The 72,089-nt window shown below is 46.2% G+C and overlaps 1 protein-coding gene across 1 annotated transcript; it reads right to left on the reverse strand.

The window, feature by feature from the left end:
• Positions 1 to 19,775: 19,775 nt before the first annotated feature.
• Positions 19,776 to 40,138, reverse strand: LOC147679103 (phospholipase A2-like). The gene is made up of 4 exons (XM_086944715.1): positions 39,969 to 40,138; positions 36,347 to 36,509; positions 25,351 to 25,478; positions 19,776 to 20,038 (listed from the first exon to the last, which is right to left on the reverse strand). The coding sequence occupies exons 1-4, from the start codon at positions 40,000 to 40,002 to the stop codon at positions 19,917 to 19,919; spliced, it is 447 nt and encodes a 148-aa protein (XP_086800841.1). The 5' UTR covers positions 40,003 to 40,138; the 3' UTR covers positions 19,776 to 19,916.
• Positions 40,139 to 72,089: the final 31,951 nt, after the last annotated feature.

The following is a 72,089-nucleotide window of genomic DNA, read 5'->3' on the forward strand; positions in this document are numbered from 1 at the left end:
CCTGGCTCTTAGACCACTAGCTGCAGCCTCCCAGCGCCTTGAGACCCTCGGCGGTATGTAGTGCGCTTTATAAATTGTTTGATTGATTGATTGACAGAGTCACACCCATGCCCATACTAAAAGATGTACACTGAGATGATTCCAGATCACACTCAAAATCAGTTTGATTGCTCAAAAGTGGCCCCATATATCTGGCCACACTTACATTTAGGGGGAACCCTTTAGATATGTTTTATCCAAACAGTTCTGAGTGGTATTGTTCTCTGTCTGCCAGCACAAATGTTGCTAAGAATTTCTTGCCAGAGGCAGCTTTACAGGAAGGACTCCAGCTCTCTGCAACCTGCTTCCCCCATTAATCAGAAAATATCACACCTTCTTCAAATATGGTGGCAGCTGCCAAAACACCTCTTCAACCTCTGCTTCTGAATTAACCATAACTTTTCAACCTCACACACCGTAGAATCGGGAAACAGCAATAACAACACAGTCGTTACCATGCATTACCTTTACAATGTGGCTGTTACAATGTGAATGCCTTTATCACACATGTATTTTTTCACCAGGGATATACCTTTGCCACTTATGCCATTACAACGAACATTTAAGTATAACGCGGGTAAGTGTATGTATGTGTATATATTATATATGTATATATATATATTTCTGCCACTCCACTTCGCAAGCAGGACGCAGGCGCTCTCTTCTCCCGAAGAGACACATGGAGCACAGACCCAAGTGAGTAGAAAAATTGTCGGTTTATTGAGCTGTTACTCAGTCGGCCATTACGCGTTTCGGTACTGACGTACCTTGATCACATGACACAGTAAATGGTCACCTGGTTTCTTATATACCAACATTTGCGTTTTTTTCTCTTTTGTTAGTGATGCAGTTTAAAGTGACAGTGCTCTAATAATAACAAATCTGTACATTGGTTGTTATAACAATTTTGGCTCCATATTGCATTTTAGCACACATTTCATATCGGTGTAAATACCATAAGATACATTTCTATAGTAATATATATATCTTCAATTCATTTTTACATGTATTTCTGTGCAAATTTCGCAATAAAGTGCATTTAATCACGGTATAAATACCCTAGAGCAGATTTCTAAAGAGTGTTATAAATATATAAATAAATAAATATATATACACATTTGTTTAAAAAATATATACATTTTCCTTACAGCTCTATCACATTTTATACAATTTGTTCAAATTCGCATGTGCAAGATAATACTTCTGCAGATTTTTATATTACATATGTATAGTATCTCTGAAATTGATTTGTCGGAGCCATTTATATGTTCTGGACAGATTCTAATGTGATTAAAAAGTCCTATTCAGAAGCCTCTGATAAGGATTGTGTTACAAAAGAAAGAAAAAGTGTTGTCGTGTAAACCCTGATGACAGCGAAAAGAAAACTCCCTAAAAAGTGTTACAACATATAATTCACGATTATTTATATCTGTGAATTATTTTATTAAAAAACAGTTACTAATAAAACCTTTTTGTACTTTATTTTTTGTTTTCTTTTGAGGCTATGTTTTTCGTGATACACTAGATTTCATTTGTATTTACCAAGGGAGTTGTTTATGGGTATATGTCTTTATTCTATTTATTCAGCTATACTCCATTTTAACAGTGTCCTTACTACCTACTTCTTGACTGTTGTTATAGGCTTGTGTACAGATCTTCAGTTATATTAAGCCCATACGGTTGTTTAGAATCTAGCTTTAATATATAGCTAGTTTCCAATCTTCTTAATTTTTCATCCCGATCTCCTCCTCTCTTACTTGGGGGTATTGTGTCAATGAGGTAGTATTTAAGTGATTTAACATCTCCCTGGTGTTTTTCATTAAAATGACGGGCAACTGGGTAACTCGGGTCTTTATTTTTAATTGCACGTATATGTTGTAATATTCTTTTATGTCCCTGCAGTTTTGTGCTTCCCACATATTTTAAATTGCAGGGACACTCGAGGATATAGACCACATATTCCGTTTTACACGTTAGCATGTGTTTGATTTGTTGGTCACCTTTTCCAAATGCTAGTGTAAAACTCTTTTTGTTCACCCCATTCAAGCAAGCTTTACACGTTTGACATTTATAGAAACCTTGTCTCTGGTTAAGCCAGTTCTTTTTTGGGATTTCTATTGGATTGTTCACTACTAATCTGTCTCTCATATTTGGTGCTCTTCTATGAGTGACTGTTGGTTTGCTTGGTAAATATGGACCTAATATTGGGTCATTCTTAACCAATGGCCAATTTTTTCGAATAATTCGACCAATTTCTTTATTTTGTTTGTTGTAGCTTACAATCATTCTGAAGTCGTCATCTTGTGGTATCTCTGTTTCTGATACTTTCGTGTTTGTCTTGGCTAAGGCTGTTTCTAAAAGGGAACTTCTGTCTACCTCGTTGCTTTTTGTTATTGCCTTTTCAATGCATGTTATTGAATACCCTCGTTCTAAAAATCTGTTCTTGCTTGATTCTTGTGCTTTAGAGAGTTCTTCCGGTGTACTGCATATGCGTTTAATTTGTAACATTTCACCATATGGAATGCTTTCTATAAGATGTTTCGGGTGATGGCTGGTTGCATGTAATATGGAGTTTACATCTGTTGGCTTTCTGTGTATTCTTGTCTCCAAATTGCCATTCTCTATATAGACCTCAACATCTAGGAATGTTACATTTGTGGGGCTGATATCTGCAGTAAAGTTCAAGTTGATGTCATTCTGGTTAAGCTTATCAATGAATGTTTCAGCCTCTAATTTGGTGCCTCGCCATATAATAAACAAATCATCGATATATCTCCACCAACATTTTACATGATCACTCAGTATGTTAATGAAGTTACGATGGAGAATCAATTCCTCCCACCACCCCATATGGATACAGGCGTAGCTAGGGGAGAAGCTCGCTCCCATAGCTACGCCTCTTATCTGTTGGTACAGGCTATGCTGGAAGAGAAAGATGTTATTATATAAACAGAATTCCATCATATCTAATAACATTTTGCTATGTTCTGCATAAACAGTATCCCTTTGGTTTAGATAGAATTCTGTTGCCCGCAAGCCATCTCTGTGACTGATGCTCGTATATAACGAGGTAATGTCCATTGTTATTAGCAGGAAATCTGATTGCCACTTTATATCTTTTATTTTGGCCAAAAAGTCTCCTGTATCTCTCAAATATGAGGGTAAATGTTGGACATGTTCTTGTAGAAAGTGGTCGATATATTGCGACATATGTTCTGTTAGGCTGTTTATTGCAGAAATGATCGGCCTGCCAGGTGGATTCAGATTGTTTTTGTGAAGCTTTGGTATGAAATATAGCACCGGTGTTGTTGGGGTGTTATTTTTCAAAAATAGAAATTCCTCTTTATTTATCAAACCTTTGCTTTTCCACGCAAGTAGCTTGGCATACAATTTTTCATTTGTCAATTTCAAAATATTTTGGTCACATCTGCGGTAACAGTCCTGATCCATAAGTTGCTTTTGGGCTTCTAGTAGATAGTCTGTTTTTTTCCAGATAACTAGATTACCTCCTTTATCAGCATTTCTTATCACGACTTGTCTATTTTTAGATAGTTTGCTCATTAGTTGTTTATATCTTTTTTCCATATTTCTTTTCTTCCTGTTTTTTGGTTTGTTTATAGCCATGTTAAGGTCCTTCAGTTCTTTCGTGATTTGTTCATGGTAGATGTCTATCCCATCTCTTGGCATTATTGGGACAAACTTAGATCGAGGTTTGAAATTAGTAGTACAAGTTCTATTTATTTCTGTTAGATTTTCTAACTCCGTATGTGATTCACCGTCTTGTGTTTGTGTCGTTTCCATTTCCGCCAATTCCTCAATAAAATGTCTTTCTTGAGTATTAAACATTTGATCTCTTTCAGTTTGTTCATTTGTCAAAGGTGTTTCGGGTGTTGGTATTTCTTTTCCGCTTTTTAGTAGATGGAATTTTCGCAGTTTTAATTTCCTAATCCCTTTGTAAATATCCATTCGCGTTTTTGCGTAGTCAAAGGTACTTTCAGGGGCAAAGGACAGACCCAAAGACAGGAGTTGTAATGCAGCCGTATTTAAAGTTATGTCTGATAGGTTCGTGACTGTGATATTATTCATTGCTGTTGACGCTGTCATTGTATTGGGGGATTCTATTTTCGATTCCACCTGCGCGTTTGATATCTCCTTGTCGGTTCTCCTTTTCCTTGCCCGTCTCCTTTCTCTTCGTTTGCGGTTTTTGCTTTTGATTTTCCCGGCGGTTTTGCTGTTTGGCGCTTTGGCCGAAGGATTTGTTTTTGTTCCTCGACTAAAAAATCAAGCTCTTCCACCATTGTTATATTGGTTGGTACTCGTCCAGATCTTATATCGTCAGAGTCACTTTCGATTGCTGAGCTTATGCTAGAGGTTGATGATCCTCCCTGAATGTCTTGTCGGGAGTTTGTATTCGCCCCTCTTATGCCACTAAATTTTGAGATTTTCATGTTTTCGTACTTTTTGGCGAAAGTGAAAATTCTGCCGCACTCATAATCGTTTTTGTCTCGGTGATACTTGTACGTTTTACGCTCTCTTATTTTTTCTTCCTCTTTTTGAAGCCTGTTAGTCATTTCCTGTCTTAGTTTATTTGCTTCATCTGTTTGTCCCATGTTTTTTATTTCTTCATTCAATTCGTCTATTTTTTCTTGTAGTTTTGCGCGGTCCAATTCCGCGTATTTTACCAGAATTATCATCAGCTTTCTCGATGACTCCAGATTAGCTTCCGCCCATTCTTTGAGCATATTTGGGTCGGGGGTCTCATAACTAGGTGCCAGGAGGATACGCAGCCCTCTTGGTACTCGTTTTACGTCCAAATATCTTTGTAATGACCTTCCCTCCCACCATTTACTTTGCTCCTGTTTGCACATTTTCTCCAGTGCCCGAAATTTATCCTTTAGTGTGTCACTTTTAGCGTTTGATGTCCCCGGTGCATTCTGGGATTTGGTGTTCAGTCGCGGCGTTACAGCTTCATCAAACATTTCCACCGCTTTAGCCTCTCGATCTTTTAACGTGTCTGACGACATTATAACAGCTCTTATAATTTGCCGATATTTTAGCGTTTAATCACTACCGTTGCTGAGTGTTCGTTGTGTCCAAACACTACGGTCGCGTGACAAAGCTTACTCTCCTCGCCACCCAACTTGTTGATGCCGTGCTTTGTTTGTTCTTACCTTCAGCTTTTCGCCGGCACGTCTCGCGTCCTCCGACCCGGGACTTCCGCTACTCCGCTTACTCCGTAAGAAACTTGCTGCACGTGTAGCACCGTTGGGGGGCCCTCCGTAGATTTGTAATCCTCCAGGATAACTTGTGGTTTTTCTGTCCGTTGCCGGACTCCTCCTCTGTACTCCGGAAAAAGCCCTTTTCTGTCTCAAGCGAGGGGTCTGTGTATTACCGGTAAAGGAAGGACACCGGTCATCAATATTTCTGCCACTCCACTTCGCAAGCAGGACGCAGGCGCTCTCTTCTTCCGAAGAGACACATGGAGCACAGACCCAAGTGAGTAGAAAAATTGTCGGTTTATTGAGCTGTTACTCAGTCGGCCATTACGCGTTTCGGTACTGACGTACCTTGATCACATGACACAGTAAATGGTCACCTGGTTTCTTATATACCAACAATTGCGTTTTTTTCTCTTTTGTTAGTGATGCAGTTTAAAATGACAGTGCTCTAATAATAACAAATCTGTACATTGGTTGATATAACAATTTTGGCTCCATATTGCATTTTAGCACACATTTCATATCGGTGTAAATACCATAAGATACATTTCTATAGTAATATATATATCTTCAATTCATTTTTACATGTATTTCTGTGCAAATTTCGCAATAAAGTGCATTTAATCATATATATATATATATATATATATATATATATACATATATATATATATATATATATATATATATATATATATATATATATATATATATATATATATATATATATATATATGTATATATATTCACTGAAAAAACCATAGGTTATAGACCATATATAGTTAGGAATTAGCATTTACAAAACCTTATTTTACTCACACAAAACCATTGAAATTCGCATATATAGTTAGTTGCACTAACTATATATCGCGCACCCGCAATCCACTGCTGATCATGTCACATATTACATCATTCATGACATGGTCAGTGACATCACTGATGACATCACTGATGACATCTCAAATGACATCACTGATGACATCACTGATGACATCTCAAATGACATCACTGATGACATCTCAAATGACATCACTGATGACATCACTGATGACATCTCAAATGTCATCACTGATGACATCACTGATGACATCATTCATGTGATTATACGATAAACCTCTTCAGACTCTAATATAACCTTAGATACACTCAGTGTAAACAGACACTCACAGACTGTCACTCATCCATGGAGTTACTCACACACCTAGTCAGTCATGCAAAGAATCAATCACACCTCCATTTCCTCAACTATACAGTTATACACACCTTACTTATTCAAACATATACTAACACTTATACAATCCCTGATACAAGTTCACAATGATCCATACAGCCGCTCACACATTCAGTGGCTCTTATGCACAGTTATTTATATATGTCAACTCTCACATGTACTGTGTTTTACATATGTACTTACTTTGACATGTAGCACTGAGATATCCATTCACCCACCAATACACTCATGCACACAGTCAACCGCCCATACAGCTGTTTCCACATGCACTTTTGAACCCATACATCTAGTGAATCAACTGCTCACACATCTATGCACAGAGTCATACACCTCCCAGCCACCCACACACACACTCAGTCTCCCATACAAATACTTGGGCAACCAATCAATAACCCATATAGTTACTCATATAGCTACTGATCAACACATGCAGCAGTTTACAGAACAACGGACATAATGATGCACAAATTAAGACAGTTTAGTCACTAACCCATGCACTCAGTGAGACACATTTAATCACTCACTCATACAGTCAGTCATGCACCTACTAAATCCTTCATCCAGACACTTGCACATCCACTCATTCTTCAATATGTAAGACATATTTTAACTTTACAGAAACATAAAGTCACTGGATGTTGTCATCAGTTCTGTCATCAGTGATGTTATTTGAGATGTCATCAGTGATGTCATCAGTAATGTCACTGACCATGTCATGAATGATGTAATATGTGACATGATCAGCAGTGGATTGCGGGTGCGCTATATATAGTTAGTGCAACTAACTATATATGCGAATTTCAATGGTTTTGTGTGAGTAAAATAAGGTTTTGTAAATGCTAACTATCATGCTGAAGAAGAGTGTGGGGAAAAAAAACAAAGAGGAGGACTAAGAGGAAAGAACAATCAGTTCAAAAATACAATTGCTTTAAAGCATGATGTGCTTTTCCACACATTTACATTTAAATAACCCATATTAGAACATACAAAATATCTACAGAGGAGACGGTGTACATTGAATTTTAGACTCTTCATTGGTACCTACATGTTGGTACTTACATCACCCACACAACACAACAGCTCTATTCAGAGCTACCCTACCTCAAAGCACTCTAAAATATTATTTTACTATTTCCCTTGGTTTTCCCCTTGTTACGCTTTCCGGAACGCTACCCGGTGCGCGGACCGGGTGCTAACCGTGCGAAAATTTGAAAAAAAGGTGTTTTTTTTTACATATATGGGCCTCCTCAGCCACCCTCAGAAAACCTAGGGGGTAAGGATATGTCTCCCGTGCCCCCTTATACCCATTCCCAACATTGTTTATCCTCCATCTTGTGACTAAATTCGTCCGAAACACAAGATGGCGGACTCCCGTTACGCTACCGGTGAGCTACCCGGTTCGCGTACCGGGTAGCGCTTCCACCGCGAAAAATCAAAAAAAAAATTATTTTATTTTTTTTGCCCCGCGGGGCCCTTTAATAGCCCCCACATCAATCCTAGGGGGTCAGGAGGGGTCTACCTTGCCCCCTTTCATTCATTTCCCCCTTCGTTTATTTCCACCTCTTGTCTCTCTAACCTACCGAGAGACAAGATGGCGGCCGCTCCGGACTGTTTAGAATGTTGACAGTCACCGGAGAGCCAATCCGCTTCTCCTGGCGAAGTTCCGTTACGCGTCTGGTACGCGAACCGGGGCGCTAACCGGGACGCTGTCACAGATATATATATTTTTTTGAATGTTAATTTCTCAAAATCCACTGGAGCACATATCTTGAGACCTAGCAAAGGCACATCGGGCAAACAGTCTCTACAGTTTCCCTTTTTTCTCGGCCCCCGCTTGACGAAACCCCCCAAACTTTCAGGGGACGCTCAGAAACAAAGTGTGCCATTTTCCTGAAAATGTCAGCCAATTCCGTCCCTCAACGCCAAAGTTATTCAACATAAAATTTTCAGAAATCCCTATTCAAAAAAATCCTAACTATATATACCTACTATTGCTTATGACCTTACATATGTTATGTTATGTTATGTTAACATTTTGATTAAGCGCAACAGCTGCCCCAGCAAAGAGGCGTCCGGGCGCTGAGGATCCATAAGTACCATACCAATAGCGGAGAGAGAGCTGAGACAGGAAGTCCTAAGGAGAGGGGAACAGATGGGTCTTAACGGCTTTCCGGAAGGCGGGCAGGTTTTCCAAGGAGCGAATATTCAGTGGCAAGACGTTCCAGAGTTTAGCTCCCATCACCCTAAAGGAGCGACCGCCAATACGGCACCACTTTGTGCGGGGTACTATCACTAGGTGTTGGCCTAGTGAGCGCAGACTGCGCTGTGGCACATAAGGTGTTAGAAGCGGGCGCAGGAGTTCTGGGCATCTGGATTTGAGGATCTTGAATGCCAGAGTGAGGGTTTTAAATTGAATACGAGATTCAATGGGAAGCCAATGCAACTTTCGAATGGTAGCTCTGACAGAGCATCTGCGGGGAAGTCCCACCAAGGATCTTGCCGCCGAGTTCTGAACTCGTTGCAATCGCGCTATCGCCGCTTTGTTTGCGCCCAAAAATAAAACACTGGCATAGTCCAAACAAGAGAGGATTGTGGATTGTACAATGAGTTGCCGGACTTTAGAGTCAAAGAATTTGAGTATCGGGATAAGACTCCTCAGCAGGCCCACACAAGTAGCTGCCACTTTTTTTGAGTGGGTCTGGAAGCTAAGCGAGGAGTCTATCCAGACTCCCAGGTTTTTGACTAAGGATTTAGGCGGTGGAATGGTGCCCAAAGAAGAAGGCCACCAGTGCTCGTTCCAATAGCTGGTATTCCTCCCAACAAGCAGCACCTCCGTCTTACCTGCATTGAGCTGCAGGCAATTGTCCGTCATCCACTGGGCTACTGCAGCTAGCCCACTCCTGAATCTCGAGGCTGAAGTAGATGGTCCTTCAGTGAGAGTGATGACCAGCTGCGTGTCATCTGCATATGACACCAGCATGAGGTCCCACTCCTTAGCCACTACCACAAGTGGCTGCACGTAGAGATTAAAAAGGGATGGGCTAAGCGCAGAGCCCTGAGGGACTCCCTGGCCGAAGGAATGGGACTGGGAGAGAAACGGGGGAGCCAACACCCGGAAGGATCTGTCCTTCAAGAATGAGCGGAACAATTCCAGGGCAAGACTGGTAATCCCTACTGTCGCCAGACGATGTAACAGAATGTTATGTGAAACCGTATCAAAGGCTGCGCTGAGATCTAACAGGATCAGCGCAGCACTCTGACCGGCATCAAGGATTGTCCGGAGGTGTTCAGTCATGGACAGGAGGGCAGACTCAGTACTGTGGCCCGGCCTGAACCCGTTTTGTGATGGGTCTAGGATGTTAGTTTGATGCATATATTGGGACAATACGTTGCTAACATGAGCCTCCGCAAGTTTAGACACCCATGGGAGCAACGAAATGGGCCTGAAGTTTTCTAGTTTGGAAGGGTCCAGAGTAGGCTTCTTGATAATGGGGGAAACCCATGCTTGTTTCCAGACAGTTGGGACATTGGCCCAAGAGAAGGAAAGATTAATTATAGAGGCCAAGGATGGTAGAAAGTGTTCTAAAGACTCAATGAATTGAGCCGGCCTCATGGGATCTGCAGGAGAGCCAGACTTGACTTTCCTGCAGAGTTTAGTTAAATCATCGTGCGAGATGTCTGGTATAAGCGTCAATGTGGTGCCATTAATATTGGAATTAGTGGAGTTAAATGGGTCCAAAGAATGCTGCGGGAATGACCTATATATTTTTTGCACTTTTTCTACAAAGAAAATGGCAAGGTCCTCGCACTGCTGCGCGGAGGTGATACTGGAGACAGAGGTTCTGCTACTCTGCAGTTCTTGCACCAATTTAAAGATACATTTGGTGGGATTCGGGCTAGAGTTGATTTCTTCTGCGTAGAAAGAAGCACGCGCAGAGTTTTGTGATAAAGTTTTTGTTTGGCCAGATAAAATGCTTTATCCTTATCTTTGTATTCCCTTCTCCAGATTCGCTCGGCTTTTTTACAATCTTTCCGCATGGATCTCAAAGTATCGTTATACCATGGGTTGGAGGGGAATCTGCGCCCCTTAGTCCATTTAGCTGGAAGGAGGGCATCTATTCCTATGTTAATCCAGTCATGGAAGGCGGCGTACGCCATATTGACATCCATATTAGTCTCATAATGGAATGCTCCTAGAGTAGAGTGGAGGTCATTGGTTGTAAGTTTATGCCAGGGCCTCTTGAAGCGCCGGGTTGGCTCATCCTGTTGAACATTTCCCTGACCATCATAGTAATTTTGATTAAATAGTGATCTGTCCATCCCATAGGTTTGGGCACATCTGTCCTAACCTCCGGGATATTAGTAAAGACAGGGTCTAATACATGCCCAGCCAAGTGCGTAGCAGTCTGAATTAAAGAGTCTAGTTGTAAGGCCGCAAGGTCCGCCAGGAGATTTTTGATGGTAGGGTCATGAGTCAAATCAAAATGGAGGTTTAGATCTCCTAATATTGTGAAGTTAGCCGAACCCACAACCAAGGAATTGGCCACCTCAAGGAGAGCTTCGATGAACTTAGAAGCAGGTCCAGGGGGTCAATAGATATAAAGCCCTGACAGAGCAAAATGTGGGCCCATAATGATCTTAAATCGAGCGCTTTCACAGCCACAGACATCTTCCTTGATAAAGGAGCAGCTATATTGATTTTTATAGATGACTGCTATGCCGCCGCCCCTAGCGTCTCCATTTAAGGTCTTGATCAAATAGCCGTTGGCAACATGAGGTTCGGCGGTAGACTGGTCATGTCATCACGAAGTCATGTTTTACATAGAAAAAGAATGTCAGGGTTCTCATCAAGGAGGAGTGTGTTTACCTCTAAGTGGTGTTTTGCGAGAGACCTAACATTCAGTTGGAGGACGGTAATAGGTGTTTGTTTGAACAAGTCTGACCTGTGCCCAGATAGGCAGGGACTAGGTGTTGCGAATTCACAAGACTTACATTGTAAGCATGTCTGTCCAAGGTGGCCTGATAGCTCATCACAGGTCTGGCCAGGGTTCAGGGTAAGTAGAAGCTCCCTATCGTAATGGCGAATTTCCCGTAGAACTTGACCAGGGGGACAGGCGAGAGGCAATGTCTTGGCGATGACGGGCACAGTGGCGCGCCTTCGGCACGCAAACGGCGCGCCCGCTGCGCTCGTCCGCTGCACGTCCAGGTAATGCACATGGTAGGCGTGACCTAGCGGTAGTGGGCATGGCCGTAGGGCTCTCGGTGATGGCGGCAAAGAAGATTGTTGATGTGACCCACGGCAGCGCTAAAATCCGCTGCGCGGGGAAGCCAAGGGTGTGATAAGTAAATAATAGGTGTCATGAGTATTACATCACTCATGACACGGTCAGGGACATCACTGATGACATCTCAAATGACATCACTGATGACATCAGCCAGTGATTGTGTGTGTTTTCTAAACGTATCTGAGTGTTAAACATATATACTAAGGTACAACAAAAGCTAAATTAGTTTTGCCTGTGTACTACTAATGAGTGATTCTATTTTAAAACATACATTATGTGAGTGTCTGTTTAAATGTGTATATCTGTGTGTGTGTTGTGCTGGATGGGTGAATAAGTGGATGTGATAGCTTTATGGGTGAGTAAGTGGTGGTGTGAGTGCTTGTATGGTTGACTGAGTGGGAGGGTAAGTGGTATATGGATGAGTGAGTGGGCATGTGAGAGACTGTATAGATAAGTGAGGGGGTCGGTGAGTTTTTGTATGAGTGAATGAGTAGGTGTGTAAGTGGCAGTATGAGTAAGTGAAAGGTTGTGTGAGTTGATGTATGGGTGAGTGAGTGGGTATGTAAGTGTCTGTAAATGGTGAATGAAAGGGTGCAGTAGTGACATGTATGGGTGAGTTAGTGGCTGTAAGTGTTGATTTGTTTTTTGTCTGCATGGGTGAGTGAGAAGGTGCATGAGTGTCTGTATGGGTAAGTGAAAGGGTACATGCCTGGCTGTATGGGTGCATGATTGGGTGTCTCAGTGGGTGCATGAGTCAGTGAGTGGGTGGGTGAGTAAGTGAGTGTGAGAGAGGCTGTATGAGAGACTATGTGGTTGTCTTATTAACATGTTTAGGTGACTAAGTACATGTGTAAGTATCTGTATGAGTAAGTGTGTGAGTATCTGTATGGGTGAGCAACTGGTTGTGTGAGGGCCTGTATGAGTGAGTGAGTGACTGAGTGGGTGTGTGAGTGGCTCTATGCGGGAGTGAGTTGGTGCATGAGTATTTGTATGGGTTTGTGAATGGGTATATGAGTGGTTGTGTGGGTGTGTGAGTGGGTGTATGAGATGTTGCATGGGAGTGTGAGAGGATGTGTGAGCGGGTTTGTGGATGATGTAATTTGAAGTATCATCAGTGATGTCATCACTATGAGGGTGAACCAAATTGTAATGATCCTCAAACCAGATAAAAACCCTCATATACCTGGCTCATCTCGGCCCTATCTACGCTGGGCGTTGACACTAAGATATTGGCTAAAGTATTTGCAATGCTACTGGGTAGAGTTGTGACCCATTTGTTCTATGGGGACCAATACGGGTTTATGCCAGGCCAGGGAACACATACCAATCTGCAAAGATTATCTCATGTTCGGCAAGCAACAGAGACCATGAAAACAGCAGCCTAAGCTATGAATATTGAAAAGGCCTTTGAAGCCCTGCAGTGGGGTTATCTGTGGGAGGTTCTGACATGAATGGGCCTTGGCAGGGACTTTATGTCCTGGGCTCTTCTACTATACTGCCAGCCGACAGCAAAGGTTCAAAGTGGTGGTGTGATTTCCGACATTCTCTTTATAGAACGGGGCACAAGACAGGAATGCTCCTTGTCCCCACTCCTTTTCGCACTGGTGATGGAGCTGTTGGCAATCTGACTACAGTGAAACATGGCTAGCTGGGGTGTCGTTGTGGATTGTGTACCCATGTCGTGTCCCTATATGTGGACGATGCATTGCTTTATGTAACTCACCACGAGCAGGCTATGTGCATACCCTCTTGGACGTCTTGTCGGCATTTGGAGCAGTGTCGGGGCTAAAAGTCAATAACCAGAAGTAATTTATGTTCCCGCTGGCGACACTAGCTGGGAAAGAGGTCACCAACATCCCCTGGCTGGAGTTTAGATGGAAATGCAACCATTTTCATTACCTGGTGATCCAGTTCGCACATGTGGTCGAAGCTCAATACACCTTGAATATGGGAGCGGTTCTTTTAGGTCTAAAGTTCTCCATTAGCTTCTGGAATCACCTCCTCCTGTCTATAATGGGATGTGTGGCTTTGGCCCAAATGGTCCTGCTGCCGCGCAGCCTCTATGTCCTCCAAAACACCTTTTGCTTTATTCCCAGAACTGCCTTCGACACCCTCAATAGTCTCCTTATCTCCTTGGTGTGGGCTGGGAAACGTAGCAGGGTAAAATTAGAGAACTGCCTCTTTATTATCTTCCTGCCCTCCTCCAATATGTGGCACAGGGGTGCATCGAGGGCCCAAATATGGAAAAGAAACTATTAGCGGATTGGGGGTTTGTGATTGGGTGCATGACTCTCTGAATGAATATATGAGTGGGTGCATGAGTCTTTGAGTGGCTCATGAGTGAGTGCATGAGTCTCTAAGTGTGTCTGTGAATGGATAGGAGGCGTGAGTCTCTAAGTGGTTCTCTGAATGGATGCAGGAGTCTCTGAGTGGGTGTGTCAGTGGTTGCATTAGTGTCTGAGTGGGTCTGACTGGGTCTATGACTGGGTGAGTGAGTGGGTGCGTGACTGGCTTTATGAGTGTGAGAGTGAGTGTGTAAGTGACTATGGTTGACTAAGTGGCTGAGTGAGTGGATGTAACTCAATCAAACTTGGGCGAATATGTATTTTCTTTTAAGATCATAGCTTCTTGCCCTATGTCCTACCTATTGCCTATATCAGTAGTGGCTGCTTATATGTAGTAGAAGATGAGTTTAAGGCTTAGAAACATGGGGCCTCATTTATGAGAAATGACGCATCGCTGCGTGAATGAAGCGATGCGTCACTTCTCAGTACACCCTCCTTGCGACATTCCTGATGCGTCATATTTACAGTATGACGCATCATGTCGCAAGGAGTTACAGATACGTCAGTATTTCTGACGTATCTGTAAGCGCAAAAGGGACGCATTGCTGGAGTGTGTCACAAAAGTGACGCAACTCCAGCAATGCGTTCTTTCACATGGGGCAAGCCCCATGTGAAAGGGCCTGCGTCATTCTTACGCCTTCTTCTTGGTACACTGAACCCGGCCGCCCCTGTGCTGCTGGTGGTGCAGCTCCTGTGTTGATTATTGGCCCCTGCTGTAGTGACCTTAACCCCAGGAGCTTTTCTCTCAACCCCGAGTGGTCTGCTCGTAAGCAGTCCATGACCGAAGGCCCCCTTAGACCCATTGGTAACATTGAACCCCTGCACTCTGCACCCAGCCGCTCTGGTGCCACTGATGGTGCGATTTGAGTGCCTACCCAGACCTGAGGGAACCTTGGTCCTAACCCCCAAATCTACTCCCACTTGTAAGTCGTTTACCTCTAACACTTTTTCCCAATAGGAAGAAATGTTGTGATGTTTTGTTGCTGAAAATATTCTAAGGGTTGAGCTGAACTCTATGAAAGAAAAGGTAACTAAAATGAAAACTTAAAAAAGTCTGCTTACCGTCTATTGTGAGAACCACAGTGTGGTATCTGGGCACACCACCCGAGTAGTCTAAGTAGTCCAAAAGTAATATTAAAGTATGCAAAAAGACATTACTGTATAACTTAAACTGCTGTGAAAGCCAATACAAACCTGTAACCATTGCAAATTCAACCACAACTGCACTTCCTTATAAAGTATTGTATTTGAGAGTATATTTTACTTACCTGTTCCAAGTCGTGCTTGGTTCTAAAATGAAAACATAAGTATGTATGACTTTTTTATACTTACCTAATTGGTCTGGATTCAGTCTCTGAGTGTGTGCTGTCAGTCTTGAGTGAGTGAATACAATGAAAGCTTAACACACCCTCAGGATAAGCCTAACTGCTCACATACACTACCACAAAGAGATCTGTTAGTACTTACCTAATTTAGCCTCTGCTATAGCTCTGGGGATCCACTGGACTCTGTGCACACTATGCCTTACTTTGGTATAGTATATATAGATCTAGCTTCCTACATAAAGTTAGACTTTTGTCGCACATAAAACTTAACTTTTGGTCTTAAGTTTAACTAACTTTACTACTCATAAATGCCCTTTGTGAATACCGAAAGTCGTAAAGTTTGACCTTCGTCTCAGTTTACCTTTGTGAATCGAGTCCCTTGTGTTTGCATCTGGCTGAGTACATGCGTGAAGAATATTTTGCTCACAGGAGCACACTTACTGTGGCATGAAGATTTTGAGCATGCTTCGTAAAACAGTCCTTGACCCTAGGGGCAGGTCATTGAGTATGAAAAGGAAAGAGCAACTTCCTTGGTCAGCATGGCCACCGATTTTCTGCTGGACCGATTGGCTTGTCTCGGTTGCACATGCAGGCTGCCTTACTTGCTGATATCGACATTCTCAAACACGATAAACAGGTAGAAATATTCAGGAGTTGAGATAACTTCATATGTGGGAATAGCATATGGGCCCCACCTGCGAGGTGATTGCCATTGAATAGGTTTCTGGCTCCATATAGAGTTCCCCGAAACATTTACAGCTCCACTCTCTGGCGCTTGTGCACTGCAGATTTGCATCAAAGATAGTAATTATTATACATTTTTTAGGAGGTGTTTTTGCAATCTTTTTGGCCACAAACACATTGAAGTGAATCTCCCAGGCAGCATAGCAAATCTAGTAGAAGGTTTCCACTACTATGAAGGGTGATAAGTTAGTTCTAGTGGGCAGACCCTAACAATGAATTAAGGGGCATATCATCAAGGCCATGCGATAATTATCGCTCAGCGCTCTTAGCGCGAGGATAATTATCGCCGGCCAACTCTGAATTTTATCGCGGTGATTGCGTGCTATCAACAACGCTTATCTCCAAAGCGATAAAATTCAGAGCGCAAGCTGCCAATTGTGTGATTATCGCTGGAAATACAGAGATAATCGCACAAGGTGTGGCGAAAGCTTGCTGATAGGGCAAGACATACTTAGCCATGATATCCACCTTACATAGGATATCATGGCTAAGTCAGTTTTGAAGCAGGCGTAAGGAAAGTAGCGATAACAGAGGTTATCGCTTCTTTGCTTGTTGCTCTGCAGGTTTGCGTGCCCATTGATAATTGGCGAAATGTTGCTTAGCGACATTTCCCCAGTTATGTCAGGGCAGGAACGCCCACTTTGCATCTCATTAGAGATGCAACGATGGGCGTTGGGGTAAAGGGCGATAATGCAAGGATTCACGCGATAGCTTGACTTTGCTGAAAGCGGCGATAATTTTATCTCCAGGGCTTGATGATATGCCCCTACTGTTTTTTACTTTCTTAGCAACTTTTACTCCCAGTTGAATGGTTTCCTCTCTTGACAGATACACCTTGCCCTCCAGCAGCATCACTCCAAGATAATGCTCACTAAAGGGCCTATTTACAAAGGTAAATAAACGTGTAGATTTGCTATTACACCTAGGTGTAACTCTACATTTTTTTGCTATTCTCCATTTCCAAGAGTAAATTTATACCTACTTGCATGGCCCCACCATGCCAAATCAGAGAGTGGACCCTCCTACAACAGGATGTAAAAGTGTAAAGTTACTATTAGCAACTTTGGCCTTGTCGTTGGGGATGTCTACTAGACAAGAGTACATTGAAACCTGTTTGACCCTTTTAGGGCTATAAGTGTAGTTTGTGAATAGCAATGGCCTTACTAATTTGTGGGTGTGTGGTTGTATCAGCTGGTCCATCCCTGAATCCTTCCTTAAATTACCCTGAACCAATCCCATTTGGTAGTATCGCTTTGTGAAAGAGATTATATTTTACAGAAAACTTTAGAAAAGACTTCCATACATTGTCCCCTAAGATTTGTGAGACCTTAAAACGCCCTCCTTTACTCTTGCGGTGTGTCCTCTCTTCGGGGAGTAATGCAGGCCCCTTTGGAGGAGTACTCCTAACTATTCTCTTTCTGAACTTTTTTCAGTGTTGCAAACTTTACTGGACCCCAAGGTTATTTCAAATAAGCAGTTTGGTTTGAGAACCTGTGATATGATATATAAAGTAAAGCTTAACATGGCAAAAACTGCTGAAAGGAACCCCCCGGAATGTCAAATACATGTGCAGAGACGCTCCACGTCATTTTGGTAACAGGGCACATAACCCCGACCACCAAACCTGAGACAACACTGTGTGCTACCAGTGACACTCCAGGGAAAGTTAGGGCCAAGCCGCTTTCTTTCATAAATTAAACATTACCTATTCACCAAAGTCTTCATAGCGGCCTGAATGCCGAAGCTACCTGCATTGCCAAGACAGCACACCGGCTTTGTCTTATTCTTGACCACCACCCCTCGCACGCTTACTTTTTGCTCCCCTATCTGCCTCAGTCTTCTGTTAACCCAGACAGTCTCTTTAATCGACCTGCTCATGAAGAAGCTTTAACTTTCGGGGGCAGATTTACAAGAAAGTGACGCATCTGTAGAGATGCGTCACTTTCCCTGCGCCAACCTGAGAAACCCTTGTGCCACCATGGATGCACCGTAATTACAATACAGAGAACCATGGTGCAAGGATTGACAGATGCATCAGAACTTCTGGCACATCAGTTGGGGCAAAGGTCACTCATTGCTGGAGTTGTGTCGCAGGCACCACGCAACTTCAGCAATGCATTTTGAGGCATATTCCCACTACACTGTGTCACTCCTTATGCCTGCTTCAATCAGGCGTAAGGTTTTGACGCAGTGGCATCCTAGACATGACGCAGCGAAATCTTGTACATTTCACTGATTCAATTTTATGAGACTTTTCTGCGTGGGAACGCCCACCCTGCATACATTATACCTGAAGCAGGTATAATGTGGCACAGGGCTTTGCAATGACGCATCGACCTAAATGCGTTATGTTGTAAATTGGCCGCATTTTTTATGCCCCCACTGCGTCACAAAAGTAACCCAACGGCAGCGCAAAAGTATCGCAAGGGGCTTGTAAATCAGCCCCTCAATTTTGGGATTTACAGACACTTATCACTATTGTGTGTCACAAAACTGATGCAAACTGGTGTAAAGTGTTGTTTTGAAATTTACTTTAGACACAAATCCCGATTAGTATTAGAAAATGGCCCTAAAGTAACACAAAGGTAGGCCTGCGCTACTTTACGCCAAGGGTGCATCCAATGGCTGGTATATTCTTGTTCCTATGCAATCAGCTATAGTTTTTGACATGGATGCCTATCTACTAAAAAGGTAGACAGGACTTTGTGTCAAAAATGAATGCCTTCTTGAGAAAGGCTAACATTTTAGAAAACCTTTCTTTTCCATCTTTGCATATGTGGCCTTCCAGCACAAACATAAACTTGACCTCACACACACCCTTCTACCATGGTGCAAGGGTTTGTGAATTGATCAAGGCAGCCAAAAGTGACCCAGTGCAGATGAGACAGCAATATATCTTAGCAGATAGGGTGATGTTCTGGTCTCTCCCTTTCACACAATGCAGCACAGCAACTGTTGTCTTCTGCACAGCCCACAATTGTAAATAAGCTACCGAGTTGCCTGTATTGCTGATTTTCACACTGACATATAGTCAGAAAACAAAAGGTTCCCTTTCTGTACAGAAAAATACAGGCGTTGGATTTTCTTTTGGCTTGTCACTCGTGACCGACCAGCCAATAGCTGTGCACATTGAGCGCATAGGCAGTTATAAAATGGATTCAAATTTGCAGTAAAGCATAAATGCCTGCGTACCTGCACATGCGCGAGCACTAAAATGCAGCTATTTTCATGTGACTGCATTGTTTTATCATATGGCTATGTGGCGCGGTTAAACCTTACAGACATCAAAGCGTGAATGTAGATTTATCAGTTAAATAAATGCGGAAATATATAGAGGCAACTGCATTTTTTCACCAAACAAATCTTAAGTATGGGTGGACACCAACAAGATGGGGAAAATAAATGCTGATTAATACAATTGAAATGTCAAAAATATAAATACCATAAAACAGGATTTATGGCGCTGGCTTGGGCCTGTCAATATTGCCACCAGCACCCTTGTGCATGTGATGCCAGGGAGGCTGCTCATGTATCTGAGAGAATAAGGTTCTGGTGTGTTTGTACAGACAGGAGACCACATAGACCACTTTAGTGATTATTTTATTGGCAGTTTGCGAAACACAAGTATTAAATGTGACATCAGACATTTGCAAGGGTGATTGACTCCAGTTCTAGAGCATCAGTACTGAGTTCCATTTTCTCAGGCAGGTCCTGCTATCCAGGGGTCCTTACTTGCATAATTTCTTCTTGTTTACATTCTTGTAGGCAGAGTTGTAGCCAGCCTTGGAGAAGCAGTTGGCCGCATTGCGGTCGCAGTCACAGATAAACGCCTCACAAGCGTTGTTTCTACCTGGAGAAAGAAGAGAAGACGTTATGATGTCTTGTGCACTACTGGAGGGAACACATGAATGAAATGAATGAAATGAAATGAAATTAGATTTGTAGAGCGCATGGCTGCCCGAAAGCGTCCCAGCGCTTGCTTAGGGAACCCGTCCTGGTATTCCCCTGCGAGATAACCCATTACTGGGCATCCCCAAGGTGAAAGCCAGGCATCCCGCTGCGAGGGGCCGTTGTGGAGATTAAGCAAGCTATTGCCCAGAGTTACAGAGTGGGACTCTATGATTGGAATAGGCACCGAGGCGAGAATTGTCAGGTCCGGGGAAATTTGAGCCCAAGACCCGCCGAGGCGGGGAATTGAACCCTGGTCCGGGCCAGACCTCTGCATCAGAGTCTGCCTCTCCAACCACTTGAGCCACACTTCTCCCATGCAGGCCGAACTGGGGGGACAAAAGCAGCTCAAACCGGCCCCTCTTCTTTTATCTCCTCACTCAATCTCTCTGTTTCCATCCATCCTGGGCCTCATTTACAATAGAATGGCGCAGCGCAGTGCCGTGAACAATTTAGCAGCGCTGCTTCATTCTAAAAGTGCAGGAATGCGCTGTATTAGCAAGAACGCGGTGCAATCCTGAACTGACACCTGCTCCACCACTAAATAAAACAGCCTAGCGCCAATGCAGGCACACATGCGACATGATGCAAGGGTGCCTGCATTGCGGGTATGATTGATTTTGTGCAGGAAGGAACACCTTTCTGCACAAAATCGATCAATGGAGGTGATTTCCTCGTTTCTATGTGTGCTGCAGAATTGAATTCTAATGCATTTCCAGGTTTACGATTCCTTGTAAATCTGAGAATGCTTCAGATTTCATGAGTGTTGCGTGGAAACACCCACAGCAACACCCATGGAACTCCCCTTTTACTCAGTGTTTTGCGTGAAAGAGGCACATATTTACAAGGCCATGTAAAGTGGCTTTGCGTGGCCTTGTATGTATGCTGCGGCACACTGCGGCACTGGAGCGTCAAAAAAGTGATGTTCTGGAGGCACATACGTGCTGGTATGGCCTCATAAATGAGATCCCCATTCTCTTTCTCTCATCTTCCCCTTCTCCCTGTCTGATCGATTTCCTCTACCTTCCTCTTCCTCCCTTTCCCTCTCGCCTGAAGCCTCCCCATGCCTGCTGCAATGATTCACAGAGACCTGGAGAAAGTGACAGAGATAGGAGGAGCAGCCCACGGGGAAAATGCCAGGTGGAATAAAAGACCTTTCTGGCCTGGACGCATGTGGCAATAGGGTTCACCAGGGCAATCAGGACCCCGGGCAACAGCTGCCTGGCTCTGCCCCAGCCTTACCAGCTTTTCGGAGTCAGGACCCTCTACTGCCCTGGGCAACACTGGACCGGGCTGAATGATGCATACCAGGGTATACTCTCTTCTTGCTCTCCAGGCTTTAAACAATAAGGAACAGGGGTCCATACACATACTTAGCTCCCCATTCTGTGTGCTGTGTATTTTGCAGGTGCTAAAATAGATGGGGAAACACCGGTACTGCACAAGGGCACTATTGCCCAGGGCAGTTGTTGCCCCAGTTCTGAGTTTCACACTTAGAAATTAAGAATAATGTATAGTCTTGATCTTAGCAACTGAGGAAACCACACACTTTTTTACTTTACTCATTGACTTCCTCACTCACATTACTCCAGTCAACACCTTGACAAATTAGCTTTGGCAAGAGGAAAAAAACACAAGATCGAGGGCAATTTGCACCTGACTTAGAATATGAAATTGGGGACAAAAACATTTGGGCAGATTTCACCACTACTAAAGGTTGGACCTTTCAGAACCGGAAGGTGTCATCATCATGTGGCACCTGCAGACAACTCAGAACTTGTCTGCAGGGCTGCGCCACAGAGCAGGAAGCTGTGATCATGTAACCACACTTGAGAGGGCAGAGCTGGGCCTGCCACGCGCTTCCGGTTCTCGTGAATCTTACTCAGCACAGTTATTATGCAGGCCGAGAGGGGGCTAACTCTCTGAGTAACATTCTTCGGGGTACATTGTCTAAGGTTTGTGTGAGCACTTATACATCGCAACTTTGGCTGACCTAGAAGACGATTTTTTCTCCAAATTAAACGTTTTGCATTTATAGCGACATTAACATGTAACACGCATAGCTAATGAGTGTGTGTTATTCACGCTTAGATTACCTATAACTGGTGTAAATCTGTATTTTAAAATAGCTAACGTCTGGTGGCCATATTCGTTCACATAAATTGTCTTTCTTTATTCCAGGAGAAGTTGAGTCCACATTTCCAACATGAGTGTGTCCTTATTCAATTTCAATTTCAATTTTTCAATTTCAAAGTGCTTTATTTCGAGTATTACTCATAAAAGCAGACAAACATACATATAATAAAAAACAATTAAATTTACAGCGTCATATTAGACTTAAGCACACAGTTAATAAAAAACTCAATACATAGAAAGAGAATTATCAAAAGCAGGATTGATATGAAAAAGTGCCAAAATAGTGATCATAGATGAACAATTTTTTTTTTTTAAAAAGAAGATATATCATAAAATTTCTAGCCGATGATACATTAGAATTAGATATGTTATAGAAAATAAAAGATAGATACAAGTCTAGCAGTCTCTGACCAAATAATCATTTTTTCCAGAGAATAGACTATGGCCTAGCAGTCTCTGGATATATCATAAATTATTACAGAGAATAGACGTGTACTAACAATTCCTGTAAACAACAGAATGAGTTATTGCCCTCTAATCGCTCTCTGTCTTATAACCCAAGCCCACCCCAGGTACTTTGCAACGGCAATAATAATCCAGTTAGCAGATGTAGTTCTTAAAATCCGCAGTGCTACCATGCTATTTTTTGTACCTAGGTTCCTACACATTGGAGCCAACCAAACTCTCCTAGGAATAGAGTACCTTGAACAAGAGAACAGAAAGTGACCAAGGGTCTCATTACCTACCCCACATGCAGGACATGTTGACTCGCCCCCTGCTTTCCATTTAGATGTTAAGTTGGATAAAGGCAAAGAACCAACCCTCAGTTGGAAAAGCAGTTTCCTGTCCATGGGCTTTAATATGTAATCCCAGTACATTTCATAAATTGGGTACAACTTGGTCTCTAAGTAGCTGGTGGTCATAGACCCACTATTTAAACTAAGCATACTTTTATTAACAACATGTTCCCAGTAGATACTTTTTATAGTGGATTTGGAAGGGAATAGGGCCCCAGCTGGGTCAACCCAAAGAGCGTTAAGTCCTATATCGAACAAGGCGGTCTTCAATGATTTAAACCATTTAATTTTGTTGTAGCAGTCAATTGTGACAACGTCTTTAAACCCATTTGCATAGTGAGAGAGCTCTGGCGTGGTCCAAAGCCTACGCCAATATAAAATCGGGCGTAGTTTAGCCTTATCAGAAATTGCTCTCCTACCTAATTCATATCTTAGAGGCAATTGCGGGCTGCTCTGAGGGACGCCTATCCTTAGAGGCAATTGCGGGCTGCTCTGAGGGACGCCTATCCACTGTCCTTATTCATGTTCCCGCGTGAAATGTTTTACCATCACATAACAATTGCAGAATGTCCTAATTAGTTGGTAGTGTCCACCTGTATAGTACAGCTTTGTATGATTTATTCCATTATGTTGCAGATAACTAACTAGAAGTCTGAATAGCCTCATTGTGTAGGACCTTAACAAACTCATGAGCTTGGCTATCTACATACGCCTTAACCTGAACGCTGCCTTGTATGGGAATCATGTGTGGCTGTGTCAAATGTTAGAATGGTGCGATAAAAGTCAGTGCAATCTGGATAAGAATCAAAACACTTTTTCCTGAATTACTAGCAAAGGCCTTCCAGAAGTCTTCAGGGCCCTTTTCCAGACTTTGCAGAGTAGGGTGACCTCTCTTTGCTAAATTCTTTATACTTGAGACGATTTCCTATTACCCTGTTTCTTGCTTACATGATTCTAACTGATTTGAACTTCATGATGATTGATTTGCATTTATGCTTTGATTATCGATTACCACTACTTTGTTGATTTGGATCTGTAAACTTGTTGACCCTTTAGTAAGCCTTTATGGTTTGATACTCGTCTGCCCCCTGTATTCCATGTGGAGCCTAGTATCCTTCACATTATTTAAATGTATTAGCTTGATGACAAGCCTCAAGTGTGAACCTCGGTTCATCAGACAGCGCTTTGTGGGCCTCAAATTTGCGTTGAAGAAAAGCGATCCATCACTAGGGGCTTTCATAATGTGTTGTAAATTGTCGTTCCGTTTGGAATTGTTTTACTCCAAGCCAGGTTGGCAAAATACCATAGTAAATACACCCATTCCTCTGTTCTCCATACTTCTTTCTTATTTAGCTAAGATTAACTTTGTTACAATTCTAAGGCCAAAAGAACAATTATTTAAAGTTGAGAGGAACCCACACAGATACTTTCCTTAGTATTTTTTAGTTTCTGTCTCTTTGCTTGGTTATCTCCTGCCACTGTTATTCTTTGGTCCTGATCGAAGCACCTTGAAGCTGCTTTTGAAGCACTCTGGTGTGGTATGCCTATCAGTGTTCCATCGTTATGAGGAAATCTCAAAATGAAGTCTGCTTGCCTCACATAATAGGTTGAACAAATGCTATTTTAGGGAATAGTTATAAGTGCTAAAATACAGTTTGCTCCCAAATTCCACTGGTCATTAAGAAAAATGTATACTAAATCCGGGTAGAAACCCTATATCTGGTAAAAGTAAGCAAGCAAAAATAAGTCTAAAAATTGGTACTTGTAAGAAAAGGTTTTTAAAAACAGCTGAATACGGAAATAAACGTGCAGCCGTAGTCTTTCCTCTATATCTGTTGTCATCTGGAAGGAAATGAGCAGGAATAAATGACAAAGGTAACAAGCATTGAAAATGCAAAAGGTCTCGCTTTTGATTAAGTTAAAGTCATTTGCTTTGTTGATGGTATTGTATAGCAAAGCAAATGGCTTTAACTTAATGAAAGGCGAGACCTATTGCATTTTCAATGCTTGTTACCGCTCTCCATCTTAAAAAAACAACCTTCACTAGAATTCGCCAGGTTGGTTTTGTCAGCCTGATGGAAGCCATTGTAAGTAAAAACATTGTCAAAGGGTTGGACGAAAGAGGCTGGTGAGAACCAGTTTCATAAGAAACACCATCACAGTGCTTCTCACTACCCAGGCAGCAGAGGAGCAATGGAAATAGGACTCTAAGCATCCTATAGAAGACACACAGGACAGTGTAGCCATTGGACAGGTTCATTCAGGAATAGGTGGTACATACTGCTGCAGGAAATGGTTTTCCCAGAGCATGAGTGTTTGTAGCTCTCGGTGTAGGGGTTGTCGCCGATGCCTCTGCAGCTGGAAAGCTTCTTGGCTCGAGAGTAGCAGTTGTCGTGGGTTTGGCAGCATCTGTAATAGAAGGAACGAGGCATTCATTCACGTCACTTCAGATGGGATTTCGGCTCAGTGCACAAACATATTCAGCATTGATGGTCCCTCTTGCCAATATCTACTTTCCTATCAAAACAGGGATTCAGATTCATCCATGCAGGTTGGAACCAAGAGGACAATGGTCCCCAAATTAGGACCAGGAGGGTCACACCCATGCTAGGTTTAGGGGATACCTACATAATATGAAAATGTATAGAATCAGCGCTGTAGCAAGGGTGGGGAGGTCCGCCCCGGGCATTACAAGTTTTGTGGGCAGCGGCCTCCCCTTACCTGCGGCTGTAGCAGGGCAGAATCGCCAGCATCTCCGCGTTCTTACCTGCGCCTGTCACGGATTTGCCAGCACCCCCGCCCGCTGTCACGTACAGTCGCCATGGGGCCACAGGTCTAGCTACGCCACTGTATAGAATGAATTTAAAGTGAATAACTTACCTACATGGGGCAAATTTACATAGAACTTACGCAAGGCAGCGCATCAATGCTTGTTTGCTGTGCTGCATTGTCTGAAAGTAAGAAAGCAGGGCATCTTCATCTCAGCAAAGATATGGGGCTGCTGCGCCCTCCTCATGGAGCCCTTTAGACTACTTTGTCACTTGTACTAAAGTGCAAGAGTGTCTGCTTGATGTCTAGCATAGGGTTTGTACTGGAAGGGTGCTCTTTATGTACAGAATACCATGCTAAACATACTGTACAAGCTTTGAAAAGTTTAGAAACATTTAAGCAATATTTCAAATTTACACCTGCCTCAAGGGGAAAGAAGGTATAGAGGGATTTTGATGTGCATTAATAGCAAGGTATTTTGACACTTGGAGGGGGTTTAGAGTGTGGTGGGCAGAGATAAGTCCGTAGGGATGACGGAACAAGTGCTTAATTTGAGCAGGTGGTTTCTGGTGCACAGCACCAGCACTTAATTGTCAGCACTGGTGCTTATGAGAGCCAGCCACATGGTGGCACTCTCTGCCTAATTTAGGTATGCGGTACAAAAGGTGGTGGCGATGTACAGAACATCTGAACCAATCAAACATTCACACCCAGTCAACAGATCTGGGTTTAATCCATCACCAATCTTTAGCCCACTCTGCCACCCCAGTTCAGACATGGCCATATGCAAATCAGTCTGACCCTGTGCCTCATGGGAACAGTCCAGCCCAAACTGCCAAGCCATGCCTTCCCTGGACCGGGAACAAGCTTCAGAAGACCGGTTTCTGGCCTTCCAGCCGTCTTCAGCCCGGCTTGCTTGAATCCAGTGGCAAAGTGAGCAAAGGACTCATGTCTGAGCATACCCTGCCAACTTATGGCGAACAAAGCGGTACAAAAGGGGAGGTGATGGACGGAGCATCTCAACCAATCAAACACTCACACCCAGTCACCAGATCTGGGTTTAATCAATCACCGTTCTTTAGCCCACTATGCCACCCCAGTTCAGACATGGCCATATGCAAATCAGTCTGACCCTGTGCCTTATAGGAACAGTCCAGCCCGAACTGCCAAGCCATGCCTTCCCTGGACCGGAAACAAGCTTCCAAGGACCGGTTTCTGGCATTCCAGCCGTCATCAGCCCAGCTTGCTTGAATCCAGTGGCAAAGTGAGCAAGGGACTCACGTCTGAGCATACCCTGCCAACTTATGGCGAACAAAGCGGTACAAAAGGGGGTGCTGATGGTATGAGCACGACAAAAGTCTGTCTATTCATTCAATATACATTAACAATGACTAATAACTGGCACCCAAGCCATCATAATAGCTTTGGTGGCCTGGAATAGTATGACTTGTCAGACTTGTAGAAGTGTGATAGTAGTCGTGTTGGTACTGTCACTGGCTGGGACAGTGGATGAATCTAGAATTGTCCAGCAACCCTGTGGCAACTGTAAACATTGGCAGGAAAGGCTGTGATGGCGGTTACTCTCAATGTTGTTAAAGCTTAACGAATGGCTCAGTCAAGCATGAGCAGGGGTTTGTTATTGAAAAATGGAAAGCTAATGGCCCCCACACCATTGGAGGTTTCTCTCATTGGTGTGGGAGTTATTTTTATTTTTTACTATCCCTCACCACCATGTTTTACTTGGCTGGGACGAAAAGCAAAAAAAATCATATTACACCGTTCACTCTACAATGGGTGGACAGTGTTATATATAAATCTCCAAAAGCCGGCACTCGGTTGAGCCGTCGGAGGGGTATGTCAGCGAACAGACTGTGGTCTACAAATAGCAATTTGGACTCAGGGCTGGACCGGTAACCAAAACCGGCCCTGGCAAAGTGCTCGGCCGCCCCTCCCGCTATGCTACAAAAACGACCCTGTAACATTGATTGCTAGGTGCCCGCTACGGCCAGTCCGGCCCTGTTTGGACTAAAGAATCTACCTCCAGTATGCATTGCTTGGATAGACAGAACTTGTTCACCTTTGAGCCATAGCATAAGCTGAGCATAAGGTAGAACAGTCAGATTTAGTGCCAGTGGCTGTGATGATCGGAAGGTGTTTGCTAAATCTGTTGCTGTACTTGGTTCTGCCTCTCGCACTGTTGCCTGAAGGACAGTAAATCTGTGCCGCATACTTAGCTGTTGTTTTCTCCCCTTGACTCACTTTGGGGCATATTATCAACGGGCAGTGATAATTATCGCTGGCCGCACTTAGCGATAGATTTTTTTATTGCAGGAAATTATTGCCAAGCTAACGCTGTATCAACAACGCATAGCGTAATGGCGATAATTATTCCTGTGATAGCGGTGTTTTCCATGGAATATCGCTGGTTTTCCAGCGATGTTCCATGGAAAACGGCGATAACCTTGCTGATACGACCCTGTGCTCGTATCAGCATAATCCACCCCCTATTTTGTGAATAGGTAAGTCAGGATTTTAGCAGATGTTAGTTTTTGGCGAAAACCGTGGTTTTCGCTAAAAACTAACGTCTGCTAAAAACCTGAGACTGCTTTGAATAGAGAAGTGATACTAGACATTTTAAAACTGGAGGGGGCCAAACATGCGAACCAATCTAAATGGCTGGCTTATGTCAAGAATTTCTTTGAGGAAATTGGGCGTCCGGAGTGGTTCACAGATCCTTTGTTACTGGAAGATATCTCAAGGAAAATCCTAAGAAAGACCCTAATGGCCCACCTGGAAACAATCAGATGGAACAAGCAAAAACAACATAAAAATATCCAGGCATACCAAAGGGTGACATCCCATAAGGGTCTACAATTATATCTTTCTACGGATTTCTCGTGTTACTCGAGGATGTTGCTTACCAGATTTAGAATGGGTTCTTTCTTTCGACTTGTAACATTCCCTACATGTAATGATTGGACTCGGATTCTCTGTCCCTGCCCATGTGACGATACGTCATTACAATCCAATATCCATACCATTCTATTCTGTAGATATTACGTGACATTGAGGAAAGCCCTATTGAAACCCCTACTCAAGAGATGGGGTGTCAGGTCCTGTAAAATTGCCTTTGAGCGTCTACAAGAACTTGAAGATAGGGATGTGATATCTACAATGGAACAGTTTTTAAAACTATTGATTAAGTTTAGGAAATCTCTAGAATGGCCTGTGTGATAATGATGCTGCTTTTAATGTTCCCTTTTTTCCTTTTTTATCTGTGCATTTTAATTTTTTAGCTGTGTAATTGATGATTTTAAATCGAAATTCTATGTCTCTTTTTTATCACTGATACATGTGTTTTTTAAAACAGTTATAACTATGTATGCTTATATGATATTTCTTTTTTTTGAATATCGAATAAAGCTTATTTTGAACATTTTTTTTTTTTGTACAAGGTAGTCTTTCAGGGGTACGCCCAGTGTCGCCCACTTTGCATCTCATTAGAGATGTTAAGCGAGGCGTCTGCAAAACGGCTGCTAACATGCGCTAATGCATGTTAGCACTGGCTTGCAAATAGGCCAATAAGATTATCTCTTTTAAAGCCAAAAAAGCGGAGATAAGGCCCTTGTTAATATGCCCCTCTGTTCCTCATGATTCTTTTTATATAAACTTTTAATAGATGCACCTCCATTTAGTGGATTGGTTATTTATGAGTTGTTTGGGGTTTCTTGATTTTTAGGTCTGGACTGAGACAGCACTCATTCACAGTCGCTTGCGATGATCTATTGTTTAGTAAAAAAAAAAAATCTCTGAAATGGGGCATTTAGCATACCCATTACTTACCATTGGTTGAGTTCATTGTTACTCTTAGAGGCATATTACCAAGCAATAGCGATAATTATCGCTATTGCTTGGTTAGAGACAATAATTTTTTCGCTGACCTGCGGCGATTTTTATCACAGATAAACCTTGGTATTACCAAGGTTTATCGCAAATGCAATAAAAAACGGCTGCAATGCATGAATATCGCTGAAAAGTCAGCGATATTCATGCATTACCGAGCTAATGCTCTTAGCCATGTTATCCACCTCCCATTGGATAACATGGCTAAGAACTGCTCAGGGCAAGTGTTAGCTTTTGGAGATATTCGGGCTTAGCGCGAATATCTCCAAAAGTTGGTAATAGGAGATAGCGATGTTAGCGACTGTTTCCAGTCGCTAACATCTTGGCACGCCCACTTTGCATGTCATTAGTGATAAATTTCTCTGACATGCAAAGTGGGGCCCAAGATGGTCGCTATCTCCTACTAGCTGTCGCTAACTGGTGTTAGCGACAGCTAGGTAATAGGGAGATAATTTTATCTCCGCTTTCTTTGCTTTTAAAGCCAAAAAAGCAGAGATAAACCCCCTTGATAATATGCCCCCCAGTTTCTTCCTTTTCATTGATAAATGAGGGGCATATTACCAACAACTAGCGATAATTATCGCTATGTTGGTTTAGCAGCAATATTTTTATCGCCGAGTTGCGGCGATTTTTATCGCTTAGGAACCTTGCTATTATCAAGGTTTATCTCCTAAGCGATAAAAATCGGCCGAAATGCATGAATATCGCTAAAAAGTCCGCGATATTCATGCATTACCGAGCTAATGCTCTTAGCCATGTTATCCACCTACCATTGGATAACATTGCTAAGAACTGCTCAGGGGCAGGTGTTAGCTTTTGGAGATATTCGCGCTAACTCCAAAAGTTGGTAATAGGAGATAGCGATGTTAGCGACTGTTTCCAGTCGCTAACATCTTGGCACGCCCACTTTACATGTCATTAGTGATAAATGAATGTGTGACGTTACTCCGCATACCATTACAACTACCTACCATTACAACGCGACCATTACAACGCATACCATTACAACGTATAGCGCTTTGGGGTGCTGGATAGTGGTAAGTATAATTTACTATTCTAACTCCAGTCCCCGTGGACCCTAGGAAAGGTGTTGGATAGTAAATTATACTTATTCCCTATCCTAGAGCGCCCCCCAGCGCAATGCGTTGTAATGGTATGCGTTGTAAAAGTCGCGTTGTAATGGTAGTGCGGAGTAAAAAATGCGTTGTAACAGGTGCATACCGTGATAAATATCACTGACATGCAAAGCTGGGCCCAAGATGGTCGCTATCTCCTACTAGCTGTCGCTACCTGGTGTTAGCGACAGCTAGGTAATAGGGAGATAATTTTATCTCCGCTTTCTTGGCTTTTAAAGCCAAAAAACCAGAGATAAACCCCCTTGATAATATGCCCCCCAGATTCTTCCTTTTCATTGATAAATGAGTGTCTGCGCATGTAGGCTTCACTTCATCTTCATGTCAGTTTTGTTTTCTTCCCGTGAGCATGGACTAAGTATTGATTGATTCCTTGACTACTGCTTTGCAGCTGTGCTTGCGCTTAGATTATGGTCCTTATTGTGAGAGTGTGTATTGATTGTTGGTATGTTCTTTTTACATGCTCCTAGGCTAGTCTATATGGTTTTTTAGATGTGTTTATGCTCCTTCGTTTTTGTTTTTTCTTCTTGGCCCGCCTCTCCCCGCTCATTGTTTGCTTTCCAGATTTCTCAAAACAGCACTTTCAATTATGTAACTCTTCTCCGGCCAGTCTTTTCCAAACGACTTAAAAACACAATTGATTACATTTTGATAAAGTTACATGTTGCAGTATTCTCAGGGTACATTTGTTTATGACTCATCCTCGTTTTGGTCGCATTACGTGTAATGCCACCTTCCTACCCAAATTGGGAAAGCCAACGTAAGTTATATGTTTTCAAATTGTACCAACTGGTGATATCTGTGCTTGCCTACATGCATGTGTATGTGTGCTGTTAGCAGCTCATAGGTGCTACGCCTGAATAACATGTCAGACTATACTCATACTATACTATACAATAACAGGCAGTGACATACCACACTGAACTATACTATGCAATAGCAGATCATAACATACCATATTATACAATAACAAACCATACAATAACACAGCATGCCATACTATACACTAAAAGGCAACACCATACCATACCATACCATACCATACATGCCATACAATACAATCACAGCGTAAGCCCAGCTCCTCCATCCTGTTCTGCTGCGACCTTGTTCTACTCTGGTCTAAGTCTGTAGTCTGAAGCGCCAGGATACCCGTAGGGTGACAGTATGCGCTATGTAAGTTCCTAATCAAATCAAATCAAATCAAAATCAAATCAGCTGGTACCACATCACACTACAAAACGACAGGCCATACCATACCATGCCATGCCATACCATACATATCATACTGAACTGGACTGTAGTATACTATATATACTATATTATACTACATGCCATACTGCACAATGATAGGCCGTTCCAAATCTCACTATCAAATTAAGTCACCCTCACCTCCTTTTCCCTCAGCCCACCCCTGAACACTCAAGTCACCCTCACCTCCTTTTCCCTCAGCCCACCCCTGAACACTCAAGTCACCCTCACCTCCTTTTCCCTCAGCCCACCCCTGAACACTCAAGTCACCCTCATCTCCTATTCCCTCAGCCCACCCCTGAACACTCAAGTCACCCTCATCTCCTATTCCCTCAGCCCACCCCTGAACACTCAAGTCACCCTCACCTCCTTTTCCCTCAGCCCACCCCTAAACACTCAAGTCACCCTCACCTCCTTTTCCCTCAGCCCACCCCTGAACACTCAAGTCACCCTCACCTTGGCTTGGATACTGGATGCGGTCCCGCTGCTGAACACAGCTTGGCCTTCTGAAACTCCCAATTTTACATATCTGATTGCAACCTAATGTAGGTCATGGAACATTAAGGCCAAGACTAAGACATTCTGCTTTTACAAAGCGTGGCCGCGTAAACACTTTTTACCATGAAAAGCATCAGTTATCAGACATGGGTCATTGGACAGTTGAGTTCCTACTCAAGACCGCTTACTTTCTAAGCGCACCTGGGATTTCAGATCTGATTTGCTGCAAGTTAAGACTAGGACTAAGGACTATACAATGACCTCTTACCTTGCCCCGAGGAAGCCTGTGCCAAGGCGAAACGCATTGGCTGCACGTGCCTGAATACTTTAATGCAGAATAAAAAAGACAATCACAAAGGATCTATACATCCTGGTCTGTTTTCGACAGACTTCTCTTTCCATACTCTATTTTAGTGTTGCCTCTCCACTATGTACAAACCATACAATATAGTAACAGCCGGTACCATATCACACTACAAAATGACAAGCCATACCATATCATACCATTCCATACCATACCATACATACCATGCCGCCATACCATACCACACCGTACTGTACTATATATTATATACTATACTAAACTGTATTATGCTATACTATACTATACTGCACAATGACAGGCTGTACCATAGCATACTATCCAATGAAGTCACACTCTCCTCCTCCTACCTCTGTCCACCCCTAAACACTCATGTCACCCTCTCCTCCCTGTACTTCTACTCACCCCTGAAACCTCAAGTTACCTTCACCTTACTTTACCTAGACCCACCCCTGAACCCTCATCGCACTCACCGCCCTTTACCTCTAACCACTCCTGAGCACTCGTCATCCTCACCTCTCTTTACCTCTAAGAACCTCTGAGCCCTCAAGTCACACTTGCCTTCCTTACTCACCCATGAACCCTCATGTTACCCTCACCTCCCTTTCCGTCTAGCCAGCTATAAGCCCTCAAATCACCATCACCTCCCTTTACCTCTACACACCTCTGAATCATAAAGTCATCCTTGCCTTCTTTTACCTTCACCCACACCTCAGCCCTCAAGTCCCACTCACCTCCATTTACCTCTACCCAACCCTCAGGTCACTCTCCCCTCCCTTTACCTCTACCAATGCTCAGCTCTTATGTCACACTCACCTTCCTTTATCTCTACCTCTACCCACCCAAACCCTCAAGTCACCCTCACCTCCCTTTACATCTTGCCACCCCTGAACCTTCAATTCACCCTAACCTCCCCTTACCTCTACCCACCCCGGAGTCTTCAAGTCACCCCACCTTCCTTTACTTCTACACACCTGAACCCTCTAGTCACTCTCACTTCATTTTACCTTGACCCGCCCTTGAACCCTCAAGTCACTCTCACCTTTCTTCTCCACTCTAGCTACTCCTTAAAACGTATGTCACATTCACGTCCCTTTACCGCTTAACAGTCACCTCCTTTTCTGTCCTCATTTCTAGCTGTGTCTAGGCGCCGGGAAACCCTTTTTGGGTAGCTGTTGCGCCCTATAAATTGATAAAATAAATAAATAAATTACCTCTACCCAACCTTCAGAACTAAATTCTCCCCCACCTCCCTTTACATCTACCCACCCCTGAGCTCTCAAGTCCCCTTCACCTCTCTTTACCTCTATCCACCCGTGAGTCCTCAAGCCACCCCTACCTCTCTTTGTCTCTACCCACCCATGAAACTTCAAGTCACCCTCACCTCCCTTTATCTCTACCCCCCCATAAACCTCAATTCAACCTCACCCACCTTTACCTCTACCCACTCCTAAACCCTTAACCCCTTGGCTGCTGGAGTAATTTTCCTGCTGTGCTGGGGGGCAGAGGGGGGGGGGGGGGCGCACAGCGCCCCGGTGCTGATGACAAGCTCAGCTCGTCATGAGCTACAGCGCTCCTGTGCTCATGACGAGCTCAGCTCGTCACGGCCACACCCATTTCAATAGAACATTCAGCACAGCAGGGGAATTATCCCAGCGTGCGAGCGTTCTAATGGCCATGACGAGCTCAGCTCGTCATGAGCACCGGAGTATTGTAGCTCATGACGAGCTGAGCTCGTCATGAGCATGCAAGGGTTTAAGTCACCCTTACCTTATACTCGCACCACCTTACTCCCTCTCCCTCTTTATTGATTGCCCTGCCCCCTACCCTCCTCATGCATTGTTGCTTGTCCGGTCCACCCCTCCACTGTTGTTGCTTGCCCCATCCACCCCACCCCATTCCTACCCTCTTTCTTACTTGTTGTCTCCCGTCCCACCAGAAAAAAAGCATCCAAAGTCATGCCCATGGGTGTCAGAAGCTACATAGATGCAAACAGCACTGCGCTCCCTGCTCTGCATGGCCTTTTTGGTTCTGTCTTAAAGTGGGCTAAAATGGCGAACTTTGGATCAGAAGTAGGATAATTAAAGGGCTTTTTTTGCGAAAGATACTAAAAAATGGATCACTGCCCCTCGCGGTCAGTGCTGGCCGCGTCATAGTGCTGTTTTCCCTAACTTTCAGATACCCTGCACAGCAGCCGTGCTGCTGTACAATGTGTCTAAAAGACATTGACAAAGCAAATATCTCTCATAGGCGAGACATATTGTCTTTGCCAATGCTTGTAAAACTAGCTAACAACCTCTGAGGGTGCTTACCTTTTTTGGTTTGTAGGAGCGCATCTTTTCGTATCTATCTACCCCAAGACAGACTGCACCTGGGTCTACCTGTGAGGGTTCACTAATATGTTCAAGAATAGCACTAACCTTATCCCAGGGTGTATTCCTGCCTGCCAGACAGACAGGGGTCATAGCACGATCCTGCTCTCCAGCCCTATCAAGCACAGTCCTTGTTGCTTGTGTGGACACACTTTCATGGTATAGAGTAGTTTATAAATATTGTCCATATAGTGCACTGGGAGGTAAACACTCAGTTTATATAATAATACTGGCTATATCTTTTATAGCAAGCCTGAGACTCAAAAGATGCTAAGGATTGCCAGGAATCACAGAATGTGATGGGGAGGGGGGGTGGGAAGGGGGGGGGGGTTGGATTAATAATCTAAGAGCTCAGGAGCAGCAGTCAGTGCTTCATTTGTAAAAAAATAAATTAATGCCAGGGCCTTCGTAAAGAGGTTGCTGCAGTTTGCACCACACATTGCCACTGGCAGCACTGCCAATGACAGTAAAAACATAACTACTAACTATCACATTCCTAGCAGTGTAACAATCCAGACTATTCCAGACCCCAAAAGCTATATGAATAGCTTGGACGGCAGGTGTTAGTCATTCTTAATGTATATTGAATTAGTATACTGCATTTGCTGTCTTTATCTTTAAATCCGCCAAACAGCGCCACCATGTGAAAGACTGTCCTAAGTGCGAGTGTTGATAATTCAGTGCCGGTGCCGACCACCAGAAACCGGTGGCTCAAATTAAGCACTGGCAGCAGTGAAGCAATAAAACACAGGCCACTTTGTATGAAATCTGAGAAAACTAGGAGGAGTGTGTAGAAGTTATTAGGTGAGGAGAGAGGAGAACCAGGACAGAAAATGGCAAATGAAAATCAAGGTAAGAGAGGGCAGAGGGAAAGGTGAGAATTATGAACCAGAGATGGTCTGGAAAGGAAAGGTGGAGTGAGAAAAATAGAGAGTGAGAAAGGCAATAGAGGAGAGAAGTTATGGGAATAGACAGCTGGCACATAAGAGACTCTCCAGCATGGCCATCTAGGATGAAGATGCTTTTACTCACTTGTCTAGAGCGTCGAGAGGTTTCCCCTTGCCTCCAACGCCACACCAACAGCCGTAGTCATCAAAATCCTTTATCGGTCTGCTGTTGGGGATGGCACACTTTATCATATCCCTGAACTGCCACAAAGCCCTCGTGCCAGGGGCAACATGTTCAGCAGCGACCACTGTAGAGAAAGAACAGTGTCCACGTCAGGCATCGCACTGTCATCACCACCATGTGGAAATGAAATATATGGAGATCTCGGTGTGCAGCACGAGGAAAGAGCACCTCTCTGGTGATGCTGTGCTACCAGTGGTCAAAGTGCATTAAAAAAATATAGGACCTGTGATGCTGGGCGCACATGGGGGTGGAGTGAGTAAGCATGGGTGCGGGGTCAAAGGCGTGGCTTACAAGACAAAGTATTCTGTAACTTTTTTCGATCTTTCACCTTAACCCCTTGTGTGCTCATGACAAGCTGAGCTCGTCATGAGTCACAGTGCAGCTGTGCTCATGACGTGCTAAGCTCCTCATAACGGCGCCGCTAATTCCCGTCCTGTGCGGGAGAATTAATGAGTGGGCGGGTCTGTGACGAGCTCGGCATGTCATGAGCACAGTTCCATTGTGAGTCAGGACGAGCTCGTCATGAGCAAAGCTAGGCCGCGTCCCCCCACCCCATTCACCATGGGGGAATTACCCCAGCTGCCAAGGGGTTAAGGTAAGTACATATAAAATAATGCACAATTTATATGAAAAATAAATGCAAGTTAAGTTAATCAGTGGTAAATGCCGTATTGCACATTATGAAACCCCTACTAGTTAGTGCACTACAGAGGTCTGGGTGTGTAAACAGAAATCCACAGAATGGAACCCTAGTCGGTGCAGTGGAGGATGCTGACTAGTGTATGTTTAATGCCATGAGGTCCCATTCTGTGACATAAACCCCTGTGAATATGTAAGTCATTATTTTAAACTTGCACTACATACAATAGAAGATAGGCTGCTATAAAAGGAGCAAAAAGGTTTAATATAAAAAAGGGCTTCTGAAATATTGATTTTAGTAATACCCATAAGTGCAATTATTTTCATAACCGTCTTTTACAAGCACACACTTCACAACTCAATGGGTAACACCCTTACAATACCACTCAAAAATAATAAGAACCACATTTATCAAAAGAGATTCAGCCCCGTTGCACCGTGCACCAGGGTGCAAGAGCAACACAACTCTTAACCCGTTAACCGCGGCGGTAATTCCGCCGCAGTGCGGGCGTTTCCGTGCGCGGGTGGGGCGCCGTCGGCCAATGGCCGACGGCAGCACTGGGCAGGTAGTGCTGCCGTCGGCCATTGGCCGACGGCAGCAAGGAAAGGGTTAAGTTAGATTCATCATGCCTTATAAGACCACCCAGCATGGCCCTAAATGGCTTGATAAATCTGGAGTAACACAACGCAGCGAAAATTGATGCACTGCGCTACTCTGCCCTAGGGAGGCGTTCCATGGATGGAGCGTGGGTGCTCCCACACATCCACCGAGGACTTTCGGGCATGCCCAGATTTACCATTTGTGGTAGACCTGGGAATGCATCAAAATGCTACACCTCGCTAGGTGAGGCGTGGCGAGGCGAAATATATTTATTTCTCTTTGTTTTTTCCTCTTTCTATGTGGGCTGCATTCTGCAGCAAATATAGATGAAGGAAAATGCCTCAGTGGATTGTTTTTGTGCAGAAAGGTGTTCCTTCCTGCACAAAAACAATCCTGCTTACAATGCAGGCACCCTTGCTGTGCCTGAGCTGGTGCTAGGCAGCACTTTGTGCACCTGTGCAAGGAATAGACAAGAATGCGCTGTATAATGTTAAATACGGCATATTCCTGCCCTTTGCCTATTGCTTAGCGCATTGAAGTGGTTTGCTGCACTGCAAGATTTCTTGATTAATTTGCCTGTAAATATGTGTCATCAGGAAGCTTGTGATTCCATAAATTAAAGCCAGCACAATTTCTTTCAAGCAAGCTGGCATCCTGTGAGGAAGACTTGTTTAGGTCTCTGCACTGCGTCAAAACATTACGCCTGCTTGAAGCAGGCATAAGGAGTGATGCAGCATAGTAGAAAAAAAAGACATTCCGAAGCATTGCTTGTGACACGACTCCAGAAATGCGTTGCCTTTATGCCAATAGATGCGTCAAGCATCTGTCAATCCTTGCGCCACGGTGCGCCACATTGTAAATTCGACGCATCCATAGTGCCGCAAAGGTTTTTTTGCTTGACGCAAATTAACTGGCGCATCTCTGCTGATATGCAGAGATGCCTTAGTTCTTGTAAATCTGCCCCCATTGCTTAAGTTGTGCCAGTGGCTGCCAACAGGGACCACTAGGAATTATGAGAGGAGAGAGAGAAAACCGCACAAAAGGGAAAGGAGAAGGAAGAGAAAGATGCAAAACACTTCCCAAAGGGAGAGAACAGGAGCCTGCACAACTTAGATGCAGGGTGGTGGTGGATTGAAGAGTATGCAGCCTTGGTTTTTGATGAGAAAAGTTACAAAGAGAGCAGAAAATAGTGTTTTGGAAAGGCATGTTAGCAAAATGTAATCTGAGAACAGAAGGAATTGTGGGAGTTAGAAACTGTAAAGGACGAACAGGAGAATGCAGAAGGTGAAAGTGATGAAAGATGCAAAGAAGGAAGGAAATAGTAAAGTGAAAGGAATGGTTGAAAAGAAAAAATGAAGACTGAGCGCAAGGATGGATGGTTGAAAGGATGAATGGATGGGTAGGCGGGGAAAGGATCTGTTGGTGCAAGGATGGAAGAAAGGATTGATAGAGAAATGGATAGGTGGATGGAAAGGTGAACAGAAAAGTGAAAGGATGAATGGCTAGGAGAGTGAAAGGTGAAATGACAGATCTTTGTGTGAAGTAAATGGTCATCGATTGGATGGATGGAAGGATGGAAGGATGGATGGAAGGATGGATGGATGGATGGAAGGATGAATGGAAGGATGGATGGATGGATGGATGGATGGATGGATGGATGGATGGATGGATGGATGGATGGATGGATGGATGGATGGATGGATGGATGGATGGATGGATGGAAAGGTCAAAAGGTGGATGGATGGGTTAAAGGACTGATGAATATGTGAACAGATGAATGTAATTTCAGTAGTTGCTTAGAATAACGGAAGGATGGATGGAAAGGTGAAAGGCTGATGGATGGGTGGAAGAGTGCCTGGATGGATGGACAGATGCGCGGATGCACGGGTGAAGCAAACAAATATAAGAAGGATCAGGCTTGCTTTCCTCGCTCGCTCGGTGACATTGGAGGTTTGGTTCAAAGTGGACGGTATTTGAATTTTCTGGCTACTACTCCCTTGCTTGCAAGGCCTCCGGCAGCCAGTAGTGCGGCCCCGGAGGTAAAAGATGTCTTGGCTAGCTCGGGTGACACCCTCATTATGATCAGTGCGCGCGCACCCGCGCCCACTGACTGGGGCGAGTGCCGCAGCCTAACTTTGGACATGGCGGTCTCTAATAAACCCAGAGGTCGCACCATGGGGGCGGGGAAGGGGGGGCTTTCAATGGTGGGCAGTGAAGGACCAAGAGAGGCAGAGTGGAGATGGGGGGCCTCGGTGCCAGGAGTAGGGCGGGGGGCGGTGTTACCTGCCAGGAGAAGAGCGCCCAGAAGCAGCTTCATGGTAACGGTGCGTGAGGAGCTGTGTGAGGGAGCTCTTCGGACCCCTCTATTTATTCCCTGACACGACCTTCGGTTCAGCGCCGATAAACCTGTTTTTGTGCTATTTTCCACTCATCGCGCGTCACCGTCCTGTACGAACTCCCTGAGGAGTAAACAGGCGCGAGGGTCCGGCCTGCATCAGGTGGGAAAATCTCTGCCCTTGGGGAGGGTCTGACACCTGGAGCCCTTCCAGAGGGACACGTCACACGAGGCCGTCACTGCGCCGTCCACAGGTGGGGGTCTCCCTTCAGTCGAGCCGTCTCTCCACAGGGACTCACTCGCCCCTTCCGGGTTACAGCCAGGAACTGAGCAGCTGCGGGACTAGTACAGGTGGTCGAGCCACTTCAAGCTCGAGCCAGGCTAGAGCCATATGCAGGGCTCTGGCTCGGCTCAGGGTCCTCTTATAACCTCGAGCCCAATACGAGCCAAACCTTCATGGGGCTGCTGCCTGCCACCCTAGTTCTTCCCTCCTCGACAACCTTAAGAAACAAGCATTTGCAATGCAATAGGTCTCGCATTAGGAAAGTTTGAGCTATTGGTATTGTAAATGACAATTTTTTTATTTATGTGTTGGTTTTGAAAATAGCAAAATTAATAGCTTCGTCATTTACAATGCTAATAGTTTTACCTTTCGCAAATGTGACACCTATAGCATTTGTAATGTAATATGTGTTGTATTTACGTGACTTAGATGTATTGATATTACAAATAAAAATGGCTTTTTTTAATAATTAATACTTGAATAAAAGTTATTGTAATTTATAATGGCAAATGCTTTTGTAAATAACTTTTGTGAAGATTATGTTCATTGTATTTTATTGTGACGAAAATCCAAGAACAGAAGTGAAATATTAACATATTTTTGTGACATTTGTAATAAAGTTTGAAACATTGAGAGAACACATTTGAACCAGTTGTTGTTAAATGGTTGCACAGATTGATGCTGTGGTGGCGCTGACTGATGTTGTGGTGACGACGAGTGATGCTGGAGCGTTTAGTGATGCTGTGTTAGCGCACAGTGATGTTGTGGTGCCCCTGAGTGATGCTGTGGTGGAGCTGAGTGATGCTATGGTGATGCGATAGATAGATAGATAGATAGATAGATAGATAGATAGATAGATAGATAGATAGATAGATAGATAGATAGATAGATAGATAGATAGATAGATAGAGTGAGGGCGATAGATAGAGGGAGGACGACAGATATATACAGTGTTATGTGGCACTGAGTGGTATTTGGAGTGTATGTTCCATTGCAGAGTGTGAGGGTGCGCAGGGTGTGAGGGTGCGCAGTGTGTGAGGGTGCGCAGTGTGTGAGGGTGCGCAGTGTGTGTGAGGGTGCGTAGTGTGTGTGAGGGTGCGCAGTGTGTGTGAGGGTGCAGTGTGTGTGAGGGTACAGTGTGTGCAGTGTGTGTGATGGTGCAGTGCAGTGTGTGCGGGTGCAGTGTGTGTGATGTTGCAGTGTGTGCAGTGTTGAGGGTGCAGTGTGTGTGAGGGTGCAGAGTGTGAGGGTGCGGTGTGTACAGTGTGTGTGAGGGTGCAGTGTGTGTGAGGGTGCAGTGTGTTCAGTGTGTGAGGGTGCAGTGTGTGTGAGGGTGCAGTGTGTTTGAGGGTGCAGTGTGTGTGAGGGTGCAGTGTGTGTGAGGGTGCAGTGTGTGTGAGGGTGCAGTGTGTGTGAGGGTGCAGTGTGTGTAAGGGTGCAGTGTGTGCTGTGTGTGTGAGGGTGCTGTGTGTGTGAGGGTGCAGTGTGTGTGAGGGTGCAGTGTGTGTGAGGGTGCAGTGTGTGCAGTGTGTGTGAGGGTGCAAAAAAATGAGAAAGGGGTGTAGAGAATTGAAAAGAAGGAGGGTGAACGAGAGGGGAGCTATGACAGAAGAGAATAAAGGATCTAAGAGTTGTGAAGACGAACAAGTGTTGAAGACAACACACACATAAAACCAATACAACTGCAGAACCAAAACCCTTGCACACTAATCCTCACCTACTTGATGTGTATATACCAGAACTGTGTATAATCATGGGGGTGGGGGAGGCAGAGTGAGAATCCTTTCAGTCTCCGTAGGTAACTTTATAATCAGAAGGGGGAAAGGATCACTGGTCCTGCTTAAACCTTGGGCTCACAAGTCAAGGACCTGGTATCTCCCAAACATATATGACTCTCATACACGTGTATATTGATAGTGATGGTCTCTCTTTTGCGGTATATACTGTGTCCCCGCTTTTCTACACGTGCGTGCGTAATCATTGAGTCATTTTTTGTCTTGTGCACCCTCCACCAGGAGGTTTGCCTTAAGGTTTAAGGCAGTAGTGATCGTGGAAAGTGGGGGGTAGTGGTGTGGTTAATAAAAAATCCGGAAGGCCAGACAAGAACACTTTAATAAGTCTGGGTTCGGACTATAGTTAAAAATTACGGATGCACTTTGCGAATTGATAAGGGATTCTAGTGCATTGCATTGGTATTGTTAAAAAGAGGTCAACATGTTTCAGCCTTTGGTTTTCAGTAGATCTATAGGCTTTCGTCAGGACCAATGGGGATAGGTGAATAGTGAAAAAAACTGTGAGAAGAATAAAGGAATATTGACCTGATTCTTCGTGACTTTAAGGTTTCATTGTACCTGCAAATGTAAAAAACACGCACACAGACAACGACAAATAGGGAGAAGGGGTATGGAAAAACACAAAATTATGTACAATAGTACCTTAATTTTTATATAAGGAACTAGAAAATGGCAATACTTCCCGTCATACTCATTTCGGGCGTCAACTCTTCCATTCTCATGCTTCGTTTCGACTTATATTGAGGTGCCCATAGTTCTGACAATAATACTGTAGTGAAGTGCTCATAGTTCTAACAATTTCACTGTGCGTGGTCTATAGTGAAATACGCTAAACAGTGCGGATGTTCTGTGTCACTGCATACATTCTGAGTATTCCAAGGATGTGGTTATGGGGGTTAAAGGCGTGCTAATGGTGCCAATGAGGTTTTCCACGAGTCGTTGGTTTAGCGTGGATGCATTCATGCTCAATACGCTGCGCGCGCTCTTTAAAATGCGCATACCTTGTCTTATTTCGGAAATTGCTCCCTCGGGGATTTAGGCTGATCGAGAGAGGCCTTACTGCAAGGAACATCTATGGGCAGCACCTTTGCGCCTAGCGTAGCAGGTCTGTACGTGAGCACTTTTGAACAGACCTATGTACACAACGCACATAACCCCTTCTCTCGTCATATACTCTTTTGGAAGAGATATATCGACGATATTTTCCTAATCTGGAGAGGGGACAATACGTCACTAACAGATTTCCACAGGTGGCTGAACGATCAGGACGAATGTCTCAAGTTCACATTCACATCCAATGCACAGAGCCTGGATTTCTTGGACATCACCATTTTTGCCAAAGAAAACAGCCTACAAACAAGAACGTTTTTCAAACCCACTGCAAAAAACAGTCTACTATCCTTCAACAGTTTTCACCCCCGCCCGCTAAGGGAAAACCTTCCGTACAGCCAGTTCTTACGGCTAAGAAGAAATTGCAGCTCAATAAATGACTATAAAACGCAAGCAAAAGATCTCTGTGAGAAACTAACAACTAGAGACTACCCAAAAAGAATAATCAACTCCTGTGCGAAACGAGCCAAAAATCAACCGAGAGAATCTCTCCTCGAAAGTCACCCAAAACAGATTGAAGACAGGACTACGTGCGTAACAACGTATAGCCCAATAACAAATCAGGTGAAAAAAATAATCAACCGCAACTGGAAGATTATAACATCAAACACCCTGACCTGGCCAAAACCAAGATTTGCGAACAAAAGGAGCACCAATATCAAGGATCTGCTGGTCCACACGAGACCTCCACCAAGAAAAAAGAAACAACAACCAGGCCTCTGGAATAATCCTCCAATTACTGGACACTATCCTTGTGGTTCCTGCGTAGCCTGTGCTACTACAAAACCAACAAAAGAATTGCAATTACTCCCAAACATGTTATGGAAATTGAAAAGACACACCAACTGTAATACCAGCCACGTGGTATATATGATCACATGCCCGTGCAACATGAGATATATTGGGATGACATGCCGAAAAGCGAAACAGAGACTCAGTGAACACAGGAGTAATGTTAACTGTCAGAAAAGCACAACCAAGATGTCATCACACTATAAAGAAAAACACACTATAAAGAAAAACAACACACTGTTAATGATCTCCACTGGGTGATCCTGGAAAGCCTTGAGACAATCGACAGAAACGCGGAAAACATACTGTTCGAGAAAGAACAACGTTGGGTTCACAGGTTAAAAACAGATACCTTGGGCCTGAACGATTCTGTTCCATGGTTATCTCTCAACAGATGATCTGAGACTTCAACTCTCTACAATCCACCTAAATAGGGTACCCCAATGGCCGAGTATCTCTGCCCATCCTTGGTGATCACAAACAAACTATGTACTCTACTAGTGATCCCAAAAATTAAGTCCAATACTGTAGTTCAAAAAGGACCCATCAAATAAAATCTCTGCATTCTATCTTAAGCGCAACAACTCATGAGCCCACTCTAGCCTCTCTCACTAAATGAGATATTTAAACAAAATAACAACGGTTCCTTTATATACAAAATTCCCCCATTTTTTCTTTATTTATGAGTTAATCATAAGAACCGATTTGCACTCCTTTCAATTACCAATAATAATGGTGGGTTTAATTCAAAGAGAAACCTTCGGCACCAAATGCTGAAGTATTTCTTTTATTTTCACCGCCACAGAGTTAAAATCGACCAGGAACCACATCACCCTGTAGTTCCGGGTGAGGACAGGCAGAGTCAGCACATGCTGCCGGGACCGAGTAAGAAGGCACTAAGGTACTGGGTAAAACTAGACGCATCCAACAAAAACGGGAAACCGTAAGTAAATAAAGCGCACTCAATACCTTGCAGTAAGGCCTCTCTCGATCAGCCTAAATCCCTGAGGGAGCAATTTCCGAAATAAGACAAGGTATGCGCATTTTAAAGAGCGCGCGCAGCGTATTGAGCATGAATGCATCCACGCTAAACCAACGACTCGTGGAAAACCTCATTGGCACCATTAGCACGCCTTTAACCCCCATAACCACATCCTTGGAATACTCAGAATGTATGCAGTGACACAGAACATCCGCACTGTTTAGCGTATTTCACTATAGACCACGCACAGTGAAATTGTTAGAACTATGAGCACTTCACTACAGTATTATTGTCAGAACTATGGGCACCTCAATATAAGTCGAAACGAAGCATGAGAATGGAAGAGTTGACGCCCGAAATGAGTATGACGGGAAGTATTGCCATTTTCTAGTTCCTTATATAAAAATTAAGGTACTATTGTACATAATTATGTGTTTTTCCATACCCCTTCTCCCTATTTGTCGTTGTCTGTGTGCGTGTTTTTTACATTTGCAGGTACAATGAAACCTTAAAGTCACGAAGAATCAGGTCAATATTCCTTTATTCTTCTCACAGTTTTTTTCACTATTCACCTATCCCCATTGGTCCTGACGAAAGCCTATAGATCTACTGACTACCAAAGGCTGAAACATGTTGACCTCTTTTTAACAATACCAATGCAATGCACTAGAATCCCTTATCAATTCGCAAAGTGCATCCGTAATTTTTAACTATAGTCCGAACCCAGACTTATTAAAGTGTTCTTGTCTGGCCTTCCGGATTTTTTATTAACCACACCACTACCCCCCACTTTCCACGATCACTACTGCCTTAAACCTTAAGGCAAACCTCCTGGTGGAGGGTGCACAAGACAAAAAATGACTCAATGATTACGCACGCACGTGTAGAAAAGCGGGGACACAGTATATACCGCAAAAGAGAGACCATCACTATCAATATACACGTGTATGAGAGTCATATATGTTTGGGAGATACCAGGTCCTTGACTTGTGAGCCCAAGGTTTAAGCAGGACCAGTGATCCTTTCCCCCTTCTGATTATATACCAGAACTGTGCAGCAACCCTCAGTACAGGCAGCACACGGTAGTACTGCAAAACACATAGCAGATAGTTCAGAGCCATACCGCACAGAGCTCAAAAACCAGAAAAGGACCGGTAACATAACATAATAAAATGCATTTAATTCTAAAGACGAAACCTATTTTTGTTCCCAGTCCTTAAACTGGACATATAAAAGTACATGTACTCTGTCCCCTGTCCCCTTCACACAGGCACCAACAGCTGTGGGGTCTGTAACCAATGGCAGCACAAGAGTGAGACAAAGTGGCGCAAGAGGGCAGCCCAGTGGCGCAAGAAGGAGGCACAGCGGCAGAAGAGGGAGGCACAGCGCAGAAGAGAGGCACAGCGGCAGAAGAGAGGCACAGCGGCAGAAGAGAGGCACAGCGGCAGAAGAGAGGCACAGCAGCAAAAGAGAGGCACAGCGGCAAAAGAGAGGCACAGCGGCAGAAGAGAGGCACAATGGAGGAAAAGAGAGGCACAGCGGCAGAAGAAAGAGGCACAGCGGCAGAAGAGAGGCACAGCGGCAGAAGAGAGGCACAGCGGCAGAAGAGAGGCACAGCGGCAGAAGAGAGGCACAATGGAGGAAGAGAGAGGCACAGTGGCAGAAGAGAGGCACAGCGGCAGAAGAGAGGCACAATGGAGGAAGAGAGAGGCACAATGGAGGAAGAGAGAGGCACAATGGAGGAAGAGAGAGGCCCAATGGAGGAAGAGAGAGGCACAGCGGCAGAAGAGAGGCACAATTGAGGAAGAGAGAGGCACAATTGAGGAAGAGAGAGTCGCAATTGAGGAAGAGAGAGGCACAATTGAGGAAGAGAGAGGCACAATTGAGGAAGAGAGAGGCACAGCGGCAGAAGAAAGACACAGCAGCACAAGAGAGAGCCACCGCAGCACAAGAGAAAGCCACCGCAGCACAAGAAAGAGGCACAGCGGCCGAAAAGGGTGGCACAGGGGCAGAAGAGGGAGGCACAGTGGCAGAGGTGGGAGGCACAGTGGCAGAAGAGAGGCACAGTGGCAGAAGAGAGGCACAGCGGCAGAAGAGAGAGGCACAGTGTTAAGAGAGGCACAGCAGCACAAGAAAGAGGCACAACGACTGAAGAGTGTGGCACAGCGGCAGAAGAGGGAGGCACAGTGGCAGAAGAGGGAGGCACAGAGGCAGAAGAGAAGCACAGTGGCAGAAGAAAGAGGCACAGCGTCAGAAGAGAGGTACAGCAGCACAAGAAAGACACAGCGGCTGAAGAGGGTGGCACAGTAGCAGAAGAGGGTGACACAGCATCAGAAGGGGGTGGCACAGCGGCAGAAGAGGGTGGCACAGCGGCAGAAGAGGGTGGCACAGCGGCAGAAGAGGGTGGCACAGCGGCAGAAGAGGGTGGCACAGCGGCAGGAGAGGGTGGCACAGCAGCAGAAGAGGGTGGCACAGCGGCAGGAGAGGGTGGCACAGCGGCAGGAGAGGGTGGCACAGCAGCAGAAGAGGGTGGCACAGCAACAGAAGAGGGTGGCACAGCGGCAGAAGAGGGTGGCACAGCAGCAGAAGAGGGTGGCACAGCAGCAGAAGAGGGGGGCACAGCAGCAGAAGAGGGTGGCACAGCAGCAGAAGAGGGTGGCACAGCGGCAGAAGAGAGAGGTACAGCAGCAGAAGAGAGAGGCACAGCAGCAGAAGAGAGAGGCACAGCATCAGAAGAGAGAGGCACAGCAGCAGAAGAGAGAGGCACAGCAGCAGAAGAGAGAGGCACAGCAGCAGAAGAGAGAGGTACAGCAGCAGAAGAGAGAGGCACAGCAGCAGAAGAGAGAGGTACAGCAGCAGAAGAGGGTGGCACAGCGGCAGAAGAGGGTGGCACAGCAGCAGAAGAGGGTGGCACAGCAGCAGAAGAGGGGGGCACAGCAGCAGAAGAGGGTGGCACAGCGGCAGAAGAGGGTGGCACAGCGGCAGAAGAGAGAGGTACAGCAGCAGAAGAGAGAGGCACAGCAGCAGAAGAGAGAGGCACAGCAGCAGAAGAGAGAGGCACAGCAGCAGAAGAGAGAGGCACAGCAGCAGAAGAGAGAGGCACAGCAGCAGAAGAGAGAGGCACAGCAGCAGAAGAGAGAGGCACAGCAGCAGAAGAGAGAGGTACAGCAGCAGAAGAGAGAGGCACAGTGGTGAAAGCAGAAGAGGAAGCAGAGTAACTCTAAGGAAGATTGTTAATTGCATCCACACCTATCAGTTGATACATGTGTACAGTTTATATGAGAGGTGTCCGTGGACTAGTGCTCTTTGCAAACATATATCATATAGCTGTGTCAAATATGGTGTCCAAAGTTTTAGTCCCTGCCCTTAAAAGTTTAGGTGAAATGATGTGTCAATGTAAAATGTCCCGAATGGTTGAGCAGTATTACGATTTTCAATTGCTTGAATCGGTTAATATATTTCCCGAAAAAATGATTCACCACCTAAATTTGTTCCAGCAAAAACTCTTGCCAGCACAGCTGGACATAAAATGAGAAGTTTGGTGCATGTCTTGTTTGGCTTGGTGTACATTTTCACATCTGTCTAGTGACTCGTTTTTTAAATCTTGTTATGTAATTGCCGTAAGTTTCCTAAAAATATTTTATAGCTGGCCTTGCTTTTCCTGAAAGGAGCGTTTGCCAAATGAAATTGGTAAAATTAAACAAAAGAGGTCTGTTTCATTATTATTTGTGTCCGTCACGTTTCAGCTAAGTACAAAGCTGCATTTTTTTCCTGCTTCCACTTGTCCTGCAACCTATATGGGTTTAGGTGCCGCCACTGTAACGAAAGCAAACTCACCGCCGCAGCCCGGCTTCGACAGGAAGCCAGGCAACCTTTGTTGGGACGGGGGCGGGGCCGGACACGCGACCGGAGCTTCCCAGGAGGCAGGCTGCAGTGGCTGGCGCAAGGCTCCGGTGCAGAGAGAGGAGAGCCCTGCGTGTAGCCGGCGTCCGCCCGGGAAGCCAAGGAGCGGAGTGCCGGTGTCCCTGTGCCTGTATTACGTCGGAGTGAGCAGCCCCGGAGCGGGACGAGTAGAAGTCCGGGTGAGTGGTGCTCGTGCTTGCGTGTCTGTGTGTATGCAGAGGGGAGGGGAGGGGAGGGGGAGGGGAGGAGAGGGGAGGGGAAGGGAGGGGAGGGCAGCGTGCGTGCGTGTGTGTGTGTGTGTGTGTGTGTGTGCGCACGCGTGCGCCTGTGTGTGCTTGCATGCAGAGGGGTGGGGGCTGGCTGTGTGTGAGCAGGGGCTGTGAGTTGATCTGCGCAAGCGCGGCTCAGACGCGCGCTCCCGCGGTCAAAACTGAGACTGCAAAAGCGCGCGTCTGAGTCGTGTCCACTCTCCTAAATACGGGCCACATTAGGTCTGGAGCAGACACTCTCAATGCTCACGCTTTGAGAGTACGTCTGCTCGACCTAAAAAAGGGGCATATTTATAATAACTGGCGCATCCCCACGGATGCGCCAGTTATTGTGCGCCGCAGCTCAGCCACCCATTGTGCGCCGCATTTACAATGCGGCGCACCATGGGGCAAAACGGCACTGATGCGTGACGCATCTGTTCCGTAAAGGCGGCGCATTGCTGGAGTTGCGTCGCAAGCGCAACGCAGCTCCAGCAAAGCTCGGGGGTGCCCTATCTGTCCAATGCTGCGTCAATCCTTACGCTTGCTTCAAGCAGGCGCAGGGTTTTGACGCAGCATTGGCCTAAAAGTCACTGGGGCAGATTTATGATAACTGGTGCATCCCCAGGGATGCGCCAGTTATTTTGCACCGCTGCTCCGCCACCCATGGTGCGCCGCATTTACAATGCGGCGCACCATGGGGCAAAAACGGCACAGATGCGTGACGCATCTGTGCCGTAAAGGTGGCGCATTGCTGGAGTTGTGTCGCAAGCGCGACGCAGCTCCAGCAAGGCTCGGGGGTGCCCCATCTGTCCAATGCTGCGTCAAGCCTTACGCCTGCTTCAAGCAGGCGCAGGGTTTTGACGCAGCATTGGCCTAAAAGTCACTGGGGCAGATTTATGATAACTGGTGCATCCCCAGGGATGCGCCAGTTATTTTGCGCCGCTGCTCCGCCACCCATGGTGCGCCGCATTTACAATGCGGCGCACCATGGGGCAAAAACGGCACAGATGCGTGACGCATCTGTGCCGTAAGGTGGCGCATTGCTGGAGTTTCGTCGCAAGCGCGACGCAGCTCCAGCAAGGCTCGGGGGTGCCCCATCTGTCCAATGCTGCGTCAAGCCTTACGCCTGCTTCAAGCAGGCGCAGGGTTTTGACGCAGCATTGGCCTGAAAGTGACTGAGTGAAATCTTATAGATTTCACTCAGCCACTTTTGCGAGGCGCACCTGCCCCGGAACGACCACCCTGCGCCGGAACGCCCACAAGTGGCGCAGGGCTTTACAACGTGACGCATCTGCCTAGATGCGTCACGTTGTAAATGGGTCGTAGGGATGCGCCACGTTTACGCCGCAGTTGCGTGACGCAAACGTGGCGCATTCCCAACATAAATCTGCCCCATAGAGTGAAATCTTGTAGATTTCACTCAGCCACTTTTAGGAGGCTATCCTGTGCAGGACCGCCCCCCCCCCCCTGCGCCGGAACGCCTCCTTATGGCGCAGGGCTTTACAACGTGACGCATCTCCCAGATGCGTCACATTGTAAATACCTCGCACCATGGCGCATCTTTTGTGCCGCCGCTGCGTCACAAAAGTGACGCAACAGCAGCGTAAAAGAGGCGCAAGGGGCTTGTAAATCTGGGTTTCAGTGTAGAAAGTACAGGTAAAATCTCTTTAGTGGTGAGGACTGCCCATTAGGCCATTCAATGCCCCTCAATCGATTCTAGTTGTACTTCTGTGTTGTGAAATGTCCTAGTTTTAAAATGTCTAAATCTGGTCTACTGTTATTTTGGAATGGAATTGTCCAGCATGAACAGGTAGGCTTCGTTTGATGTGAATGGAAGCACAAAAGACACAGACTAGTTTTGACTCTGTTGGCCCTCATCAGCAAGGAGCAGCTTAAGATCTATGGTACTCGGAGCTACATGACCTGTGTCCGGGCATTCCTGTAACTCCTAGGGAATCATTTTGAGAAAAACAAAAAATCCACACGCTGTCCAGAGCGCACAACCAGCGAAAAGGAAGCGGCGATTGACTCACTCACTGCTGCTCTTGCCACACCGACCTGCGGGGGACGAGGAAGGGACAGAAAAGGAAATACTTTCTCTGCATTAGCAGCGCTCTCCCCCGCCCTCCCAGCCAGCTTGGAAAACAGACCCACTCCTACCCGAGAGGCGCAATGATGAAAGGCGGAGGTCTGCGAGGCCAGCTGTGAGTGCACTCCCCGGTCCCACACACCGCAGCCCCCACCTGAGCTCACCTTCCGCTGCTGCTTCTCCCAGACGGGGTCCAGCAGGAGGTCCCAGTCCCAGTCGTCCTCCGGGTGCATGTAGTCGTTGGTCTGGGTGTCGTAGTGGTCCATGCTTACTTCCGTCCCTGAGCCCCGGCCTGGAGTGCTTTGTGTGGGTCTCAGCCTCCCCCTTCAGCTGCTGCTGCCGCCCCCACAGTGCAACTCATGAGGCAGCCAGAGCTACAGAGGACACGGACAGACACGAACAGCGGGAGGGGGAAAGCGGGAGCCACGAACAGCGGGAGGGGGCGGGAGGGGGGACAGCGGGAGCCACGAACAGCGGGAGGGGGCGGGAGGGGGCCCAGCGGGAGCCTTGAACAGCGGGAGGGGGCGGGAGGGGGGACAGCGGGAGCCATGAACAGCAGGAGGGGGCGGGAGCCACGAACAGCGGGAGGGGGCGGGAGCCACGAACAGCGAGACGATCCTCATGGGAAGACAAAATAAATAATGGCAGACACAACGTTCAAGATTTTTCGGATTGGGGGCGTGTTCGGTGTTCTCAGAATGGGCGTGCCCTAAAAGTGGAAAGAAGAACACCGAACACACCTCCAAATCCGAAAAGGACGGAGCCTATTTGGAGGGACAGCTCTCTCTTCGAATTGCTGGCCTCCGTTTAGGAAGCCAGCCAATGGGAGAGAGGCAAAAACAGAGGCGGGACAAATAGTCCATACTAGAATCATTAAATCTCTGTACTTCCGGTTCTGCCTTCGGCAGACCGGATATTACCTCGATCTAAAAATGGAACAGCAGAGAGCGTGCCACTGCGAGCTACACAGAAGACTAAAGACATATAAACTTGATCTTCTCACTAAGCAAGAGGATAGGTAAGCGAGCCATCAGAAAATATGGGAAAAAATCAGCATTGTGAAAACAGAGCAGCCTTGTGAAAACCGAGCGGGCCATCCATGGAGTGGGGATGACAATCATGGAAATACATATCTGCATGATAGGGACAGAGATCAGTGTTACAGGAATGCAGCCAGGCATTGTGGGGACAGAGATTATGAAAGCACAGATTAACCGTCCAGGCCTAGGGATGGTCTTCATCGCAGTGGTGCTCTGTGCTGGGGAAACCAGGATTTAGTCGGTGGTGTAAGACTACAGATGGATCTTATTGGACCAGATCTCGGCATGATGGCACCAGGTACCAGCTACAGCAATATAGGGATAGGCATGGGGGTCCTCATCTTTTTTAGAGCTGCGGGTCCTGTGGCCTTGCTTACTGATTTTTACAAAACTGGACACCACATATTCATGAATGATACCCAACTTCATCTCAGACTGGAGGAGAGGTATCTAGGGAACGTTAACAGTGACAAAGTGCTCCATAGACATCCAGCACAAGACACTGCTCCGATGAGGAAGATTAGAAAAGCAGCTTGTGACCCTGGGGTCCCAACTTCACTCGTATGTGCCTTGTCCGGTTCGTTGGGTTTTCCCTCAGTCAGGCGCTCTACCTGATGTGGCGGTAGTGCGTGCATCACCTGCGCACCTACAATGGTTTTTGGCTCTGCCACTGATGTATTCTATCTGAATTACTGAACTGCCACATACACCGGACTCTGTAAAATGTCACTGCCGTGTTACAAGGATACTAGGAGTATGCAACCTAGCTCAAGCGTGGCCTTAAACTCCGGCAGCGTATTATGCCACCTGGAGGCACTTTCCCTGGACACTGATCAAAGCTCAAGATACTTTAGTGGTCCATCAAGAGCTGCATAGAAACACTCCAGAGCACCGCCCAATGACTTTGTGCCTTCAAGATGACTGACGGACAACTTAAACTCGCCATCAGTTTACAGTGGAGAGGGCAGGGGTGCTGAGGTGAGACTGACAGGGAGAGTCAGGTCAGCAAGTGGACTGCAGATGGGCAAGTAGAAGAGGTAGTGTAAAGACACACCTCTTCCGCGTATGACTGCTCCTGATGGCATCAGTGCGCTTTAGAATGGCATACAGGGTGCGTGTGTTCTGAGTGTGCAACAGTCTTCTGATGCTGAAGCTGAACACAGCGCCTGAGGGAGGTAGGAACTGGTAGGGGGGAGGTTGGCAATGTTAATGGAATTAGCCCTATGGAGCGAGAGAACAAGTTCAAGTTCAAGTTCAGGAATTTGTATAGCGCACTACTTACCCAGAGGGTCTCAAGGCGCTTGAGGGAGGGTAGGTGCATTACTTATCGAATAGCCAGGTTTTTAGTTGCTTTCTGAAGGAGAGGTGGTTCTGTGTAAGTTGGAGGTGAGTGGGGAGAGAATTCCAGGTTTTGACCGCTAAGTAGGAGAAGGATCTTCCTCCCATGGTGGATCTGTGGATGCGCGGAATTGCGGCGAGGGCTTGATTGGATGATCGTAGTTGGCGGGTGGGTGAGTAGAAGGATAGTCGTGTGCTGAGGCATTCGGGTCCCAGGTCGTAGAGGGCCTTGTGTGCGTGGGTGAGGAGACGGAACGTTATTCTCTTGTTGACGGGGAGCCAGTGAAGATCCTTCAGGTGACCGGAAATGTGAGCATGACGGGGAATGTCCAGTATGAGTCTGGCTAAGGCGTTTTGGATGAGTTGGAGTTTTTTCTGTAGTTTGGCTGTGGTCCCGGCGTAAAGGTATTTCCATAATCCAGTCGGCTGGTGACCAGTGCGTGGGTGACTGTCTTTCTTGTTTCGGTGGGGATCCAGCGGAAGATTTTTTTGAGCATGCGTAGGATGTTGAAGCATGAAGATGAGACGGCGTTGACTTGTCTGGTCATCGAGAGGGAGGAGTCTAGGATGAAGCCCAGGTTACGTGCGTGATCTGTAGGTATGGGTGCTGTACCCAGGGCCGGTGGCCACCATGAGTCGTCCCAGGCAGAGGGGGATGATCCTAAGATGAGGACTTCCGTTTTGTCCGAGTTAAGTTTTAAACGGCTGTTCTTCATCCATTCGGCTACTTCTTTCATTCCTTCGTGTAGATTGGTTTTGGCGGTGTTTGGGTCTTTGGTGAGGGAGAGGATCAGCTGGGTGTCGTCTGTGTAGGAGATGATGTTGAGGTTGTGTTGGCGCGCGATGGATGCGAGGGGACTCGTGTATACGTTGAAGAGGGTGGGGCTGAGTGAAGATCCTTGTGGTACACCACAGATGACTTCGGTGGCCTCTGATTTGAATGGTGGGAGGCGGACTCTCCGGGTTTTTCCGGCGAGGAACGAGATGATCCAATCCAAAGCTTTTCCTTGTATTCCGACGTTTTTGAGGCGTTGTATGAGTGTGCTATGACATACTGTGTCGAAGGCGGCGGAGAGGTCGAGTAGGATGAGGGCAACTGTTTCTCCGTTGTCCAGTAGCGTTCGGATGTCGTCTGTAGCTGCGATGAGTGCGGTTTCTGTGCTGTGTTTGGCTCGGAAGCCGGACTGTGAAGGGTCGAGGGAATTGTTGGATTCAAGGAAGGCGGCGAGCTGACTATTGACAGCTTTCTCAATGACTTTGGCAGGGAATGGGAGGAGTGAGATGGGGCAGTAGTTCTTAAGGTCAGAGGGGTCTGCTGTGGGTTTCTTCAGAAGGGCGCTGAGTTCGGCATGTTTCCAGATTTCCGGGAAGGTAGCGGAGTTGAAGGAGCAGTTGATGACATCGCGGAGATGAGGTGCGATGATGGAGTCTGCTTTGTTGAAGATGTGGTGGGGACCTGGGTCGGTTGGCGATCCTGAGTGAATGGAGTTCATCAGGCAGATGGTGTCTTCAGTGGTGGTTGGGTTCCAGGCGAAAAGGTTGTGAGAGTGCTGTTTTGGTTCTGTGGTGGGTGGAGTGGGCTGTTCATCGGACTGGTTTTCAAAGCTGTTATGTATGTCGGCGATTTTGTTGTGGAAGAAAGAGGATAAAGAGTCGCAGAGGTCTTGGGAGGGAGTGATGTCGTTGGTGCCGGCGGTGGGGTTGGTAAATTCTTTGACGATGTTGAATAGTTCCTTGCTGTTGTGGGCGTTGTTGTCGAGTCGATTCTTGAATACTGATTTCTTGGTGGATCGGATCAATTGGTGGTGTTTGCGGGTGGCGTCCTTGAAGGTGGTCAGGTTGTCAGAGGTTGGGTTTTTTCTCCAGGTTTTTTCGAGGGTACGACATAACTTCTTGGATTTCTTAAGGTCATTGTTGAGCCAGGGGGCCTTTTTGCTACCTTGTTTGATCTGATGGTTTTTCAAGGGTGCTAATTCATCAGCGCTGTGGGTGATCCATTGTGTGAGGTTGGTGGCAGCTTGGTTTGGGTCTGATGATATAGCAGGAGGGTTTTGGTTTAGCGATGTGAAGAGTTGGTCGGTGGTGATTTTGTTCCAGTTTCTTCGAGGAATAGGTTGTGGGGGGTTGTGGGTCGGGGAGGGGAAAGGGTCAATGTAGTCTTAGCTTGCTACCAGCCTTCACCCACTGGCTTTTTCCACCCGCAAGAGCAGGAAACCTTCCACCTGGTCAGAAGTCCAAGAGCAGATCATGTGGCCACACAGCTGGCACCACTGTGGGACCCCAACACCAGGGCCATACCTTCATGTATGCGAAACTAACAAGATGCCCAATGAATGGGCATGAAAACCTACAGCATGATGCATGGGTCAACATTCAGCAGCTGGTGGTGACTTGCTTCATCATCGGGGCCCACCCAAGTGGCCTAGCGTCACTTGGGTGTGCTTCAACACCTGAGTTACAGTGGAGCAGGTAGTGAAGTGTGGGTTGTGAACAAAAAAAGGTGTAAGTGTAAAAATTGTCCTGGTTAATGCTTTGTAAGGATTTTAATAAAAAAGTAACTGGACAATAATTAAAAGGTCGGTGAGATACTGGTAGGGAAGTTACGGCCTACGTATCTCGGCTATGTGTTGGTCAACATGTTTCTACCATAAGGGGCGATCCCCGGTATTCTTCAGGACCAAAACAAGGAAGTGGGAGGTGTGGGTCCCCTAAAAGACGCACCCTGGCCTAAATCCTTGGTCATCCAGAAGGAAAAAATGTTCCTCTGGGCAGACACTCCTAAAGTGTAGGGTGCCAATAAAAACCTAGGGAAAGAAGAAAGCAAAGGAAGTGTTTACTTTCCTGTAACGTAGTGCAGAAATTAGGTGCAAGATACGTGCAGTTAAGCTTGCTTTCCACAGTGGTGAATGGAAACAGTGCCTTCATGAGTAGAGAACGTGCCTACCTGTGAGGTGGAGCGTGCTCATATCGTGAGAGAGGACGCATCACCATGGTATACCTAAGATCAGATTTACAGTTGGTGTTCTCAGTGCGTGCCTGGATAAAGCATGCTATGACTGAGTGCACTATACTTGAGTGGTCATATCTTTATCGGCGTGGATAATACTGTGCCAAATGGATGCCTTACATAGTTTGTAGGCTCAGGAATATCCTAATCAGGATAAGTGGTGTACAACATAAGACAGACCAGACTCACACATACATAAAACACGGGGTTTACTAACAAAGGAACAGTGTTCCTCATCAGGAAAAAGCCTTCATCTCCTTCATCGGGTGATACTCCTCCAGTGTTCTTTTCTAATTCTTGCCCAGGGAATCAGGAGTATTCCCCGTCCAGCATCCACGGACGCAACTCCTTACTCTCTTTGTGTTTTAGAGATCAACATTCAGCAGGACAGACATGCGTGGATAGATACCGACTCTGCGCTTCCTGCTTCGTTGCTCTCCCCACACTGGCACTTCATAGAAAGATCCCTGTAGGATGGGGTTTGACATACAGCATCTTACAGGAATTCAAACTAAAGGATAAAACTCATGTGAACATAGGCAGGAATTATGGCAGTAAGAGATCAGAGCTCAAAGAATGGAGGGGGCAGTGCCCCTGGTGCCAGAGTTCACAGACCCCCATTCCCAGCAGTCTAAGGCCTGGCAGCCTCTCTGGGGGCAACCTGTGGTCACAGGAGCTCGGCAGGACCTCTAGTTATCAGACAGAACTAAGCAAAGCCCCTGCCTCCATCTCTGGGGAACACACCCGCCCTCCCTTCGGCCTTCAGACTCTGGACACCCCCAGGCACAGCACCCCTGAACCCAGCGCCCCAGGGCCGCCCACCTTGGAAGTCCCTTGGCAGGTGTCAACACCCATCAATTCCTTCCAGAGCCCCAGCCCTGCTCCCCCTGTCCACCAGCAGACGCGGACTGCCGGGCCATTCAGGCACAGCAGGGGCCTGGCCCCTACACCCCTCCACACCCTACTCTCGGCCCGCAGTGGCGCTGCGCCCACTCTCTCCACAGGTTGTAGTGCCAGCGTGTCCCAGATGCCCACCTTCTCCAGACCCTGGCAGCCTTTCGGAAGCGCTGCCGGAGCCCTGGGGTCCAGCGGCCCCCCTTGTGCCCACAGCCCCCTGGTGCCAACCCGATCACCACGTTCACTACTGCCCCACCTCAGTTCCCCAATGCCCAGGTCCAAGGGTGCCACTTGCCCCGCTCACCCCTGACCCGGAAGCCGTCGCCCCCGCCCGCCCCTGCCAACCCCCAGTCTTACCTGGGTGCAACATACTTTGGAAGTAGAAGATGACGAGGACTAAGGAGCCCAGGCAGGTGGCCAGCACCATCCGGCAAACGCGGTTCATGCGCATGACCTCCAGCAGGGCTTGCTTCATGGCTGGCTCCGGCGGGGGGCTCCTGGTGGGAAGGGAGCTCCAGCCTGGGAGGGCTGCGGGCGCTGATCCGGGCTCCGTGTCCGCGATGGGGGGCTCCAGAGGATGGACGCCCGCGGGTGGGGGACCCGAGAATGGAGGCTCCGAGGGCCGGAGAGGTAATCTTAAGAGGGGGAGGTCCAGGGAGTGCAGTGTCCGGGGGCGCCGGGTGGACGGGATGCAGGTTAGGGGGTTACGGTTCAAGGTTCATTGGTTCCAGGTCCGGGGACTTTGGGCTCAGGGGCGCGGGCGGTCCAGGTGGTAAAGTTCAGGCGTTGAGAGTCAGGTCTGCGGAGAGGATGGTCCGGGCGGAGCGTCCCGGGAGCTCCTGCCTCGGGATGGGGTATAGGGTGTAGGAGATACAATATCTGAGTTCCAGGAAACGGGGAGCAGGCAATGGAGGCACAGCACGGCGGCGGCAGCAGCATGGAGGGTCCCGGGATGAGGTGTCAGGGAGTGTGGGGGTCAAGGGATGGAGGGACCACCGAGGGAACGCGTCCACCGAGGCAGCAGGGCGCCCCTCCCTGATCCCGCTGCATGGAGCTTCGGGGCCGTGGTGAGATCCTGTGCGGACGGGACATGGACAGCGGGAGGGGGCGGGAAAAAAGACGGCGGGAACCAGGCTGGACACGGACAGCGGGAGGGGGCGGGAATGTAGATACCAGCTGCGACGCTGAGATCCTGTGCGGGGGGGACACGGACATTGGAAGGGGGCGGGAAAAAAGGCGGCGGGAACCGGGCGGGACACGGACAGCGGGAGGGGGCGGGAAAAAAAACGGTGGGAACGAGGAAAGCGAGCGAGAGCAGTCTACCTCAACCTTAACAGCAGCAAAATGGCGGCATCAAGCTTCTGGATATTTTCGGATTGGGGGCGTGTTCGGTGTTCTCAGAATGGGCGTGGCTTAAAAGTGGAAAGAAGAACACCGAACACACCTCCAAATCCAAAAAGGACGGAGCCTATTCGGAGGGACAGCTCTCTCTTCCAATGGCTGGCCTCCGTTTAGGAAGCCAGCCAATGGGAGAGAGGCAAAAACAGAGGCGGGACAGATAGTCCATACTAAGAATCATTAAATCTCGGTACTTCTGGTTCTGCCTTCGGCAGACCGGATATTACCTCGACCTAAAAAGTGACATGATGAGGTCAACTCTGGTTGCACCATTGAGCCAGTCTTCCCCATTGTTCTTTTGTTCCCCATCCCTTTTTATGTACTTGTCCCCACTTACAAATCCCAAAATTCTAATATGATACTGGCCACGTCATAGTGGTTTTTTTTGTTATTTTCAGCCATGCTGCACTGCAACCATGCTGCTGAGCAACATGGATAAAAACATTGATAAAGCCAATAGCTTGCGTAAGCGAGATATATTTCCTTATGATCTGCTGTCAAGCTACAGTTTTAAAATGTGATTTATAGCTGCATCCTGAGGCCATGTGGACACTATAGAACTCATCATATAAATGCTAAAGAAGCCTGTCACCACCTTCACACAGACGAAACTCAAAGATGGCAACATTTGTCTGTGATTTGTTTGTCAGTCACATCCACAGTTAAGGTCATGCTCATGTATTCTAAGAGTATTATTGGCATCAATGGGGCTACAATTGGTGTTTCCCACGGAAAATCGAATGGTCACAGCTTTGATTATTGAGAGAAATGCCATAGTAACTGGGATCTGCTGAATATTGCACTGTGTCTGATGGATAAAAAATTAGAATAATTTATCAATTGGTTTGGGGGAAATTGTGGGCAATATTAGGGCCAGTAAGAGTTTCAGCTTATTAATGAGACTTCATGATGTTCATAGAGACTTTGATTTCAGAGATGGAGCTGTTCGAGGTTGTAGTGAAATTGGGTGGCAGCTACTGTGAGCTTAGCAATATCTACATACCTTGTTTTACATACCAACTGTTTGTTTACTTCAATCCCTTAAAAAACAAGCAATGAAAAGCCAAAATATCTCGCCAATGCGAGAACATTTGGCAGTGCCAACGTGTTGTAGGCATGTTGTACACCAGCATGGCTAAAAGTTAGTGTTGTAGAGGAGAGGGGTGCAGGATGGAACGGAGTGTCATAGAGTGGAGAGACAAAGAGCGGGGTAGAATGGAAAGAGTGGAGCAGAGTGGAGTGACGTGGAGTGTTGTGTCGTGGAGTGCAGTGGATTGATTGCGGTGGAGTAGAAGGGCATAGAGTGGAGTGGTGTAGAGAGGAGGAGAGTAGTATTTGGGGCAGATTTAGAAGGCCCTTGCGACACTTTTGCGCCGACGTTGCGTCACTTTTGGGGTGGAGCGGCGGCGTAAACAATGCAACCAATTTACAATGTGACGCTTCTATGGAGATGTGTCACATTGTAAAGCCCTGCGTCACATTATACCTGCGTCAGGTATAATGTATGCAGGGTGGGCGATTCCACGAAGAAAAGCCTTGTAGAACTGATGCAGTGAAATCTATACAATTTCACTGTGCCACTTCTAGGAAGCCACTGCATCAACATTTTACTCCTGCTTGAAGGAGGCATAATGAGTGACGCAGCACAATGCGTATAGGCCTCCCCATTCATTGCTGGAGTTATTTTGTGTTTGCGACACAACTCCAGCAATTCGTGTTTTTTGGGCCAACAGATGCATCAGAAATTCTTCAGTCAATCCTTGCGCCATTGAGCACCGTATTGTTAATACGGTGCATCCATGGTGGTGCAGAGGTATCACAGGCTGACGCAGGGAAACTGATGCATCTCTACAGATCTGTTTCTTGTAAATCTGCCCCATAGAGTGGAGTGTAGTAGAGTGGAATGGAATCGTACAGTGGAATGACGTAGAGTCATTGAGTGAAGTGGCATAGAGTCTTAGAATGGAGTGGAGTGGTGTAGAGTGGAGTAGAATGTTGTAGAGTGTAGTGTAGTAGAATGAAGTAGAGCGTCATAGAGTGACATAGAGTGTCGTGGAGTGTTGGAGTCGAGTGTCATGGAGTGGAGTATCGTGGTGGGCCCAGAGTGACATAGTATAGAGTGGAATAGAGTGGTGTGCAGAGTGGAGTAGCGTAGAGTGGAGTGGCATTGACTGGAGTATGCAGGGTGTGTTAGCGCAATGCCGCTACAGACAACACATTTTCAATTGAAGGGACTATTACATTTGCATGTACAGTTTTACTGATAAAACGTTGCTCACAAACAATAAGGTGTGGAAATGGCATCACTTAGTGTATTGATTTGTTTTGTTTGTATTAAAACATTTGCTTCCACCACACTTCAGAATTTAAAAAAAAAGTGTTTCATTTTTGCTCTCCTAATCTGATATAACTTTAAATAGTTTGCACAGTATATTTACAGACTTTTTTTTATTTCTTTGTGTGCTGGAAAAAAAAGTTTCTTTCATAGTAGCTAGCAAAAATGTCAAAAAATTCCCAAGCTCCTTCGCAAGACAAAACCTGACATCTGACCTTTGCCTTTGCACACACAGCAAATGTGACAAGAAAAAAAAAATTATCACCTGTTTACTGAAAGTGAGTGCTTGTGAAAGAATACAGTAAACAGGCAATGCTCCATGGGAGGGACACAGACATGCTGGACAGCCTAAAATAAATAAAGCTAGCAAAACAGAAATCTCGAAAATGTAAGTTACAAACCACAAAGCCATGGTAAGCAATAGGCAGAATGAATTTCCAGGAAAGCTTTCAGAATGCCCACAAGAAGTATTTTCGCAACCAGACAGCTGCATTGTCTGGTTAGCTTCAACCTAATATGGCCTCCTTACAGCATCCTGTATCATTGACACTGTTGGGGCTCTCTGCTCTGAATTAAGCCTTAAAAGAGCTCCAAAATCCTACTTTGTCTTTCTTTTATCTCTGACAAACATTCAAGATGTGAATGGCCAGGGCCTTGACTTATTGTGCTGTAGGGTGAGTGATTCTAAATACTGCAAGGTAGCTGTGCCAAAGGGAGGGAAGATATTATTTTGAAAAATAAACATCATTGGTACTATTAATGTATTGATGCATACACTACAGGAGACAGACAGACTGCGACATTGCAGGCAGCAGAGCCAGCCGGCATCACTGCTGACTAACCTTTACCAAGCACATGGGCCCAAGCCTCATCAAGTGTGCATGAAGAGAGTAATGCACAATAGCAAATTTTATTACACTACTCTCTGGGCCTCATTTATGAGGCTGTGCGTCACTTTTACGCCGCTTGTGCGTCACTTTTTGTGATGCACCAGTGGCGTAAAAAATGCGCCTTGTTGCGCCATATTTACAAAGTGACGCATCTAGGTAGATGCGTCATTTTGTAAACCCTTGCGCCACATTATACCTGCGCCAGGTATAATGTATGCAAAGGGGGCGTATTGACGCAAGAAAGGGTCGAAGAAGTGACGCAGTGAAATCTATGATCAAAATCTTGCGCCTGCCTCACAGCAGGCGTAAGACTGACGCAGGCTCTTTCACATGGGGTTGGCCCCATGTGAAAGGACGCATTGCTGGAGTTGCGTCACTTTTGTGACACACTTCAGCAATGCGTCACTTTTGCGCGCGCTTACAGATACGTCTGAAATACTGACTGTAGAGCTGTGTGAGGTAGTCCAGTGGTTGGGGGGCGGAGTCGTAGGAGGAGCAGGAACAGGAGGAGCCGGGGAAAGGAACGGGTCAGTTAGAGTAGGGACAGGGAACTGAGAAGACGTGTCAAATAAAGGTATTAGTAGATGACCATAAAGAGTGTCTGTATTCATTGTAGCTGGATGCTACAGCTGGTGACGAGGGTGGGATCCAGAAGCTAACCCACACGAGTGAACCCCGTCCCGCAGCGTGGAGCGTTCAGAGCTCCGCTGTGACCGTGGACCCGCGGCGCCCAAAGTGAGGCCACCCGGAGCGACCTGGCAGACCCTGGAAGCGGGAAGAGCTGAGAGAAGAAGAAAGCGCAATGTGAAAGCGCCGAAGCGCCAGAAGAAAGAGCGCCGAGTGAAAGCGCCAAAGCGCCAGAGGAGAGAGAGCCGGTCGCGCTGGACGCGCGAGACCCATGGGCGCGAAGACCCGACGAGAACGTGAGTGAAGGTCGGGAGCCCACTCCGACATTGCCCCATCACCTCCTGAAGCTCCGTGGTTGTGGAGCGTGGCGCGCTGCGAGTGAACGCAGTGAAAAAATGCAGCTAGCGCGATCGCGCGCCAAGAAAGTATTCAAATCTCACCCCTGAAGCGTGAGTCCTGGAGAAGACGGAGGACGCGACATCGGGAGCTCACCCCGGTCGCGCTTGTGCCCTCGCTGTTGTGGTGGATGCGGCAACAGCCTTTGTGCCCAGGAAGAAGTCCCCGCACCCGGTGAGTGTGGTGAATGGGGCCGAGTGAATGAAGCATTGAAGAGAAAGAGCCAAGTCTCGTGTGAACCGAGACTTCACAGTGGCGGCCATCTTTAAGTCAGGCAAGCCAATGGGACACCCCTGTGAAAATCGGGTGCGGCCATCTTTAAGTCAGGCAAGCAGTGTCTGGAAATAAGCATTGATAAAGGACAAACAAACGAGCATTGGCGAAGACCAAACAAGCATTGGCAAAGGTAAGAGACACACAGACAAGCATTGGCAGTTGCATGCAAACAAGCATTAGCGAAAGTAAATCAACAAGCATTGGCGAAGACCAAACAAACACTGGCAAAAGCCAAACAAGCATTGGCAAGGAACAAACAAGTACTGTCAAGAGCCAACAGACGAGTCGTGGCGAATAGAAACAACAAGCAGTGGCGAAAGGAAACAAACGCATGCAGTCGACAAGCCTTGGTACATGACAATAAACATACACTGGTAAATGCCAAGAAATAAGCAGTGGCAAGGCAAACACACAAGCGTGGACAACGGCGCGTGAACAACAATGAACACGGCCTGGCAACTGAGACAGAACAAGCACGTGCACACACGAGAGTAAATCAACTAACAAGCACGGGCAACCACAAGAGCTACTTACCATACATGCGTTGACAAAAACAAATGTCAGCACGGGTGGCAACGCGGACATTGAGAAACACAAACGAATGTGCAGTGGTGAATGCACTGAAGCAACGCGTGTCTGTAAAATAAGAGGCACAAGCGAACACAAGAACCAAGTAACGACAACAGCACAATGGAACAAGCATTAGCAAATGCAAGAGACAGATAACGACGACACTGAGCGCAAACTGAAGAGCGCCGAAGAGAGAAGAGCTGCTGGATAGAACTGCAGAAGACCCAGAGGAGGGCAGTCCTACAGAGGACCCCGGAGAGAGCAGAACCATCCAAGCTCATTCGCCGACGCATACTTCGTTGGTTACAAAGACCATCAATCTCTAAGCAAACGACCAAACCAAAGACCTTGACCAGAATCTCCCTCTCTCATGGCGGGAGGAGACACAGCGCGGCGGGTCACTCCATATAGTGAAGTACCGCCCCCAGCGATGCAGACTGATGATTGGATCTCAGATCTCAAACGACACCGGTGGCTCGAAGCATTAGAAGACTTCTTAAAAGCCAATGGTGAGCAAAGAGAGAGAAAATGTTTGATACTACTCCTCCATCTGGTAGGCCCGGAGGGCCGGTGCCCAATCAGGACATTTTCCAAAGAGGACACAGAAATCTATAAAAGACTCCAAAGGGAGCTCTGTGCTCATCTCAACGCACAGACAGATGTGGATCATAATCGCATGGCTTTCAATACAGCACGGCAGGAACCAGGCGAACCGTTGCCAAGTTTCATCACTCGTCTGCAAAGTATGGTACGAGGCTGCTACTTCAACACTTTCACAGATGAGGATGCGGTTCGACTTCGGATTGTTGAAGGTTGCACAAACCCTGCCACAAAGCGCAAGATCTTGCAGGGGCATTGGTCCTTAAAGGAAATCATCAAGAAGGCCGAAATTGGAATGCAAATTGAAGCAAGAGGAGGATTGAAGGACGTGCACCTAGGCGCAAACCATCAAGATACCTGGGAAGATAGAACTCAGAAAACAAACAGAACCTAAAGGAGAGAGAGGGAAGGCAGACCAGCAAAAAGACAACGGGAAAGATACAGTAACAAAGAAAGTGACACGGATTGCTCAGAGCCAGAGTCCTCAGCATCCGATTACTCAAAGTCAACCAAGAATTACTCTGAGTCAGATGACCCAAGGTCAACCATCCAAAAGATCGTTCCACGAAATTATTCACCCCCCAGGAGTTCCTCAAGGAGTCACTCAAGGTATGACACGCAATGCTCTGATGGGGAAAGAGCATCAAGTGGGACAGATCGCACTCCTGGACAAGAAGGCATCCTGCACAGCAAGTGGGAGAGAAAGACTAACCATAGAAGAAGGGGTCGCACTGGTCAACACCGGAAGTCGGCGCAGGAACATCAGTCGACAAGCAGTGAAGACGAGTCCAAGGATATATCTGGCCGAAGACCACATACAACACAAATCAGAAGTGTCAGAGCATCAAACAAGAGAGAAGGAGAAACAAGTCGCACAAGACAGACTGATCCTCCACAGCAACGAGCCAAAAAAGAGGACAAAGAGGCCAAAGCTTGGGATCAAGCACAAGGAACAAGCACAGGATCATCAAACAATCTCCCAAACGAGACAGCATTGAAGACGCTCCAACAAAGGCACACGGAGAAGCATCTCAACGACAATTCAAAGGGGAAGAGCAATTCGTCATGGAATTCGTCATGGACTACGGAATTCAAAAATTCATTTCCAAAGACAGTTTCAAAGAAACGATGGAGAAGGAATGGGGAGAAGGATCTCTCTGACACGGAGTGCACATCCATCCGATCCTGGAGGTCGACAAAAGACTTCTCTGACCCAGAAAGCACGTCCATGGCCAGGAACTCCTCTGGTTCAGAGAGCGCGTCCGTCCGATCCTGGAGGTCAACAAGAGACTTCTCTGACCCACAGAGCACGGCTGTTCGATCCCGTGAGTCAACCAAGTCATGGTCCCGACAACAGCCATGGCGTCAACCACCTGAACGCGCCATAGAACCAAAGGACACCCTTCCTGTCAAGAGCAACATAACACACACTAAGGCCTTTGCATACTCAGTCACGCCACAAGCCAATCTGTCGTGTCAATCACAAATATATCCGGACATAGACCAAACACCGTCACCCCTGAAGGGGTCCGAAAGGCTGACTCAAAGGACCTATAAAAAGAAAACAGAGACAGTGGACCTTAGTCACCGGACGGGAGGGGACCTGCCAGCCACTCCGCAAAGAAAGCCGGACATGTCCGCAGAGAGAGATCGTCGGATGAGAGAGAAACGCGCCTATGCACAGATAGCCCACGAGTTCGGCAGACAACCCGAGGTTGTGAATGAGTTGCCGAACCAAACCAAGACAGTCTCGTCAGATAGTACCGGACTGTCTGATGTGATTGACCCTGAAGTGGAAGACAGTGTCGCCCTCGACCGGATAAGACAAGAAGGAGCAAAAGTAAGCGCAGGTGTCCATAAGAGAACCAGAACATTATCCACTCATGAAAGGGAACGAGCACCCGAATCAACCGTTACACCACCAGAGGGAAACATGGGAACTGCAGACTGTGAGAGTGAACAGCTCACACGCAACGTGGTCAAGAATGCCCTGATCAAGACACCGGAAAGAGTGATCAAAGCCAAACCCACCACTGATTCGACACTACTGAGGCTTGAAGAACAGACCGTCCGCCAACCCGTGTGGTGGATTGAAGAACTGCGAACACTGAGGACATCAAGCTCACTTTGTTAAGAAAGGGGGAGATGTAGAGCTGTGTGAGGTAGTCCAGTGGTTGGGGGGCGGAGTCGTAGGAGGAGCAGGAACAGGAGGAGCCGGGAAAGGAACGTGTCAGTTAGAGTAGGGACAGGGAACTGAGAAGACGTGTCAAATAAAGGTATTAGTAGATGACCATAAAGAGTGTCTGTATTCATTGTAGCTGGATGCTACACTGACGTATCTGTAACTCCTTGCGACATGATGCGTCATACATTAAATATGACGCATCAGGAATGTCGCAAGGAGTGCGCACTGAGAAGTGACGCAGCGCTGCTTTCACGCAGCGATGTGTCATTTCTCATAAATGAGGCCCTCTGTGTTTAGGTTAGAATAAATAGGCAGCAATTTACCTTACTGGGCCCAGCCTGCTTGCACTGACATCCATTTCAAAACTGCTGAAGAAACTGTAGTGCTTTTATTTTCCATGAATGAGCTTTCACGTCTCTAGCTAGTGTTTTTCCCCCAGAAAATAAACTAAATTGAGTTCATTTTCATGGTGCTGTAGAAGTTGCAAATACACTGTATTAATTTGTGTTTCCCTAGAAGGAAGCTGTGTCCAGGAGATGCGCGGCACAAATAACAATTTGAAGGCCTGCTGCCTAGGCCACAACTGTACTTCATTCATTGCTGGACCGGTTTATTGTATTCTGTTTTCTTCAATAGTCTGAAGTCTTTTCCCCTGTTTTTAGGGTCCAGGGTACTCAATGACTATTCATTATTTAGGTGTTGTGTAAAAGTCTATTTTATCATGAAATGAAATGAAAATTAAACTTATATAGCGCGTAACTACCCTGAGGCCTCGCAGCGCTTTATCATGTAACAAGATTTCTGTAATGTTGATTGGTTCATGTTATTTATCTTTGTTAGTACAGCTCTATGATCTCCCTTTACACCATGAAGAGTCAGTGGTTTTTGACTGTGTGAAACCTATAAAATGTGTCCTTTCTGGGATGCCTGCCAGACTTTTTACTTACTTTTTCGAAGGCAGATTCCATGTTAGTCTGTCTGTCTATTTGATTTATACTTGGGCCCTGTTTGCGAGTATAGGTGCTATTTATCCCACCTGATAAATAACGATACAGAGGAATGTTATTTATCAGGTCCGATAAATAGCCCCTGGTACGAATTTGTGGGGAACAAAATGCAGATTTTGGTGTTTAACACCTCAGAATTCACATAATATGGTAAATCCCACAGGCTTTTCTCCGTTACATTTTCGCATGGTTGACCTGCCACAATGTAACAAAGGTTGAGGTATTTAATGCATCCAGTAATTATCAGATTAGTTAAATGCCTTCCAACTCGCAATTCTGATCTGTGTGTAGATGGCTATTTATTCCTTTGATGGGCAACCTTATGTTATGATCTCTCGCAATTTACTTTATGTTTGATGCATTATTGTTGCTAATTTGAATCGAACTATTTTGTCTTCTGTAATGACCCTTAAATTTGAATAAACCTTTATGGTTATAACTTAGAATTTTGTCCTATGAAGGTTGTCTTTAGTGGCAAAGGACCTCCATTTTGTTGGACTCACATAGGGGCAGATCTACAAGACAGTGCCGCAGCCCGGCACTGCAAGCCCTGTGGCTGCGCAACGCTGCAGCATTTTCAGAGCACAGTAATGTGACATATCTACAATGATATGTCGTATTCCTGTGCTCTCCCCCGCGCTGGCGCAAAAACAGCTGCCAAGCACGGGCGCAGGCACCCTTGCTCCATGGTGCAAGGATGCCTGCGCCATGGAGAGATTGCTTTTGTGAAGGAAGGGGCCCCTTCTTGCACAAAAGCAATCACTGCAGGCATTTGACTCTTTCAATGCGTGCTGTAGAATGCAGCACGCATTGAAAGAGGAAAAAACTAGGAGAAATAAACATTTCTCCTCATTTCGCTTGGCTACGTCACCCCTATGGTGGCGCAGCAAACTGACGCATTTCCAGGTTTACGATTTCTCATAAATCTGGAAATGCATCAGTGGACATTGGTTTTGCGTGGGAACACCCACAGCAACACCCATGTCCTGCCCCTAACACGCAGGGTGTTGCGTTAACAGGGGCGATATATACAAGCACAGGTTAAGTCACACAGGGTGACTTTATCTGTGCTTGTAAATATCCTTTAGCAGGCTGTGCCACCAGTGGGTCACGCAACGTGATGCACCGGTGGCGCACGGGGCTTGTAAATCTGCCCCATAGTGTCTATCCTGCATATCAACCCTTTAAACATTTTAGTTAAAGTGTTGACATAAATATGAGGTGTTTCGGTTCAGTTGCCATGATGCATACACCTGCATGCATGGTCACACATGCACCTGTATACATCTTCGCACTTCTGACAGAGTCAGTCACAAAAAAATTTTATATAATGAAACCATGATATAATTTTACCTTTCTGTGACTGGCTCTGGCTGGCATGCCTGTATAGATAGAACGGGGTGGACCCATAAAAGGAAGAAGTGTGGCCGGCTGTCTTATGCATGCCAAACAAACACGCACACTTCTATTTTTTCCAACCCAGCTTTGTTCACAGCTGGGTGGGAGAAAAGCATAAGTCTCCCAAGCACTGTCTGAGCGGCAGATCAGGCCGCTCAGCCCAATCCTGACACTGCTCTCATACCTTGAAAGCAGCGTCTGCATTGGGTGGGGAGCCTGTGCTTTCAGTGACTGAGGGAGAGAAGCACTGAGGCTGCCATCGCATTGGATACAGGAACAGGTCGACATGGCTGGCATCCTGGCCCCGCATTCACAAATGTGGGAATAAGTTGATAAGTAGGCTTTATAGACTTTGTTAAAATATACTTAACAACCCACCAATATTGTCCCTAGTAACCTCAGAGGAGGACATTGTTGCAGGCGATAAAGAGATAGCCTCCCAATTTGCACAATACTTTTCAAATCTGTATGCCACGTGAGACAGTGTCTCAGATTGTCTGACTGGCCTTCCCCTAAGATGCCTCTCAGCTCGGAGAGGCTATCCCTAGGAAATGAACTCACAGAGGGGGAGCTTTTTGTTGCCCTTGGCAAACGTAACTCAGTCAAGGCCCCGGGCCCTAATGGTTTTCTCCCAGAATTTTTTAAATCCTACATAAACCTGTTGGAGGAACCCCTTGAAACAATGCTTGAGGAGGCAGTGGAGATGGAGAGCTTGTCTCCCAGCCTGCGTGAGGCAGAGATCCTAAAGCCGGGACACCTGCTGCATCGCTGTTCTTGTTATCGTCCAATCTCCCTCTTGAACACTGAGGTTAAAATCATTGCACAGGCCCTGGTGGAGAACTTGGTGTGAGTGGTGCCCTCCCTGGTTCATCCAGACCAGGCCGGGTTTATGCTACGCAGTGCAACTGGAAACGACATATGTCGCCTCCATGACGCGCTAGGGTTTGCAGATAAGTTACGCAGGCCAGCGGAAGTGCCTCTGGCAAATATCAAGACAACCTTTGACTCCGTGGGGTGGGACTACTTGTTTCTCCTAATCAAATGCCTTAATTTTGGTCAGAAATTCCCATAATATGTCTGTCTCCTATACACAGGCCTCTCTGCTTGGGTCAGAGTGGGATGGGACGGTCAGAGCCCTTCCGGATTCACAGGGGAAGCAGACAGGAATGCCCTCTTTCCCCATTGCTTTTTACTATTGCTATAGAGCCCCTTGCAGAATGGGTCCATATCAACGATCAAATTAGGGGATTCGAGTTGGCAGAGGCTGTGTTGGGCCAGATCGCCCTCTCTGCAGACAATGTCTTCTTATGCTTAAGAAAGCCAGAGGACTCGGGCCCACGAGCGCTCCGGATCTTGCAGGTCTTCAGGGAGAAGTCCAACCTTGCCGTAAATGCACCTAAGTCGGTTTTGTTTCCAACTAACTTCTGTCCACAAGATCTAGTGTAGGCATCAAGTCCACAGATTGAACATAGGATGTCGAATACCTGGGGGTGTTCATCACACAGGGACACCTAAACTTGCCTGAGAAATGAATATTGCACCGTCAATGTGGTGTCTCACATCAAATCTATGGACACAGCTGGCAGGCCCCATATCACTCAGCCGTAGATCATCATCTTCAAGATGGTGGCACTACCATGGTTTCTGTATCACCCGCAGAATTACCTGCATGACATTCCACCCTCTTTTTTCCGCAAATTTAATTCTCTTCTTCGTAGCTTCCAACGGAAGGAAGGCCTCATGTGTATAGCTCTGGCCAAGTGCTTTAAATCTGCATTTGATGGCGGGCAGACTGCCGCAGACAAAGAGTCGTAATATTACAGGGCCTCTCATCTAATCGTAGTGAATGAATGGTGGTACAATTTATCAGGGGATCTGGCATAGGCTTCTGAGAAATGTCTCTTGCTACACCGAGGGGAGAGTGTGCCACTCTCTCCCGCTGGGCAACCAAAGTGGTGCTTAATCTGTGGAGAACAACCCTGAGATGGGTAGGGTGGCATGACAGGCTGACAGAGCAGACACCCTTGTGGGAGGGCACAGCCCTTAGTCAGGTAGCAAAGTTGCAAAGGTTTAGGAACTGGGACACCATTGGCATCTCGACACTGGCAGATGAGATGAAGAGGACGGTCCTCAAGTCCTACCTAACACTGCAGGAGAAATTTTGGGTGCATCACAGCCAATGTTTCCCATACCTACAGCTCAGGCACGCCTTGTCACCTTACATTTCCCGGTTGGAGTCTTTCCCAGAGTTTAACCCTCTTGAGGCATTGTTGCTGCTGGGCGATTTGGGTGAACATAAAGTGACGGAGATCTATTGCAAAATAAACAACATTCCTGGGGACTCCTTCGACTCTCCGCATGCTGCCTGGGAGCATGACCTGGGGTCGATCACTGAAGAAGAGTGGACAGAGGCTAGTGCGGACCCAAGATACGAGGCAGTCTACTCCTGATGACACCTTATACAGCTGAAGCTTGTTGTATTTCCTTTACTTGTATTTTGCTGTATCACTTTAAGATTCACATTCTATGTTACTGATGTCATATGGTGCTTTGCTTTGTCTGTATTCTGAGTGTGGTATTGTACATTCGAGGACGTCATTATACAGCCCACAGGGTAATGGTATAGTTGAGAGGGCGAACCGGATGGTTAAAGGGACAATCCAGATGGCCCTGTCTTCTAGGGTGAATGTGAGAGAGTTAGTTAATTATCTAGTTTGGGCCTATAGAACTACTGAGAATGGTGTGACTGGTAAGATTCCCTTTTGTATGATGAGGGGGCGTCTAGCTGGTACCAAACTTGTTGCTGCATGGATGAAGGAGTGTTTGCGTACTGGAGTTTTGGAAAAGCGTGAAGGTGAAGAAGAAGCGGTGAGTAAGTGTAATTTTGCGGTGAATGATTGGG

Source organism: Lissotriton vulgaris, chromosome 11, assembly GCF_964263255.1.
Source record: "Lissotriton vulgaris chromosome 11, aLisVul1.2, whole genome shotgun sequence".
Lineage (NCBI taxonomy): Eukaryota > Metazoa > Chordata > Amphibia > Caudata > Salamandridae > Lissotriton > Lissotriton vulgaris.

Excerpts from the sequence above, each read along its gene's own strand:
- LOC147679103 (XM_086944715.1), bottom strand. The coding sequence starts at position 40,002 with ATGAAGCTGCTTCTGGGCGCTCTTCTCCTGGCAG. Across the intron at positions 25,479-36,346 it reads CCTCTCGACGCTCTAGACAA|ATGCTGCCAAACCCACGACA; the intron begins GTGAGTAAAAGC and ends CTTCTATTACAG. Across the intron at positions 20,039-25,350 it reads GAAAACCATTTCCTGCAGCA|GTAGAAACAACGCTTGTGAG; the intron begins GTATGTACCACC and ends TTCTTTCTCCAG.